This window comes from Maniola hyperantus, chromosome 13 (assembly GCF_902806685.2).
Source record: "Maniola hyperantus chromosome 13, iAphHyp1.2, whole genome shotgun sequence".
Taxonomy (NCBI): domain Eukaryota; kingdom Metazoa; phylum Arthropoda; class Insecta; order Lepidoptera; family Nymphalidae; genus Maniola; species Maniola hyperantus.
This window is the reverse complement of record NC_048548.1, coordinates 13,127,709-13,193,437: the sequence shown is the minus strand read 5'-3', so window position 1 is coordinate 13,193,437 and position 65,729 is coordinate 13,127,709. Positions and strand designations below refer to the sequence as shown.

The 65,729-nt window shown below is 37.1% G+C and overlaps 4 protein-coding genes across 10 annotated transcripts; 3 read left to right on the top strand and 1 right to left on the bottom strand.

Annotated features, from left to right (window-relative positions):
* Positions 1-5,354: 5,354 nt before the first annotated feature.
* LOC117987778 (monocarboxylate transporter 14-like) lies at positions 5,355-44,736 on the top strand. Of its 4 annotated transcripts, none has more exons than XM_034974834.2 (8): positions 5,355-5,429; positions 6,333-6,532; positions 36,434-36,754; positions 36,926-38,221; positions 38,301-38,735; positions 39,261-39,482; positions 40,934-41,243; positions 43,031-44,736. In XM_034974834.2, the coding sequence occupies exons 4-8, from the start codon at positions 36,986-36,988 to the stop codon at positions 43,219-43,221; spliced, it is 2,394 nt and encodes a 797-aa protein (XP_034830725.1). In that variant the 5' UTR covers positions 5,355-5,429; positions 6,333-6,532; positions 36,434-36,754; positions 36,926-36,985; the 3' UTR covers positions 43,222-44,736. The 4 variants fall into 4 exon arrangements, with proteins under 4 accessions (XP_034830725.1, XP_069358643.1, XP_069358644.1 ...); XM_069502542.1 differs by having other exon boundaries at positions 5,379-5,457; XM_069502543.1 differs by lacking the exon at positions 5,355-5,429 and having other exon boundaries at positions 6,314-6,532.
* LOC138403176 (serine protease inhibitor 77Ba-like) lies at positions 21,257-22,491 on the bottom strand. Its single transcript, XM_069502647.1, has one exon. The coding sequence runs from the start codon at positions 22,466-22,468 to the stop codon at positions 21,263-21,265; it is 1,206 nt and encodes a 401-aa protein (XP_069358748.1). The 5' UTR covers positions 22,469-22,491; the 3' UTR covers positions 21,257-21,262.
* Positions 44,737-45,430: 694 nt separating the features above from the next.
* On the top strand, positions 45,431-54,828 carry LOC117987896 (hexosaminidase D-like). 4 transcript variants are annotated; one of them, XR_011237456.1, is made up of 12 exons: positions 45,431-45,677; positions 45,906-45,960; positions 46,310-46,492; positions 46,895-47,092; positions 48,002-48,185; positions 48,531-48,685; positions 48,987-49,099; positions 49,881-49,996; positions 50,889-51,000; positions 52,406-52,492; positions 53,381-53,640; positions 53,698-54,828. XR_011237456.1 is itself a non-coding variant. In XM_069502573.1 (12 exons), the coding sequence occupies exons 1-11, from the start codon at positions 45,670-45,672 to the stop codon at positions 53,562-53,564; spliced, it is 1,395 nt and encodes a 464-aa protein (XP_069358674.1). In that variant the 5' UTR covers positions 45,431-45,669; the 3' UTR covers positions 53,565-53,607; positions 53,640-54,828. The 4 variants fall into 4 exon arrangements, 2 of the variants coding, with proteins under 2 accessions (XP_069358674.1, XP_034830853.1); XR_011237457.1 differs by having other exon boundaries at positions 53,681-54,828; XM_069502573.1 differs by having other exon boundaries at positions 53,381-53,607; positions 53,640-54,828.
* A 2,890-nt stretch (positions 54,829-57,718) lies between these two features.
* LOC117987444 (pancreatic triacylglycerol lipase-like) lies at positions 57,719-61,088 on the top strand. The gene is made up of 2 exons (XM_034974459.2): positions 57,719-57,878; positions 59,686-61,088. Exons 1-2 carry the CDS (start codon positions 57,767-57,769, stop codon positions 60,585-60,587), a joined length of 1,014 nt encoding a protein of 337 aa, XP_034830350.1. The 5' UTR covers positions 57,719-57,766; the 3' UTR covers positions 60,588-61,088.
* Positions 61,089-65,729: the final 4,641 nt, after the last annotated feature.

The following is a 65,729-nucleotide window of genomic DNA, read 5'->3' as shown; positions in this document are numbered from 1 at the left end:
ATTAAAACATGCCGTTAAACCACGAAATAAGCTGAAAACCATTAAAAAATATTTGTTATTTAGTGAATATACAATTTGTTATAGTAATATGCACTACTAGATTAGTTAATGCCCGCGACTGCGTCGACGTGGATAATATGTATACCTACTATTTATATTTATATATAATAGATATTTTTTAATCCCGCGGGAACTCTTTGATTTTCGGGGCAAAAATGTGTTAATAGATAATTGAGGAGGCTACCTATAATCTCTGTTCTAAGTTTCAGACCAAATTGTTTCAGTCATTGTGGCGTAACAAACATCCAAACTTTCACATTCATAATATTATTAGAATATCATCATCATCATCATGATTATCAACCGATAGACGTCCACTGCTGTACACGCCACGGTCTTGTGCCGCCTGAATCCAGCGGCTCCCTGTGACTCGTTTGGTGTCGTCTGTCCACCTAGTGGAGAGTCTTGCGATGCTGCGCTTTCCGCTGCGAGGTCACCATTCTAGCACCTTGGGACCCCAACGTCGAACCTAACGCTGGGAAATGCGTTTATGCAGACCCCCCTAAACCTCCCTCGCTCTGAAAGCCAACCAGCTGGATGGAAGGCATGTGGGACTCGCCGGCCGAGAGGCGAGTGGAATACCCACTAAAACCCAGCGGCGCTCCTGCTCGTCTGGGTTTTAGTGGGTCACGGGAACACACCGCACCAGCTCGAATACTGCTCAAGTCCACTCGGACGTATCCAAAAGTGACCAGTAGCACCCAGGCATACTGAGAGGTTACCTATGGCTAGCTTCGAACCATCCCCACTGCCCATTGCCACTTCAGCTTCGCAATCCTTTGAGCTACGGGTACCTATGTCGGTAACTCTTATACCTACGGATCGCCTCATTTCTGATTGATCACGTAGAAAAACACGCATAGCTCTCTCCATCGCATCAGGATATATCTAAACATTATTACTCTTAAGAATAATAAATAATTTATAATAACACTAGCTAACCCGCCCGGTTTCGCTCGGGTGTTTCGAAATTTTTAGTGTGGGTCTAACGTTAGAGTAAATCCACAATGTACCTACCTACTTACCTAGTTTTTTAGAGCCAAGCGTTTCTACCTATTTATTGATCTTATTAATAATATTTCAATGCAATGATATTATGTGATACCTACTTATAATATTAATAATTATATTCATGTTTATAAAATTAAAAATTAAAGTTCTTGTATCGGATGTTATATATACCTATTACTTGCCTAAACATAATTCAAATAAATTATTACATATTTCATTTTTAGTTTTATTTACCTAGTAAAAATTGACACGTTTCGGCTTCGCACGGGTGGTGTAGTGCGCGCAAAACAAGTAAACTTACCTATAACTCGTAAAATTTAACTCCTCACGCGCCATTTTAACTTTTTGTGTCAAACATGTCAAATGTACGTTTTTAGTCCTTATATTTCAAAGGTGAGCCGTACTTTTGACATGACAGATGACCCATAGAGTCAAAATGGCGCGTGAGGAGTCATTTTGTACGGACTATAGGTAGTCCAATCTGTCATCTCATCTCATATTATCATCTCACCTCGATCAGCCAAAATCTAGTATTGTTTCCAGGATATCCGGAGTACCTACTTAATTTTTTTTGTGATGTAATTGCAAAATCACGGTTTTCGGATTTATTCCTTTACTTGTGCTTTTAAGACCTAGGTATCTAAATACCAAATTTCATGATTCTAGGTCAACGGGAAGTACCCTACAGGTTTCCTTGACAGGCACGACGGACAGACGGACAGACAGACAGACAACAAAGTGATCCTGTAAGGGTTCCTTTTTTCCTTATGACTTATGAGGTACGGAACCCTAAAAAAGGTCCCAGTGGTCCCAACTCTGCATAAATCTAAATATATAAAAGGAAAAGGTGACTGACTGACTGACTGATCTATCAACGCACAGCTCAAACTACTGAACGGATTGTGCTGAAATTTGGCATCCAGATAGCTATTATGACGTAGGCATCCGCTAAGAAAGGATTTTTGAAAATTCAACCCCTAAGGGGGTGAAATAGGGGGTTGTAATTTGTATAGTCCACGCGAACGAAGTCGCGAGCATAAGCTAGTTCAGCATAAAAATATTCAGCGTTGGTTTTCAGCCGGAACCCCGATTCGCGATGCCATTCTGCCTTTTGATCTCAATACAGTAGAATATACAGGGTGTAACCAGAACGCTAGCAAAAACGAACACAGGTGATAGTAGTGATAAGTAATTACTGATACTTATGTATGGTATCACAAAAAAAAAACGCGAAAACATCCTATATTTTGTAAAAGTTCACGACATATTGCAAATGAAACGTCTAACGGACGCTAGAACGAACGTTGCTTACGTAGGCCATTCGGAGTCAATGCCACGTCGTAGGTGGGGCATTGACCCGAGTTTTGAAAACTATACATTGAGGGTTTGAAAAATACTAAATCACTAAAACTACAAAATGAGGCAAATGGTTATTGGTATTGGATTGTGCTTAGGTAGTATAACAATAATGCTAAGTTTTTGCTAGCGTTCTGGTTACACCCTGTCAACAGCTATCAGAGTATGATGAACACGCGACCTCGACCGACAGGCAAAGTGGCAGATAATTCTCTCTCTACGACTTCTTTGACATTTACTTACGCGATTATATTATTGTTCCAGTCCCTTAGGGTTTCGTACCTCAAAAGGAAAAACGGAACCATTATAGGATCACTTTGTTGTCTGTCTGTCGGTCTGTCAAGAAACCTACAGGGTACTTCCCGTTGACCTAAAAATCATGAAATTTTGGCAGGTTAGGTAGGTCTTATAGCAGACATTCGGGGAAAAAATGTGAAAACCGTGAATTTGTGGTTACATCACACAAAAAAAAATATGGTCATAAACTATTTAGATTTTCAAGTTTTCAAGTAAGATTAATATACCAAGTAGGGTATCATATGAAAGGGCTTTACTTGTACATTCTACAACAGATTTTTATTTATTTTTATGCCCAATAGTTTTTGATTTATAGTAAAAAGTGTCGAAAAAATACGACTGTAGTACGGAACCTTCGGTGCGCGAGTCTGACTCGCACTTGGCCGGTTTTTATTGTTATACTTACTAATTAAGTACGCATAGATAAGGAAAAAGTTGGCAATCTCGTTTTAATTAGCTGACATAGCCTATTAGGTCGGTATAGTAAACAACATTAAAATTATCCATATCCATGTAAACTTGTGATAATAATAGGTAATAAGGCCTAGTCTGTATGCCAAAAATAAATATTTTTTAAGTTATATTACTAAGTAGATCATCATCATCATGATCAACCCATCGCCGGCTCACTACAGGGCACGGATCTCCTCTCAGAGTGAGAAGGGTTTTGGCCATGATCTACCACGCTGGTCATGTGTGGATTGGACACTTCACACACCTTTGAGAACATTATGGAGAACTGTCAGGCATGCAGGTTTCCTCGCGATGTTTTCCTTCAACGTTAAAGCAAGTGATATTAATTAATTACTTAAAACGCACATAACTCCGAAAAGTTATAGAGGTGCTTTTCCGTTCAATCGGTGCGCTTTTCAGAAAAACCGGCCAAGTGCAAGTCGGAGTCGCGCACGAAGGGTTTCGTACAATTATCTATAAAAACGGCAAAAAAACGTCTGTTGTATGGGAGCCCCCTTAAATATTTATTTTATTCTATTTTTTAATATTTGTTGTTATAGCGGCAACAGAAATACACCATCTGTGAAAACTCCAACTGTCTAACTATCTCGGTTCATGGGATACAGCCTGGTGACAGACGGACAGACAGATAGACAGACAGTCAGTAATACGATCCCGTTTTACCCTTTGGGTACGGAACCCTAAAAAGTAGGTAAGAAGCCAATTAAAGCTGATATAATACAGAAAACAGAAGAGTGTATTTAAGGGACAAAATAATATATTTCTAAAGTAGCTAAATCGGGATCGTAATAGGCATTATGTAGGAGGAAATACGCCCTCTACGTAATCTAATCAGAAATGAGGGGATCCGTAGGAGAACTAGAGTAACCGACATAGCTCAACGGGTTGCGAAGCTGAAGTGGCAATGGGCAGGGCACATAGTTCGTACAACCGATAGACGTTGGGGTCCCAAGGTGCTGGAATGGCGACCTCGCACTGGAAGACGCAGCGTTGGAAGACCCCCCAGGACGCCCCGTCCCCCAGGTGGACGGACGGACGTTCGAAGACCCTCCACTAGGTGGTCATACGACATCAGACGAGTCGCAGGGAGCCGCTGGATTCAGACGGCGCAAGACCGTGGCGTTTGGAAGTCCCTACAAGAGACCTATGTTCATCAGTGGACGTCTATTGGTTGATGATGATGATGATGATGAGGAGGAGGGAATAGGTACCTACTTAACGCTTTTCAGGAAAATAGAAGCAGTTATGTCAGACGCCTATTGAAAACTGGAAAGAAAATCAGATATTATTGACTGACTCTTTACGTACCGTTCAAAAATAACTCATTGCTTTTGTACTGTGTACCAGATACCAGCGATATTTCAAGCTTACAAAATTTACGCTTACACGGGCAATTAAAGTAACTCAACAATTATGACGTCCCGACCACATGAAGCAATTTACTGCAATAAATAAGTACCTAGGTACCTGAAAACAGCAATGTTGTTCTTTATAGGCCACATCGTATTGAGGTACATGGAATAACATGGATCAGTATAGAACCAATAGGCAATATGTACGTACAATAATGCAATTATTCAACGCTATTATTTATAATTTTTTATATATAAGGACAGTACGCGGCCGAAAGTAATGTACATCGACCTTTAGAAGGTGATAGCAGATTTGTAGAGCGTTGTCCGTGTCGTTGAGACCGAAAAAACGTCATATAGGTATGAGTGACAGAGACAACGCTCTACAAAACCGAAATGTCATTCTAAAGGCCGATGTACATTACTTTCTGCCGCGTACTGTAGTACCTACTCGCTGGCAATAAACGAAGTTTTACTGGCAGCGGCTTGTAGTGCTTTTATTATCAATTGCCGAATTTTATTGAAATTGCTGCAGATTGCTCCACTGATTGCTCCAGATTCATCAATACGTGATGCCGAGCAACAATTATTGCTTAAAAAATTGCTCGTGTAAGAGTACTTTTACGTTCGCCGGCGTCACTTTTTCTACAGTTTCGAACGAGATAAATCAACTCAAAATTTTATCTAGAGCGGTAATTTCAGGTAAATTATCTCAAAAAGTGAGACTTAACATCCTAGCATTTAATCTCGAAATGTAAATTTCCACTCAAGGCTTTGCATTAGTTTTATTTTCTGTCAACAATACTATCGTCGACGTCTGTGATAACGGGCATTCGTCGAGAGGACGTCCAGTTGCGCGCACAAATTCTCTTCAATGAAGTAAAACAGTTTTCCAAAAAAAAAAAAAGTAAACCTTGTAGTGTTTTCATAGATTTTTTGCGATTGTTACATAGTGTAAATGTTTTATATGGTTATAGACGCGAATTTGCTAAAGATCGTTTTCAGTTGTTCGCCCGTTTTTTCAGTAGTTAGGAAAACTTAACTTCTACAAAGTCGAATATTACGTGACTTTATTTCGCGAGTAAAATTCGGTTTATAGTGCAACCGTGTTAAAGTACCTACAATTAGTGAAAATCTCGGAAAATATTTTCAGTTTTTACTTTTTTTTTAATTTAAACTATTTTACTCAAATGTTGCTAAATTCCAAATGAGTTGCTCTAGCATTAAACTTTAAAGTTATTCGGAGTTCTTACATACAATGTTATTGCTGTTAATTTTTTTTTCTTTTTTTTACTCTGGCTACTAGGTATTTGATTTGGATATGTGAAAATGTGCCTGTTAATTTAAAGAATTGCAATTATATAGTGGCCGTGATAGCATAGTGGTTAAGACATCCACCTCCTCTTGTGGTTGGGGGTTCGATCCCGGGCATGCGCCTCTAACTTTTCGAAGTTATGTGCGTTTTAAATAGTAATCTCTGCTTTAACGGTGAAGGAAAACATGGCGAGGAAACCTTACATTCCTGAGAGTTTTTCATAATATTGTCAAAGGTATGTGATGTCTGGCAATCCACGCTTGACCCGCGTGGTGGACTGTGGCTTTCTCATTCCGAGAGGACACTTGTTCTCAGTAGAGTTCTCAGTAGTGGGTGGTGATGAATTACATAGGAACCTAATTTCGTAGACTTTGAAGTTTAATGCTAGGGCGGGGTTAACTAGTGGTTCAAATATGGATTTGTTGGACTGGTACTAACTACTAAATAGTTCTCGGTGATTATTCCAGGAGTATGCTAGCAAGAAGCATTGAATAGTCAGCAAAAATGCGGTGCGTTAGGAAGAGGCGCGACGCTGGTCTCGCCTCGTAAAGTGGCTCGTAAAAACGGTTTTACTTATACAGACTCGATCGAGTGGTTATACTCGCCACACGTGTGTTTTTGTGCTGTGATCAGCTGCTCGGACGTATCCTGGCTTCTAAGTTTTGAGGTATGTACTTAACATAATTATTAGACTTACTAGACTAGTTTTTAGGCTGTGTCAATTGTCAATAAGGTACCTTGAACATTAATTTGTGTCACGACTCACGATGCATTTGTTTAATTATTTATGATATCGTCGCGTTATGTTTATAGTTTTTCAAACTGTTCACTCGTCGTTTTGTCGTAGCGGTAGGTAGGTACCTACTGTATTTTAGTACTGTAGGTATATAATGTAGGTAAGTAGGTATACCTAATACTTGATGTACGAAATGGATACGAGTACGAAAATTTATACCTACCATGTATAGGCTAACTTAGTTATGCTTATGTGGCTATTGACACTAAATAGGCAAAATTGGCTGTGTTTGTCAAAACACACGGCGTTAAAATGATATTGTAGCATAATGCAATTAGTTACTACAAAATATATTCATAACTATAACCTACTTACATAGCTACCTGACTGTTATTGTTGCTAACTCAATAGGTAGAGACCTAATAGATTAGGTGATTAGATACCTATGTAGGTAGGTACCCTAAATTGGTGTAAAATATAGTTGTTTGACCATTTCATTTATTCAAATTTTTTTTTGTGTTACTTGTGTTCTCATAAATTATGTTGAACCTACTAGTTACCTATTGGACTAAGAGCCACCGAGTGCCATACCTTCGTCATTTTATAAAAACTGAAAGTTCCTCTGCGTAGTGTCCCCAACACAGGGAGGAACGATCAGCGACTATGAAGTTTGGATCATGGTGGCTTCGGGAGTTAACAGGTAACTAAGGGATAAAAAATCTTACGTCAAAGTATTAAGTCAAATCCATACTAATATTATAAATGCGAAAGTGTGTATGTCTGTCTGTCTATCTGCTAGCTTTACACGGTCCAACAGTTCAACCGAATTTGATGAAATTTGGTACAGAGTAACCTTACATTCCGGGGAAGGACATAGGTTACTTTTCATCCCGAAAAATTAAAGAGTTCCCACGGGATTTATATAAACCTAATTCCACGCGGACGAAGTCGCGGGCATCAGCTAGTTTTTTATATTTTCTTTCTTTTATAAAATAACAAAGGTCTGGCACGCGCTGGCTCTCCCTCTATGATTACAATGGAAATTAGTCTTTTCGTTCAGCGTAAAGACGGCCCTGTCTGTTTTAACTTATTGACTTAATTTCAAGAGTCAATACTTACTACAATAATAATATTATATTAATATTTAATACAAAACCTTGATAGCTTTGATTGCCTGTAGGTATACAAACAATGATATTAGAAGAAAATAGGTAGATACGTTATACGCGGACCGCAAGTGGCACGTTAAAACTAAGCTAATTAGCAAACCTGAGCTCAGTCGCCCGCTGTCGTCGCGCTATCGATGACGTCGTTGATAGTAATGTGTATTTTGTTTTCGTCTCCCAAAACAACCGAAAATGCCGTCGTGTGTGATGAGATTCTGCACAAACTACACAAGCAAGGTTTCCAAAAGTCAAGGAATCACATTTCATTCGTAAGTAAAACTATTTCTTTTATATAATTCGTATTTTTCACTTATTTAACAATAACAAACTCGTGCACGTTCGTGTAAAATGCAACTCATTGCAATTTGTACCTTATGTCACATGCCATAAGTACGTATCAAGTTATCGTTGTACGTATTTTAAAGTTTCCGATCAAAGAATATAAAATAAACAGATAGGTCTCTTCTGAGTATTGACAATTCAAATAGTGTGCATATTTCCTGTTTTAGGGAAGGATAAATTAACTATGGTCTAACATCTTTTTACGGTCCACTGCTGGGTCTCTTCATACAATGAGGGAATTTTGGCTATGAGTATGTAGATTGTGTAATAGTAAATATTTTCAAAAATAAAAAATATTTTCATTTCACATTTTATTCCTTTACCTACCTTCCCGCGGCTTCGTCCGCGTAAAATTTAGTAATTTTATTTCGACTTCTTTTCCATGTATGGGAGCCCCCTTTATTTAATTTAATTTAATTTTTATTATTTTTATTATAGCGGCAATAGAAATACATTCTGTGAAAATTTCAACTGTCTACCTATTACGGCTTACGAGATACAGCCCGCTGACAGATGGACGTACAGACAGCGGAGGCTTAGTAATAGGGTCCCGTTGGCACCCCTTGGGCACGGAACCCTAAAAACGAGCGGAACCGCGGGAAAAAGCTAGTTCGTAATATATTAAATACCACAGTATAAGGTTTTTATTTTACTATACAACTACAGTGTAGGCATAAATCGGCATTAGCCGAATAGACTTTACTGTTTTTTTTTTCTTTGGAGTTTCTAGTTTACCGTCTCGTCCCGTCTCTTTTACGCTCGCATTATTAGGCATATATCCGTCCTTCTTCCACTCTTCTGTGCAGGACGAGGTAGTGCAAAATATAACCGTCTCTTTTTCGTGCGCAACTGAAGCTGAGGTTATTAGTTCACCGTCCTTTACTCTCTGTTGTGTGAGGTTAAAATACTATCTATGCGTTTATGTGTGTTGAGTCTTTCGGCGCTGACGCAGCGTGCCATTACTAAACATCGAATTTGATATAAGTAACCTATCTACCTATTTTTCTTCTAATATCATTGTATACAAATTATACTTTATACTTTTTCATATAATGTTATAACTAGTTCATAATAACATGGTAAGTACTAACTATTATTTATCGTATGAGACTAATGAATACAGCAAAACAAAATGCGATAGTGTTTATTTTATAAATAAATAGGTAATTATGCACTATGCACTTATAGATAAATATATGCCTGTAATTGCAGAGCAGTACCTACCTACCTAATTTTCTTATATGTATTTAAAAAACACAGGTCCTAATGCAGGTTCGATTGTTTGCAAACGTCACAGCCCGACAAGAGTAGGCAGAGATAACAACCACAGCGGAACCCTAAAAAGACCTCGAGAGTATTGAACGCGCAACTCTTGCGAATCCAACCACTTTAACCATGCTATGACGGGCCTTTTCATAGAAAACCTAGGTATAAGTCCCGCAAATTGCTATTGCGCTGGAACCATGTCTCATTAACACCGACACGACGTCATATTGACGTCAGCCGAAATAAAAATATACCATCAGCTCGAAACTTCAGTCTAGTGCCGACGTCACTAAAATGGTGGCCACGCGCATTAGCAATTTGCACGACTTATACCTACCTACTCTATTATTCTCTATCTATAGCCCTGTCTCACAACATTTTAATTCAAAGAAAATCATGCACTTGTTATTATCAAATGTCCATTCAATCAGCTCTATTCAGCTTTGAGACCTTTCTCAGAATTGCCTACATAGAATTGTTAGTTAGCTAAGTCGGTAATCTTACTAGGTTTGCAATGGAATGAGGATAAACCAATTAGGTATCTAGACTCTAGTATCTAGACGCCAATTTATTATCTATGGCATTATGTGTTCATTTCATGTTTCTTTTTAGGGTTTCGTATTTCCTAAGCTGCGTCCGAATGAGAAAATCGGTTGGTCAAGTGCGAGTCAGGCTCGCGCAACGAGGGCTCCGTACGACAGTCGTATTTTTTCGACATTTTGCACGATAATTCAAAAACTATGATGCATAAAAATAAATAAAAATCTGTTTAATAATGTACAGGTGATGACCTTTGATATGATACCCCACTTGATATAGTTATCTTACTTCGAAAATTGAAATTACTACTTATTAGTTAATGACTACAATTTAATTTTTTTTTGTGATGTACCTAACCACAAATTCACGGTTTTCAGATTTTTCCCCAAATGTCAGCTATAAGACCTACCTACCTGCCTAATTTCATGATTCTAGGTCAACGGGAAGTAACTACCCTGTTGGTTTCTTGACAGACCGACAGACAGACAGACAGACAACAAAGTGATCCTATAAAGGTTCCATTTTTCCTTTTGAGGTACGGAACCCTAAAAAACGTGAAGCTCGTCCGACTTCAACGTACGTACGTGTAGACACTTTTTTTTTACTTTGTAGTGTTTTGGAAGTCGGTTTTTTTAAATATTTTTTTTTATGATGTGGTGAAGGTAGAAACTTTCACGATATGCGACAGGTGTTGAGGTCAGTATTTAAACTGTTTTCTGAATAAGTGCGAGCGTGGTTTTAGGCATTTTTAATGTATTTCGATTAATTTGAAGCGTTTTAGGAATGACACCCATTGACCTAATAGCCCCCCTCATGGTCATGGCCTCATAGATTATTGAAAACTCCCTATTTTTCAATAATCTATGAGGCCATGGTGAGTGAGAGGGACGCCATCATACAAAACTACTGTAAGGAACAGAATTTGCTTCGGGTGCGTTAAGGCGTAATGGATTTCAGTACAACATTACAAATCGGTTAAGTCATAGGAATGTTATGACGTACTTTACCCTTAGCTAACAGATCTGTAATAACTAATAAGGCATTCTAGAGCGAGTGGTGTGAAAAATAATACTTAAGTATTATGTTGATGAACAGACTTTACATAATACGGTATTTGACAACTAGTCAAATAAGTAACTTTTTATCAAACGTTAAAACGCGCCATTAGTCCTTATGGATAGTCTATGAAATACTGGAACGTGACGTCACATCATAATGACGTACTTTTTTAGTTTAATCGATAATTAATAAAAAATGGATATTACACTTAAAACTAACAAAGGACGTGGATTTTACAAAATATTTTGGAAGACCCTCTATTAATTTACAATCACTGAGAAATAATTTATTTTTGGTGTAGTCAAATACCCAATTCGTATGCCTTTTTTCAGCATTTTTTGCATTTTGATTTGAAACAGTCAGTACGTCTGCGAGACGAACCACCGAACCGCAAGACGTCGGGCGAGTTTCCATCCTTATGTCGTCGACATTCCATCTACACGCACGAAACGTTTTGCGTCATCATTCCTCATACGTATGGCTAAGGTTTGGAATACTCTTCCGCGATATGTGTTTCCTACCAATTACAACCCGGGTATCTTTAAAACAAGAGTGAATAGGCATCTTCTAGGTAAACGCGTCCCATCTTAGGCCACACCATCACTTCCCATCAGGTGTGATTGTGGTCAAGCGTATACCTATAATGAATAAAAAAAAAAAGAGACATTATATATCTGGTAAAGCATAAAGACACGTCGATAACAATGAGTAGGTACAATTAAGCGGGAAAAGATAAGAATAGATAATTGTCTAAGAAGGCAATAAACTTGATAAAGATACGCTCACGAGACAAACTGCCACGTATTCTCCGTACAACCATTTCAGTACCTACCATTATAATAATAATAATATTATTTGGTTATTTCCCCCCCTTCGGTCGGGGAAAATTAGTAAAAGTATTGTTGGAAAACTATTGCGGTTGAAGCTGGTGAAACAGTGCGGCACCAGCATGAGCGGAAGACTGTTCAGTTGCGGGTTTGGGTGAGTTTAGGATATAAGTCATATATATAATTATATACGTAGTTTATAATATTGCCATATAACGACGGCAACCATACCCACTCAGCTGCTGATAGCAGCCAGCAAGCGGAAAGCTGCAAAGCTTAAACAATATTTATTTATTCAAAGAAAATGTTGTACTTACTACAAGACAAAACTCCTTAAAGCTAGTGCACAAAAAAAGGGTAGATAATTATAATACCTAAGTGTTAAAAACCTTGCTTGGAGTGCTTTGGCGTCCGTACGTACTAGGTAAAACCTGTGTTACGGGCACCGCAGCCTTCCCTTCGATCCATCGATAAATTGAGGAGTACAAATTTAAATTTAGGCTATTTTAATAACAATATTATGTGTGTGTGTATGTGTATGTGTGTGTGTGTGTGAGTGTTGCATGTGTGAACAGAAAAAATAAACAAGTAACAATTAATGGTTAAGGTTAACATACACCATTGACTTATATATTACTAGCTTATGCCCGCGACTTCGTCCGCGTGGACTACACAAATTTCAAACCCCTATTTCACCCCCTTAGGGGTTGAATATTCAAAAATCCTTTCTTAGCGGATGCCTACGTCATAATAGCTATCTGCATGCCAAATTTCAGCCCGATCCGTCCAGTAGTTTGAGCTGTGCGTTGATAGATCAGTCAGTTAGTCAATCCTTTTATATTTTAGACTAGCTTATGCTCGCGACTTCGTCCGCGTGGACAACACAAATTTCAAACCCCTATTTCACCCCCTTAGGGGTTGAATTTTCAAAAATCCTTTCTTAGCAGATGCCTACGTCATAATAGCTATCTGCATGCCAAATTTCAGCCCGACTGGAGTAAATGTATTCTGTGGCCCGATCCGTCCAGTAGTTTGAGCTGTGCGTTGATAGATCAGTCAGTCAGTCACCTTTTCTTTTTATATATTTAGATTATCATTTTAGTCATTAGATTGTTCAAAATGTTTGGAACCTATAGAAATCTTTTTGCTCGTATGATGAGTACATTAACTGTTTTTCACTATTAACTGTTTTTCACTATTAACTGTTTTTCACTATTAACTGTTTTGCACTATTAACTGTTTTGTAACAATGTGGTGTAACTGGGTGTATCACATCACAGATTTGAGCAGGCGGTCGTTTAACACTAAAAATAGCCACCACTCGGTGAGCCTAAAATTACTTCGGAATGTACCTAGTGCCAGTAGTACCTACCCTCCCGATGTACAGTACGAGAAAATACTGTCCATCGACCTTTAGAAAGAGATAGCGGTTTTGTAGAGCGTTGTCTCTGTCGTTGAAACCGGCAAAACGTCACATAGGTATGAGTGACAGAGACAATGCTCTACAATGCCGAAATCTCATTCTAATGCTCGATATACAATATTTCTTGCCGGCTACTGTACCGTACAGTACGCGACCGAAAGTAATGTACATCGGCCTTTAGAATGACATTTCGGCTTTGTAAAGCGTTGTCTCTGTCACTCATACCTATATGACGTTTTGTCGGTCTCAACGACAGGGACAGCGCTCTACAAATCTGCTATCGCCTTCTAGAGGTCGATGTACATTACTTTCGTAGGTGAATAGAGTACCAAAGCATACCAAAGATTCATAAACTTCCTAGTAGAGATTAAAAAATCAGGTCTTAAGTTTAGTTAACTTTAAAAAAACAAATTAAGATAACATAGTTACAAACTAGATGATGCCCGCGACTTCGTCCGCGTGGATTAAGGTTTTTAATAATCCCGTGGAACTCTTTGATTTTCCGGGATAAAAAGTAGCCTATGTCCTTCCCTAGGATGAAAGCTATCGCATTACCAAATTTCGTCAAAATCGGTTGAACGGATGGGCCGTGAAAGGCTAGCAGACAGACAGACACACTTTCGCATTTATAATACTAGTACCTATAGAAGTATAGATTAGTATAGAGTTTTTTCGACGAACCTAGCCAATCCTCGTTCAAACCAGCGCGCAGCGGCTGCGATAAAAATGTTTGAGTTACAAACGAATTGCCTCAGAGTTCAAGACTCAAAATATGTCCTTTCAATGTATTTGTCAAATCACATTTGATTTAAATGACCAACTGCAAACAACGAACGTAGTAATTAATTGGCCTTTCGCCTCTTGTTTAAATATTTGCTGTGCGAGATTTAGGAGACTGAGTTCAAATACCTTTCCAGTGATGAAACAACAGAATAAAAATGTTAAAAATATCTTAAAGTTCATAACCTCCACCTTTTTTCTTTATGATAATAAAAAGAATACCCGGCTGAGTTTGTTGTAAGCTCTTCTCAGACCTGGGCGCGTTTGGAACCCTCGTAGCTTTAGTTTGAAGTACCTACGTATTAATTATCACCACTATATTAGCTTCTAAATTAACAATTTTGACCACCAGTAAGCGTAACATTTTACCTTATGGAAAAGTGTGTCTGTCTGTCCGTTAGCCTTTCACGGCCCAACTATTCAACCGATTTTGACGAAATTTAGTTAAGAGATAGCTTGCATCCCGGGGAAGGACATAGGCTACTTTTTATCCCGGAAATTCAATGAGTTCCCATGGGATTTTTAAAACCCTAAACCCACGCAGACGAAGTCGCGGGTATCATCTAGTTCTGAATAAATAATTTGAGTTTGAGTTTGATCCTTTTTTCCAAAATTTGAAAATTATCATTTTGGTCACTAGTTCAAAATGTTTGGAGCCTATAGAAATCTTTTTACACGTATGAAGAGTTCCCTATCGGGGCTTTTACCCTACCTACTATACGGTTTTGTGGTAGTAAACCCTTCAGAGCTTTTCCAATGTCTATTTCAACCTAACCTAACTAATTTGAAGTAACATCATCTATCTGTCTTGACTCAAGACCACTTGACTCTTGAAGTTAGAAATTGGGTAGATACCTACGTAACGCTACCACGGGCAGGTTGAAAAGAAACTCAGCAAGTTTTCTCCAGAAGCTTAGCTGGGCTCTTAAATATTTATCATTATTTGAATATTTATATTGATACTAAATCAGTAGGATTTTAGTTCACCAACGTGGAGCACGTGGCCATAAAATAAATTATCTTTATCGTAATAATAAACAAAGCGTACAATTAATTGCTTCTGACATTAAGAGCCTATTAGAGACGCTATGAAATTATTGTCCTACTTTTGTACCTACCTATTGTTAAATATTTTATCTTGCTCGACCTCGCATGGTCTAGGTTAGGTAGGTGTTTTTAAAAAAAACCGGCCAAGTGCGAGTCAGGCTCGCGCAATGAGGGTTTCATACTACAGTCGTATTTTTTCGACATTTTGCACGATATTTCAAAAACTATGATGCATAAAAATAAATAAAAATCTGTTTTAGAATGCACAGGTGAAGCCTTTTCATATGATACCCCACTTGATATAGTTAACTAGCTTAGTTCGAAAATTGAAAAGACTAATTTTTAGTTCATGAACACAATTTAATTTTTTTTGTGTGATGTAACCACAAATTCACGGTTTTCAGATTTTCCCCCTAATGTCTGCTATAAGACCTACCGACGGCGACGTACCTTTCATGATTCTAGGTTAACGGGAAGTACCCTGTAGGTTTCTTGACAGACCTCCAGACAGACAGACGCTATGTTTTATCATGACTAATTTCCTTTTCCCCTACTACTAAGCGTAAATCTTGAGGAGTAGGTAGATACGACAATAGCTCAGACAATAGTGTAAAGTGAAAATAATAATATCTAAAGTGAAAACGACAAGCGGCGCAAGTAGGTATGCCTCTCTTATCGAGAGCTACATTTTTATTACACTGTTTGACTGTTGGCTACAATGCATTGCTGCAACAAGAATCGCACAAATCAATCAAAACAATTGAGATTGTAATAATGATTGATGCAGGTTTTACGTAATCGACCTACAGGTTGCATTTCCGAGATTTGTCAAAGTCAAAGTCAAAGTCAAATGATTTATTCAAAATAGGTAATAAATTACTCGTATTGATGGTCTCGTATGGTGTTAGATTTGTAAGATATAGTGGTGATAATTATTACGCAAACTTAAAACTAAAGCTACGAGGGTTCCAAACGCGCCCAGGTCTGAGAAGAGTGTTTTTGTGTACTTATTAGTAAATAATATAGGTATGGAACCGCCAATTTGCATGCAAAAACTACGCGTAAGTGCACTTTCCATCATCGTCATTGTATTCTAAACGCTAAATAAAGAGGATTATGGTTTGGTTTTGAATGTAGCTAGCTGTTGCTGGTTTATTGAGAAACATTCTTCGAACAATCAATATGGCAACTGGCAAGGTGGGATCGAAGTGGCTAACCTTTGCAATATTCGATGGAAGGTAAACACGGTAAACGACCTGCGTTTACAAACAGGTAGTGCTGATGTTCTAAGGATACTGGATACTGGAGTTTTGTTTACGGATATTATCTTATTAGCCAGCCAGGGACGTAAGTATAAATTTCTAAGACCCAGGCAGTATGCGAAACCCCGCCTGGACGCTCCCCGGACGCCCGCCTAGGACGAAGAAACACGGATGGATGGCAACCCTAGATTAACTTAACCTTGTGAAAAGTAGGTACTAAATAACACATCAAAGTTCAAACTATAAAGTAAATGAAACGGCGTCCCTGTAATAGAGTCGCTCGACACAAATATGTTGCTCTGTAATTGACCTAACCTAACGATATCCATTAGTGCGTATCTATTAATAGATCTATGTAGTTCCTTATCGGACTCAATGAAACATATAAATACAAAAATAGTGTTCGATGCAGTCTAAAGTACCTACAGTAAAACGAGCGAAAATCTATATAATAAAATTCAAAGTCCTGAAAGTTAAAGTTTATTTAAATTTCCACGCACAACTGCTGAAAAGTATTCAATTTCTCTCCACAATGTACTTAGGTAGGTACCTAAAAAAAAATCGGTTGCGTTTTAGAAATAGATATAGGTAGGTACCTGACGCAATAGAATTTTTGGTTTTACATATTTCTTAAACTTGCGCGTCTGGCAGGGGCTTGCCACGACAACTGTCTGGCAATGCAATTTCTAATAAGTACCTACTATTCCGAAGAAAAACTAAATAGACTTTTTTTTTAAATTCATTATAGGTGCACGCTTGACCACGATCACACTTGATGGGAAGTGATGATGTGGCCTAAGATCTAAGATATCTTTGACGACAGATGTTTTACACCTTTGTTGCCTGTTATCTTCCAAAGGCACCATGATCCAAACAACTAAATGTCGCTGATTGTTCCTCCCAGTGTTGGGGATAATACGCAGAGAAACTTTCAGTTTTTATAAAATAACGAAGGTCTGGCACGCGCTGGCTCTCAGTCTATTATATTCAGGGGCACATAATCATCTTACAGTTAGTCGAGATCTTAGTCAAGCTTAAACGTCAGAGATAACAGAGCCAGTATCTTTTAATTGCATCCATGTATTCATGTGCGATAGCAGTATGACCTTGAAACAATGAATAAAATGAAGCCTATATTTCATGTACTTGGAATTCATAATAATAATAAAATCAAATACTTACGCTTTTGCCTTTTGAGTTTTGGCTTACCGCAGTATTTACATCCAATATTTAATATTAATAATAAAAAAAATATAAGTATTTTTTGTGTTCCTTATATGTAATTTAATATGTAATAATATCCAATAAATTTGATTTAAAAATTTAATTTAATAACTACATTTATAAAGCCTACAAACATGAAGGAAGGTAGGATCCTTCTAGAACGTAGGTGTCAGCTAAGATAAAAGATAAATAATAAAAATCTGTATAATTCAATTTAAGAAATTCTAAAATAGGGGGAAAAGTTTTTATAGGAAAGTTTTAACTATTATTATTTTTACTTGAAATTTGAAACGTATAGGTTCTTTCTAGGGGGTAGGTATCAGATAAGAAAGGATCTAACTAAATTCTCCCCCTAAGGGGGTGAAATGGGGGTTGAAATGTTATTATGAAAATCCAAATTTTTTTGAAGTTAGAGATATGAAAATTGGCATTTAGATATTCTGGGTTCTGTGTGTTAAGGTGAGACTGAGTGAATAGGTAAGTGAGGCCTTTTGCAGCGGGCAAATTTCAGATCTCATGAGAAACCAGAAATTTTACACGGACAAAGTCGCGGGCACCTGTTAGTAAACTATAAACCATGCAGTAGTGGTTCACAAAAGTTTTTCACCTTTAATATTTCGCGTAATATTAGTCTTTGTTTTGTTGACGTCTTCTATAATTAAGTAGCCACCTGGTTTTTTAAATTTAAATCATCTGTTTATTTGTTGGTGCTGAAGCTTCCTTTCTCTTAACCCAACCACAGTCGTGGGATAGTACTTAGGGTCCCCCAGGGCCTCAGCGACCACATTTTGAAATCACTACATGATAGAAAATGTTGTTATTTAAACGGATATTTAACGCGTGGTTATATTCGTCAGTGGCAAACACCCAAAATTTGGAAATACTGGCTCAATTTACTTGTCTAATGAAATTCAGTGCCAAGAAGATGGTAAACCAATTTTTTACTTTATTTTTAGAAATCTCGTCGTAACTCGTATCTCTTTACCTGTTTGAATTGTAAGAATCTCAGAAACAGGTTCTGCATTCACAATCTCGACTAAGAAAGGTCATGTCGTCATGAGGAAAAGGAAATTCTTTGAAATAATGTTTTGGTTGAATTCATTATCAGTACTCACGGCCCTCGCGTACAGACCTACTTTAGTACTTTTATATCTATTCTTTATTCGAATGAGGTTTCTAGGCCAGGTTCGAGAAAATTTTCATAGATGACGCTGAATACTACAACCACTAAAGATGAAAAATAATACCTATTATATCTCTATACGATCTATGCTTTAATGTTTAGATCGTGTCGATCAAGGACATAGATGAAGAGCTAGGCGTGCACTGCAATTTTCCTTACGTTTCTTCCCCACAAAATCCGTGAACTATAATAGAAGTAATTAATTTCGCATCCGATTTAAATTTAAAAATTTAAAGCATATAATATTATGTAGGTATTATTTTTCATCTTTAGTGGTTGTAGTAGTACCTATTTAGTGCCATCTATGAAAATTTTCTCGATCGTTGCCTGGAAACCTTTTCATTGGTACGAATAAAGAATAGACAAAAGTGGATGTGGGCCGCGACTACTTCCAAGTGAATTTAGGGTTTTTAAAAATTCCGTGGGAACTCTTCGATTTTCTGAAACAAAAAAATACCTAGCCTAGATGTCCGACCCTTGGGAAGGATTTTGTCAATAAAAACTAGCAGACAGACAGAAAACAAGCTAGTAGTAGTTAATTTGGGTTATATTTAGGGAAGCAGCACGGCTGGAGGGCGCGTGTGCCAAATGACGTCATTTGCTCCAGTTTTAGCTGTTTTCATGGCTTCTTATTGCTTTATTAGTCGTAGTAAGTATTTGTTAGGCGGACTTACGTGAGCAGTTTTTAAATATGAATGAATGACACCTACCTATAATACGCGACAAGTCGAGATGGCAATCGGGGTGGCGACGTCCCGCACACCCGCTCTAACCTACGGGGCGATTACCTACCAACGTATCTCGCGACAGGCTTGCGACACGCGTAAATCTCGCGATCATTGCTGTCAAACGTCCGGCTAGAGGGAGACGGCAATAGCCACAAAGCAAAATAAGAAGAAGAGAGACAGCAAATGAACTGTCGCATTGCTACTGCTGTCGCTACTGCAACGTTTGATAGTATTCGAGTGTCAAAACACATCCGCGTTTAAGTAAACTGGATCTTAACCGCCTTGTTTTAAAGCTCAAGTTTGTCTATACATCTACAGCCAGCGCTCCAAGCGGAAACGTTGCGAAATTAAATTCCGTGGAATTGAATTTTTTACTTCAATTCAAGGCTTTTTAGGTCCATTTTATTTTGACGTTATGGTGCTTCGACTGTCGAATTCTAGCAACGTTTGGTGAGAAAGCTCAGAGTCACTCAGCGGGCGATGGAGAGAGCAATGCTTGGAGTTTCTCTACGTGATCAAATCAGAAATGATCCATAGGAGAACTAGAGTAACCGACATAGCTCAACGGGTTGCGAAGCTGAAGTGGCAATGGGCAGGGCACATAGTTCGTACAACCGATAGACGTTGGGGTTCCAAGGTGTTGGAATGGCGACCTCGCACCGGAAGACGCAGCGTTGGAAGACCCTCCACTAGGTGGACGGACGACATCAGGCGAGTCGCAGGGAGCCGCTGGATTCAGGCGGTGCAAGACCGTGGCGTGTGGAAGTCCCTACAAGAGACTTATGTCCAGCACTGGACGTCTATTGGTTGATGATAATGATGATTGGTGAGACGTAAAATCTTATACTAAGCGTACTGAGCATTTGTCACATCTCAACGCGAAGGTGTTAAAATAACATCGAAGACGTCGCATCTGCCGCCAAATCCGATACGAAAATCTGGAGACGTGGCTGCCAAATGACGTCAAGGTCTCACGGTTTACGCTATTTCGGTGATGCCTTGAGACGTTCAACGTGATATTGAGTGTAAAGTTGTAACGTTGCACGGGACATTGAACGACTGCAAAAATGTAAATAAATAACCTCGGGGCACCTCGCGGATTGTTTTGGGAACCCTTCGAAGTCTGGATGTTTTTTGTTTTTATTCCTTGGAGATATCTATTTACTTATAACGGCACACTGCACAGCTTAAACTACTTGACGGATTGGGCTGAAATTTAAAATTCCATTGGAACCCTTTGATTTTCCGGGAGAAAAAATAGCAATGTCACTTTCCAGGTCTTTAAAAAACCTGTGCAAAAATCACGTCAATGCGTTGCTCCTTTGCAAGGCGATTGAAGGGAAAACCAACAAACCAATAAACCAACAAACAAACACACTTTCGTAAAATTAGGTACCTAAGTACTTATGGCTAATGCCATGTATATTATGATTAGGTAGTGATACCTATAGTACGCGACAGGTCGAGATATCAATGTGGGTATGAGGTGGGGGACGCCCCGCACACCCGCACGTCCCCTGCGCTATCCTGCATTGGGTTAGCGCGGGGCTGTGATGGATTGACCCCGATTGACCCTGATTGACCTGTCGAGTACTTCGAGTATAATTCTGTGGTGTGCGCCCATTGATAGGATCGCGTCGGTCGGCAAAACTAGTATTCGAGTATAGTTTTAAGAGACTATTGGCATGGCAGATATGCCTTTCTATATCGCAACAATTACTAAGTATATATAGGTATAAATAACTGCACTAAAGTACTATATTATACTCAATATAGAGAAAAGAAAGAGTAGAATTGGCATCGCGGAGAAGTTTTTAATATAAATCGATTTTGGAATATATTCCGCCGAAGAGTATAGTAGCAGAATATGTCTCCATTATTAAGAAAATAAATGGTTCTTTTACTGGAATTCGCTTCGCTGGCGTACGCGTAGTTTGGAGCGCATACGCGGGTGTAGTGGAGTGTACTGTCGTCCCAGACTCCGTGATATCGACGGTCACTCTCTGCGTAATGTCACCAATATACATCTTGTCTTCAGCAAATTTGTTGAAATTGGCTAAGCTCCGATCGAAAACATTAGAAAGTCCCATGTTAAACAATGGCGAGTTTAAAGTAACTCGTGAATTGATCGCAAACCGCGGCAATTTCACCTCCACCTCTCGCTCACCAAATAGGACGGCTCCGACCCGCAGATTGATGAGGATATCCCACAAGGAGACTTCTCGGAGGCGTTCGAGGACTCCGCCAACGTCGTGTCCGCTGTCGGGTCGCACGAGCAGCATGCTGTATCTGCCGTCGTCGCCGTACGGCAACTCCGTGACGGAGGCATGCAACGACTCGAGGTTCGAGGAACGAAGCTGTGCTTTCATATACATCATGTTTACTCCTCCTTTCACGTTGCCATCTCGATATAAATCTCGTGACGTGTCCGAAACGTTAAACGGCTTCGACCATCGCGCAGTAAATGATAAACAATTGCACATAATCATCGTTGAATTTACGAAATCTTCGGCTCCTATTCTTATCAAATTCCTGATATTCGCGGAGTGCGAGTGTAGGGTGCGCAACATCGAGTCCGCCGCTAGCTGCGGCGCCTCGAAATTAAGGCGCTGAGCTGTGAAGCGAAAATCGTTCTCTAATCTCCTTATACTATCCGAATGAACATTCAAATGTTCATCGTAAAAAAGGAAATTTGACGAATTTATGAGCGTGCCCTCGTTCACGAGCACCGATGTTCTCAGTTTCCTGAACTCTTCTACGATTTCGCTTCGATTCTCCGACAGTGAAAACACTTTAGAAACTTCCTCCCAGGTCATTCCCGCCGATTCGTACGCCATGCTCATGAGCAAAGACCAAACCGTATAAGGCGATATCACGACATCAAGATCTGAACCTTGCAGAGTGTGAGTGAGATAGAAAAGTTTGACACTGAAATTTGTAGACATCGAATCAAAACCTGAATCACCGAACGAAGCGGAGATGAAAAATATTATAAATATTAAAAATATGAACGGACGCATCGTGCGCCGTGCCACTCCGCTAATAAGCAGGAAACCGACTGACCTTTCGTTATCGAGAGTAATAACTAGTAAAAAGATAATATAGCTAAATATATTGTATTATTAGCTTTTACCCGCGGCTTCTCTCGCGTGGTACCTAATTTGAAAACTTTGCCAGGAGGAATAAGACACCGACCGGCGACCATGAATACAGAACAGTGCACTATTTAAGGACGCATCACAATGTTGTGTACCTAAACAATGTTGTGTGTCTTTGGTGGTCTTTGCATTAACCGCTAAGGGGGCATCCATAAATTACGTGAGGTGTTTTTTTGAATTTTCTGTCCCTCCCTCCCCCCCTGGTGAGATGTCGTGAGATTTTATTCAACCCGCTCCCCCATACCCCAATCTCACGTGAGATTTTTCATAATGTGGGTTTCTTACGTAAACTCGTTGGATACTTGAATGAAATTATTTTCTTTCGAATGAATTAGTGAATGATCTTAATCGTATTACGATTACGCTTAAGATTAAATCTTAAGCATGTACAATCTGGATTAAATGGACCAAAATAGTATATTTTTTTGTTTCAAACAGAAAAAAATTGCGTGATATTTGCCGAGACCCCCCCCTCTCCAACGTAAGATTAGATGAGATTTGACTCGACCCCCTCGAAGCATTTATGTTACTTTAACAATTTGAGCGAACTACTTACTGATTACAAATAAATGTTTTCAAAGATGAAAATTACTTTCGCGGTGCGAAACCACGTTTCGACTTATTTCAAAACATCTGACGCTTGCACTGCCACTGCCCTTAGCTGATAAGCCTAAGACCGGGCGTCACATACACACAAACAAACGCGTCAAATATTGTAGTATAGTGTAAATATTATATGACTGCTGTACGACTACGAATTAAATCAACAAGAACAGATGGTGTATAGAAGCAGGCGTGACTTTGCGTAAATCCTTGATATACTATGAACCAATAGCTTAATTTGCTATAATCCGCTGAAATCCGCCGTGGTGCTGCGTGGTGGTGGTGCGTATTCCGTATTGCTTGCCTGGTGGCTGCTTTTTTCCTGCATGTTTAGCAGTGGGAGGGCGGTCGCATGCTGCATGTTGCACCGTGCAGATTCGACCTGTTTCAGCGCATTATAGCAAATTAAGCTTTTGGTTCATTAAAGAACAGATGGCTTGCGTCCTCGAAATGAGGGTAGGTAGATAAATACTGTTAAACCCTATAAATCTACGTTGACGAAGTCGCAAGCAAAAGTTAAATAAAATATATACTCATGTAAAGAAACAATTTGGAATGGCACAACAATTTCTAGAATGCCATTTTCTACATGGTTGCATAGACCTTGATTTGATTTTGCTGTATTACTTACTTATCCTATTTTTTCTTGCTGTATTTTTCCACTGAGTTTTCCACCATCCGACTTTCAAATACCTAAATGGTCTGTGAAAATCGAGTTCCTTATACGGAGGTACGAATTACTGATCTGTAAGCGAAGAATAAATTATAATAATATTATCCGTTTACCTGTTGTTATTAATAGAAAAGTCATCATTCTTTTGTATGTCTGTCCTATAACTCTATGCTTAATATAGAGGAACTAGTGTGTCACCTCTGTAATTTTTAGGTCGATAGGTACAGTCCGTTCACTATAACTTATCCCCTGACGTGATATTTGGCATCATTGCAAATCACACAATAATAAACGCTAAGCTCTAAGGAATAAAGCAAACAAAGCAATAGTGCCAACATGGCGTCATCTGGGTAAAAGTTATAGTGAACGGACTGTAGGTATAGTCCGTGTATAGTCCGTAAAAAAGACTCCTCACGCGTCATTTTAACTCATAGGTCAACTGTCATCTCAACAGTACCACTTCCATCCTTGGATGAATTCAATCTATCTCTATGGTTCCATCAATCATTTTGGGGCTGCCATAAATACTGTGTTACAGATTTGTCCCTAGTCCCTAGCGTCAGGCCCCCTCAGTCCCTCTCGCTCAAGCAAATTTTCTTACTTGTGAAATGTCATTCCTTCTACACTTCACGTTGTTTGCCAAATACTCACGTACCTACAAATACATTTTGGCAAACAAAAAAAAGTGGCCACGGTGATAAGGACAAAACATATAATCATTTTGTCACGTTCTAATTTTGTCTGGTGGGAGGCTGCAGCTGTGGCTAGTTACCACCCTACCGGCAAAGCCGCGCCGCCAAGCGATTTAGCGTTCCGGTACGATGCCGTGTAGAAACCAAAGGGTATGGGTAGGTATGGATTTAATAAAAACTGCCATACCCCTTCCAGGTTAGCCCGTTATCATCTTAGACTGCATGATCACTTACCATCAGGTGAGATTGCAGTCAAGGGCTAACTTGTATCTGAATAAAAAAAAAAATAAGAGCTTAAATGCATTTAGCTATCTCGCTCTAACAGTAAGTGTGAGTTGTGACAATAGGGCTACTTCTAATAGTCCTTGTTCTGAGCCCTATACCCAACATTCCTTTTGATAGGGTACCTAGTTAACGAGAAACGAGTAACAAGAGCTTATTACAGAAGTGTGTCAATCATTGTCGATTGCACTGTAGATAGGGCGTCCTCGGTGAAAACTGGACACGACTGCATCAAACTGGATTCATGCTTCTTTTGTTTTTATGCAAAGCCGCCGCGCCGTCAAGAAACACGCATCTCTACAAAAACCGGCCAAGTGCGAGTCAGGCTCGCGCACCAAGGGTTCCGTAGTACAGTCGTATTTTTTCGACATTTTGCACGATAAATCTTTCACTATTATACATAAAAATATGTTTTAGAATGTACCGGTGAAGCCTTATCGTATGATATCCCACTTGATATAGTAATTATCTTACTTTGAAAATTGAAAATGACCACAATTTAATTTTTTTTGTGTAATGTGACCACAAATTCACGGTTTTCAGATTTTTCCCCTTATGTCAGCTATAAGGCCTACCTACCTGCCAAACTTCATGATTCTTGGTCAACGGGAAGTACCCCGTAGGTTTCTTGACAGACAGACAGACATACAACAAAGTGATCCTATAAGGGTTCCGTTTTTCCTTTTGAGGTACCTACCTACGGAACCCTAAAAATAATTAAGGAGAATCCCATTTAATCTACCATCGAATCCACCTCAGTGGAGCTGGCGAGCAAAACGGTGTAAGTGCACGAAATAAAAACTTACAGGCACAAAACTGATTACTGTAATTGTACCGTTTTGATCTAAATCACGAACTTTGGACTAAATTTTAGGCAGCACAGTTTTAGGACATTTTGTATTCCTTGAACAAAATCATGACCTGAAGACGCCATTTCAGTAGTTTTAAAAACCGTTTTGTTTGGAAATTGGTTCAGATTTGTAATCTTCAAAAACAGCCGAATTATAGAAAAACAAGTAATTTTATCAGAAGTGTAACTACACCGTTTCCTTCGCCATCTTGTTACTTATTAATGAATCAAGTAATTATTATTGTGTGAAAATTATGAAAATATACGAAAACTAGTTTATGCTCGCGACTTCGTCCGCGTGGACTACACAAATTTCAAACACCTATTTCACCCCCTTAGGGGTTGAATTTTCAAAAATCCTTTCTTAGCGGATGCCTACGTCATAATAGCTATCTGCATGCCAAATTTCAGCCCGATCCGTCCAGTAGTTTGAGCTGTGCGTTGATAGATCAGTCAGTCAGTCAGTCAGTCACCTTTTCCTTTTATATATATAGAAGAAGAAGATAGAAGATTACGATAATACCAGCTACTACTGTATTCAAACGTAGTGATTATACTCTTTGCTGTATTCATTATTGTGCTGGTATTTTTTGACGATCCTCCGTCTTTTTTTCGTTTTATTATTGTTAACTACTGAAATGTGTAAAATAAAATACATAATTATAATATTACTTAATAAATTTTAAACATGGTAAAGATATATTTTAATTTATTTATTTAGTACCTAGTAGATAGGTATCAGGTTGTAGTTAGATAGGACTAGGTAGGTATTGTCACTGGTTGCATCATATTGCATTTCAGTATTGAGTATCATGAAAGGAAACAATTTCGATTCATTGTCCATTGTAGGCGTTCTTGATAGTAATATCATAATATGGCGGAGGTAGACATTATGTACCTATAGTCCATATGCTGCACTATTGTGCAATGTTTTGCCAGTAAATAACGCACTCGCATTCTTTAAAAATCTTCTTGGAACTCGTTAATTTTCTGGGACAAAACGTAGAACGGATATGGTCCTTCCAGCACCAGTTTTCCCTTCCAATTTTAATATTGGTACCTTTAAGTCAAGAGTTAATCTTCTAGGCAAACGCGCTTCATCTTGGGCTACATCATCACTTGCCAGCAAGTCTGATTGCTAGCAGACAGACAGACAGACACACTTTCGTATTTATATAGGTATTACGTATGGATCTGGAGAGAAGCCAACTTCATGTAATGTGTTAGTTTACAAAAACCTAATACTCCACCGAAAGCTAGCCGCGACGTTAATTATGTCTGTTGGAATGATGAATTTGTTATTCATGCATTTGAGCCAATTTCTAAAAAGCCGGAAGTTCCAAATGCTTTGTATCTGGCGGTTAATATTTCTAGTAACTTTTTTGTAAATCAAGTAACCTAATTTTTACGAGGACTACACTAGGTTAGGTTACCTTGCAAAATTATTGCAATAGGTAGGTACGTCAGGTAAATCGATTTATTGGTTAGAATTTTAGAAGAACACGAGCCGCATTTGAATTATGTTTTATTGTATTAAGTATTTTATAAAAAAATTGAAACTTTATTTTGTTTTTCGGGAGAGGGCAGGACGTATGTATGCGAAATTGAAAAAATAAATAAAAATTCTGCAGAAAAAGTCTAAGGCAGCTAAGGCACTTTGACTATGTTTTATAATATTTGCTAGTCTTTGAGTTTGATATCCTCTACCCTCTAGGTTCCAGATCCGGGAGATTTATTAGAGTATGTTTTTCTTCTACTTTGGGGCTTGATATCCCTGTATCACTGCTGTCTATTGTGTTTGCTTCCACTTCACACTTCCTTGTCAAATCCTGTGGCCGCCAAATACAACAGCACTTTTTGACTGAAATTGAAGTAACATCCTCAGGGTAAATGATATTCCCTAGGTGGACGCTACGTTTGTACGTAGTGTATGTTACTATTAATCGAAGCTTGAAGGTGGAATTGAGTTTTAAATTTTTTTGCCCATGTTATACTATCAGTACCAAGGAGGTAGGGTAAATATACGTTCTTGAAGTAAGTAGGGCTTATTAAAAGAGTGTACAAAGACGATACTATTATTAGCCGTTCAGAGAAAATTCCAGAAGGTATGCCAAGGTAGCGCCAGGTAGAAACTAGAAATCGTGTCAAACGACTTCGCTCCGGTCGTTTTATTTATTCGTTTTCTATAAAATATGAGCGATAGAGTCGGAAAGATGTCCCCGTCTCTATCATTGCTGGGGAACTTAGTAAAAGCGTTATCAATATCGATTTACGAACAGAACGTCAATCTTAATCTGACATAATTAATGGTGGTACATTGGCTGGTTACATGGAAAGTTGTATTGATATTCGATCGGCTCGATAACATAGCTGGCTGCCTGTGCACACATACTACATGATAATATCATGTTTGTTTAGAATTTTCCAAGTATTAATCAAACCTCTACTTGTGTTTGGGTTCTTTAGGATCATGTTAAATCTCTGACTGTCTTTAGGTTTAAAAAGATAATATATTAATAAGTATTTAAATTGTAATTAAGCTTACCCTAGTCTTGTTTAGTACTAAACTAAGGCAAGAACTTTTAAACAAGTCAGTTGAGAAGTCCTTATACAAATCAGTTAACCCTCTGCTCGATTACGGCAAAATGACAAAGCTATTATGTCACGATCACAATAACCTCTGATTGGTTGACGCTCGTTCACCATTGGATAGAATGCATTATTGCAACAAGAATATCATAAATTCAGCCAATCACTACAACTACGATTGTAATAATAATTTATGCAGGATTTCCGGAATCGGCCAGCTGATTGTTAGCCAATTGAGACTAACAGCCAAAATATCACACTGATCTCTCGAGTCTTGACTTCGGGTCTTTGTTCTTTTGGGCCGATTGAACTTGAAGGCTAGAAACCATTAATTTTGCTGGAAATTTCTAAGTGCCCAGGCCTTACTCAGATTCACATAACAACAAAAAGACCAGTGAAATTGACATATTGGTACAAGTGCGCTGGAAGAGATGTGGCATACAAAATGATAGTTATTTTTTTGTGCTGATTCGAAGCGCCCTATTGAGCGTACCGGGAATCATAATTGACGTTTTGAGGCAAAATGGTATTCAAGCTATGTTGATTACTCATCACTTTTGTCATCACTAACATTTAGTTCCAAGTACGCTCACATGAGACTCAATACTGTCAGCGCTAAAATGGCGAAAATCCAGTTGCTTCAAAAACAGGTCGGCAATCGCACGTCTAGCGTACTTGTATTTTGTAGAGGCCGGTACATAAAGGCTGATTTACATTCAGTATTCACAGTTCAGTGTTCACATTCAGAAGTTCATACTTCATACAGACAGACTCATACAGTCGACCGACGCGCCATCGTCCAGACGTGTGCGCTTTGTAGAGTCATAGTTAACAGTTTACACGGTACTGCTGACGTCATCCTCTTAAATATCAGCGTGCATCATTGAATTGTTCCTTTTTCGAATTAGGAACGCGTTCTATTTTCGTAATATTTGTTGCCAGACGGAATAATTGTGCATTCTTCATACAAAAAAGGGTTTACTGCTCCTTTTGGAGGTTTACGGTAAGAGTTTTTTTATTTTAATTTTGCTCTACCCTTATTATACATTCTATTTTGACAATTTTAATCGTAGGTAAATATCTACCTTCATAATATTAGCTTGTATATTACGCGACCTACATTCTGTCATATAGGTACCTACTATTATGTCATGTATCTACCTAGTTCTTTACTGTTTGACAATAATAACTCACGACTAACCTCAATTTGTTTACAAACATTGTACCCATATAGGTAAGGTATCTACCATGTGTATAGGTTTTAGGTTAGGTAAATAACATACCTACCTAACCGGTGGTAGTATAAAAACTTAACCTTTCTAACTAGACATAATAATAATATACTTAATAAAACTGTAAAATAAATAAGTATGGATGAGCTATGTACCTATAGTTATTATTATTTTGTTTATTACAATTTACAATAGTTACATCAAAAAACTGAATGACAGCTGTTGTACCTACTGTAATTGTACCGTTTTTATCGAAATTACGAAATTTGGACACAGTTTTAGGCCGTTTTGCTTAGGAATGAGTTCACGAATTTTGGACTAATTTTAAGCACAGTTTTAGGCTGTTTTGTTTGGAAATGAGTTTAGATTTGTATTCACAGTAGGTTCATCAGCAGCAGTAGGTAATTACCTACACCATGCTGTTCGCCAGCTCCTTTAATTATTTATTATGTAAGTAGGTACGTACCTAACATTTATACAAATGATAAAACGTCACGATTCCTAATATCTTAGAGCAGAAGGGACTATTCTGCCTTCCGGTTACTATAAAGCGGTTAATCCATTGAAAGTATTTGTCTTGCAAAATCTTTAGAAAATATCAATCAAGTACATATATATTATATATCTAATATCACTGTTACAAAATAGGACGTCACAATATGATGGACACAATTATTTCCTTATTTTAATTCGGGACCCGTTACATCCCCTTTTGCCGTTAACAAAGGATGCCACTATTTTACATAAAAATAAAGACCCATTCCAAACATAATGCCTGCAGCTTGGTTACAAAACCGGATCTAGGTATGTTTATTATGGGTCTGAGTTCACTAGACACTAAACTAAGGCTAGCTTAGAATATAATGCTAGTGTTTCAAGAATATGTAGATATCTAGATACGTCCTGCGTCTCGATGCGTAGGTATGTGGTGGCCATACTGAAAAGGACAAAGCTATTAGTTAGAAGAGCAACGCTATAAAAGTCAACGCACATTAATTAAACTTGGCTGGTGTCATGTCTGCTATATTGTCTGCTATGCGTCCGTTGAATTTCACAAAAAATGTTAATTACTTATTAGAAACTCAGACAAACACTCATTCATGCATTCTTAAAGTATTATATATACCTAGTTTAACTAAAAACAAAAATGGTTACAGGTACTAATAAATTTTTAGGGTTCCGTACCTCAAAAGGATAAAAGGAACCCATATAGGATCACTTTGTTATCTGTCTATCTGTCCATCTGTCCGTGTACCTATCTGTCAAGACAACCTGTAGGCAGTGGCGTGCACAGTGTTTGAAGTCAGGGTAAGCATTAGTTAGGTAGGAACCTATTTACTGGCAGGTCATAATGAAAAATATGCATTGAGCCATTACAACTGGGGTAAGCAGTGCATTTATGCCTCTATGACCTGCACGCCACTGCCTGTAGGGTAGGTACTCCCCGTTGACCTAGAATCATGAAATTTGGCAGGTAGGTAGGTCTTATAGCACAACTAAAAGAACAAATCCGAGAACCATGAATTTTGGTTGTACATCACAAAAAAAAAATTAAAATGTGTTCAAGAAAAAAATAATTTATTAAATCACATATGCCTAGATGGCGCTGTTATCATTAACTTGCAGTGTTGCACATAAAAATGTTAATATATCTTGTACGATGGTACAGAACCCTTCGTGTACGAGTCCGACTCGCACTTGACCGGGTTTTAGTCTAAAACATAAGTACCCCTATACATTATATTAATTTAAAATACAGTAAGTACCAATCAGGTACTTGTACATAATATAAGTACGAAAAATACTAATACGGAAAATCTCTATTTATTCGTTCTTATGTCGTGACATAGGGTTATTTGCAATCAGGTTTTCCTACAGTATCGAACTTAATTTTTAGGTTTCCCTAGGTTCTAGAGAACTCTTGTTTTCTAAACGAAAAATTGCATAGTAGATCTATGTTGACAAATACACATAAAAACTAAGATTATATTTTGGGGAACTGGTGAGCAAAACGGTGTATTTGCGCGATATAAAATTGTACCTGGAGGCACATAAATACTAATATCTAGATGAGAAAAATAAGACATATTTTGATCAAAAGTTACACCGTACTAACACTGTTTTGTTCGCCAGCTTCTCATTAGATTAACTTTGGCCAAAAATATTTTTGGCTTTGTCTTTGAAAAAATAATGCTGGATTTCATCCTTTTTTAAGTATGTACCTACCTGCTAACTGAAAATAACTCTATCAATACCTAAATAGGTACTTACTGGTTGCATTCTTGTTTTCGTAGAATATCCAATTTATTTTTAGGTTTTCCTAGATTTTAGAGAACAAGAAATAATATGATACACTGAAAGGATGTGGTAATTACCCATGATCGTTTTAATTGGGTGACATAATATTATTAAGTACCTACATAATTAATTAATTATTTAATACAAACGTAAATTAGGTATCTAAACCTAATCTGTGCTTTAGGATCGTTTTTTACCTGCAGCGCTACGTCGCTTTTGATTCTAAGAAATGATGATTCTACCTGATTTTAACAAGTTTTTAACAGTAGGTAGGTATATTTATAAAAATAAAACTTTCCTATATAACTTTGTTGGTAGGTAACCTATGGTGATTATTAAAATAAAATTAAATAACTAATTCAGATCTAATTCATAAAGTACGCAACAGGTCGAGATGGTAATCGGGGTACGCCCCACACACCCGCACGTCACATACGTTATCCCGCACTGGGTGTGCCATCTCGACCTGTCGCGTACTATAGATACGTAAGTAAAGTAGGTATATTATTTTCATTTATAATATCTGCAGAGTTATAAATATAAAGCATCCTATATTAGCACTTCAGAAGTTTATTGCGTGTTTATCTCACTATCAATATTGGGTGTCACCCTTTCATAAAAAGTTGTAAGGTTTGGCTTATTGACTTTCATAAGTCGTCATTCCAATTTGATAAACCTAACATTTTATAAAAGTTTTGCCTGGGGGTGTTCTGTTCTGCCACTGAAGTAACTACCTAATTTTATAGTCTCAATACCTTTTCTCGTATTAAAGCAATGTGGTACCATCATTTATTTGATTATTATTATATATACAAACAAATATTGATTTTTTACCTTAGAATCTAAATTTTAATTTTATTTTATATTTGAACTCTGTAATAATATGGGTACAATTTGCCTGAACTAAATAACATTATTTGCTTTAATACGAGAAAAGATACCTATTGAGACTATAAAATTAGGTAATTACTAATTACGTCAGTGGCAGGCAAAACTTTTATAAAATGTTAGGTTTATCAAATTGGAATGTTAGCTTATCTACATCTAAGTAGTAACTTATAATCAATTTAACTCCTGGTAGGTACATTAAATACCTATAATTTTAATCGATTAAAACACCCAATTAAATCTATATAAGTAGGTACAGGATGTTTCAGAACGATTTAACAATAACACAAAGTTATTGCTAGAATAACTTAGTGTTGTTGTCAAACTACTTACCTAAGCATAAACCCATACCAATAACCATTTGCCTCATTTTGTAGTTTTAGTGATTTAGTATTTCCAAAATCCGTCATGTATAGAGTGCAAAACTCGGGTCAATGCCCCACCTTACGTCGCGGCATTGACTTCGAGTGGCCTACTTACGCAACGTTAGTTGACCTAGAGTTCTAGAGTCAGTTAGATGTTTTATTTGCAATATATCGTAAACTTTTAAATATACAAGATTTTTTAAAATATTTTTGCGCGTTTTTTCAAAACACTCAGTAAAGCAAAACTGATGTACCTAACTGTAATTTTGCATTAATTTTTTTATGGCAACAAAATAATAATTATCGACGCGGACGGCGTAAGGTTACATGACATTGTTGCATGGTTACATCATGCAAAGCTAAAATCCACTCAAGTCAAATGGAAAATTACCACGTAAGTACCTACTTAGGTTTCTGCCTAGTTACTGCATTTAACTGCCGACCAAGCGTTTGACCGTTCGGCGTCCACTTGATTAAAAACTTACCTTCCTAACTACTACAATAATAATATGATAATTTCATATAATGTATGCAGTTATGTAGACCGGTAGCGGTAGGCAATGTAAAATAAACACATAGTTTGAATTACTATAGAAAAAATTGTTACTTATTTATTTCCTAATTCCCATAAACTAAGCAATGAAACATAACTAGATTTAGGTAAGAATAATAATCTATTAGGTACCTATTTCTTTTTTAAGGACTACCTATTACCTACTAGGAAAACAGAGAGAAATGAAAATGCATCCGTTAAAGCTGGAGGCACATAATTATTATAAGTAGGTTAGGTACCTACCTAACCTACCTAGGTATACAGGAACGTCAAAGAGTTCCCGGATTTTTGAAAACCTAAATCTTCAGCAAGCAAAGAATACCTACATAAATAAAAAATTAAATTGTGCATAAATAAAATATGTAATTTCCAATAATAACAAAATTAGGTCGCAAGTAAAGTGGTCCAAGTTGAGCGTCCTTGACTTAAAGTTCATTAATCTTGCGTATGAATTGAGTCATCCGTCCTTTTCTAACATTCGTAACCGTCATTGTTGACGAAATACGTAAAATGCAGCTGTCCTTTTCCCGCTATCGTTTGTTTCCATTTTGTTTCACATTTTGCTATGAATATGAATGGCGGCAATTTATGTATTTCGATAAAGTTGTAATTTCAATAAAGTAACGCATTAGTTGATACTTAGGCACCTACTCAAATTAATGTAGTGCTTTTTGTATAATTTTGAGTACCTAGGTAGCTGGCGAACAAAACGGTATAAGTAGGGAAGATAAAATTTGGCTGTAATTGTACCGTTTTGATCGAAATGATGAACGTTGGACTCAATTTTAATGTATATTCGTATTACGTAGTACTATTATAATATATTCTGTGGTATAGCTCAGAGACTTCGTACCTAAGTAGGCAGGTGTCGGTAGATTTGTTGTTGTCGGGCAGCGGCAATATCTACACACTCTGTGAAAATTTTAACTTTACCTATTACGGTTCATGAGATAGGTACAGTCCGCTGACAGACACGGAACCCTAAAAATGATTCCCTACTTCCTACATAAAAATAGCATTGAGCAAATGAGCAATGGATAATAATTGCCTACAGTGCGAAAAGGCTTTCTTGGCACTTGAATGACATTGACAGGGGGGCGCTGTTGGAGAACAAAGGCTTAGAATATTCAAATAAGAACAAAGGGGATATAAGTCCCGAAAATTGTTATTGCGCTGGAACCATGTCTCATTAACATCGAATTGACGTCATTTTGACGTCAGCCGAAACAAAAATATACCTACCATCCGCTCGAAACCTCAGTCTAGTGCTGAAGTCACTAAAATGGCGGCCACGCGGTATTAGCAATTTGCGGAACTTATACTTGACGGCAATATTAGATTAGTTCCGATTTTCGCCACGCGCCAAGATACCTAGGTACTTCTGTAGAGTGTAGCTATAGAAGCCGTTGAAAAACTTAAAGTCTGTGGACTGCCTTGATTTTTTTTCCATAAGCACGTACCTACCTACCTACAGTCTAGGTAAATACTTTATTTAATTAAGTAAAGTACCGAGGAGCACTGCAGTCTGCAGTTCTATTCAGTTAAATCCAATGAAGTGTTGACAATGAAAATGTAGGTACAGTGCGACATGGCTCTGTTGGCACTTGAATGACATTGACAGGGGGGCGCTGTTGGAGAACAAAGGCTTAGAATATTAAAAAAGAACAAAGGGGACACTCGATATTGCACTGTATATACTTATTATTAATTATTGTAAAAGGAATTAGATATGAAATACCGTAATAATCACGGAACAGAATGCTGTGTAAATAGAACGTTTTTTTAAAGAATATAACTCATAAAAGATCATTTTTAGGGTTCCGTACCTCAAAAGGAAAAACGGAACCCTTATAGGATCACTTAGTTGTCTGTCTGTCTGTCAGTCTGTCCGTCTGTCTGTCAGGAAACCTACAGGGTACTTCCCGTTGACCTAGAATCATGAAATTTGGCAGGTAGGTAGATCTTATAGCTGACATTTGGTGAAAAATCTGAAAACCGTGAATTTAGGGTTAGATCACACAAAAAAAATTTAATAATTAGTATTTTCAACTTTCGAAGTGAGATAACTATATCAAGTGGGGGTATCATATGAAAGGTTTTCACCTGTACATTCTAAAACAGATTTTTATGCATCATAAGTTTTTGAATTATCGTGCAAAATGTCGAAAAAATACGATTATACTACGGAACCCTCGGTGCGCGAGCCTGACTCGCACTTGGCCGGTTTTAAATTCAGAACTAGTTATTATAAGAACTAGAACCAAAATAAAAACAAAATAATATATTCGTTATATACACCTATCAGCTAGCTGTAGTGGTGGTGTAGTGGTATCACTGCGCCCGCTGAGGTTTCTAAAGGCGCGTGCATATTATAAAAGACAAGTCGCATTTGAAAATAAAATACTTACCTAGGTATATTATGTACTTTTAATTATTATTATTATTCTATCTCTATTTATTATTTAGGTAGGTAGCCGTACCTAAGTCAGTATAATATGAAAAAAAAATTTTTTTTAATTAGAAAAAAGTTATTTTATGTCCGCCTAATTTATTTTTTACCTACGTGAAGTAAAACTGAATCGATATCGTAATTATTATGTTTTACGATTTATGAGTTATGACTACTTACATGTATTTAGTTATTACCTAATCGTTATCTGAAAGACCTATAAAATTATTATCAACAAGACGTGTTTACATAATGGTAGATATAAAAAATGCGTTTTATCATATAAAAATCGAAATAAAACTAAGTAAATACCTCATTCATACTCCGTTAATTTGACTTTTGTATTGTTTCAGATTTATTTGCTGGCCTCCTTTGAAATGTTGCAGGAAAAACTTTGAATCTATGTCAAGAAAAGCAAAGAAAGCACCCGAAAATTCTTATAGAGGACATACTTTCAAAAGTGTATATTTTAAAAATCTGATATCGAGGACTAGCCGGTCCTTGATGAACTCCACAAGTTACAATCCCTGCGCTCTAACACTTTGTATTTCGAAAATCCCTTGTCGCTATTCTGCCCGTGACCCAAGATTAAGACATTGGTCGCGAGAACTGATTGTCTCCACGTAGAGCAATCACCATTTGGATTGTGAATCCAAACTCTTCTGTGTCATAAGGTATTTTTCTTTTTAAAATATTTTTAGTAGGTAAGTAATATTTTTTTAAACTACAAAAATACTTAACTGAATTAATTTATTCCAATTTAGTCATACATATTATATTATGAACTTAGTCATCATAGAATTATATTTATTTACCCATTAAGTATTTATATTTACAATTTTCAGATACAGAAAGACTCGAATACGAGTACTTAAATTCGTACTTAAAAGCGCCTGTCGGCACTAATGGATACGGAAAGAACCTACGCAAATGGCATCCCAGGTAACGAGAAAGTTTTCAAGTATGAGCCGAAAGTACCATCTGAAGAGGAGAAGACTACGGCTCCGTTACTCACGAAAAATAATGATATCAAATACATCGATTCTGTCAATGATGATAGGCATGAGCTGCGAGAAGTAGCCAGCTCTAAAAATGATCTGAATAAAATTAATTCGGTGAAGACGGAAAATAATGAATCAAATGACAACCTTTTAACTGTAGCTTTTCAAAAGGACGATAGGAGTGATGAAGATACAAAATCAACAAATGAAAGAGTTAAGTTCTTGGGATTGGGAGATGCTGATAGTATTTGCTCCAGTAATGCGCCGGAAGACCAGGAACCACAAATACCTGATGGAGGATGGGGCTGGGTTGTGGTTGCTGCTTCTTTTCTCGTTGCCACCGTAGCTGATGGACTCGCTTTTTCATATGGATTACTGCAAACCAAATTTGTAGACCATTTTGAAACGAGTGAAGCGAAGACTTCTCTCATTGGGAGTTTATTCATTTCAGTTCCTTTAATAGCAGGACCTATCATGAGCGCTCTGGTAGATCGATATGGATGCAGAAATATGACAATTCTTGGTAGCTTATTCTCAACCGTAGGATTTATAGCTGCATCATATAGCAATACTGTGGAAGTCTTGTATATAACTTACGGTATTATTGCTGGGCTTGGTATGGGGCTGTTATACGTGACCGCTGTCGTTTCAATAGCATATTGGTTTGAGAAACGTCGTAATTTAGCTGTAGGCTTGGGATCATGTGGAGTTGGATTTGGTACATTTGTTTACTCGCCATTGACGACATATTTACTAAATGAATTTGGATGGAGAGGTACATTGTTGCTTTTAGCTGGCACAGTACTTAATGTTTGTGTATGTGGTGCGGTAATGAGAGACCCTGAATGGTTAATTCTAGAACAGAAAAAACAAAGGAAATTAAGTAAAACTAAGAGAGCTTCGAGTTCCACGTCTATTTCTGCAAGATCAGGGGGTGGGGAGTCTATGTATCCTGATGCCGAAGAACTTAAGACTATGGTAAACAGTGGGGCGACTCCTGAACACATTCTAGCGCAACTAGTGTCGGCTATAGCTGAAGCTGAAAATGTAGAGGCAGTAACCAAAAGAAATGCTGACATACATAATCAGAAAGTTAGTTCTGTTATTGATTTACCAACATTTTTACAACAAAATGAAAAGGTAAAATATACTAATGAATCTTTTATTTTTTTCTGATATTTTGATTAATAACATTGAATAATTTGAACGTTTTTTGCAGCTTCCACCTGAAGTGTTCAACCAAATTACTTCTAATGAACGTCTCTACAACATCATTCTACAGAATTATCCTTCCTTACTACTTCTAAAAAGCAGTTCAGAAACAAAGCTACCAACTGATTCAAATAAAAAAGCAAAACTCAAAAAGAAACAAAAGAAGGATTTTGATAAGAAGCTAGAAGTGGTTAAAGAGAAACTACTACAGCCGATTCCAGAACATCGTACAGCTGTTATCACTCCTAAACAAGCACGCCAGGATTGGTTCTCCAGACAGATTCAAACGGATCATAATTATCTAAAGGGCATACGAGTCCATCGAAACTCTATTATGCATCGTGGTGCTATGATGAACATTGCCAAGTATAAGTTGCGTGCATCGTCATGTCCTGACATCTATAAAAACTCCATGTGGTCTGTGGAAGATCCGGTAGAAGAGGTAACTTGAAACATTTAAACCTAATTCCTAATTTACAAAGAGTATACATAATTATGTAGGTATATTTTAATGTATAAAACGGGTACATACCACGATTAATTTTTGTTTTTATTTGTCGATATTCGACGTCAACCCAATTGCAAATTGTAATCCAGTATCCAGTGTAAAAGTGGAATCCAGTGGTAGAATTATGCAAACCAGGACAGGATCGTACGACATCGAAAGTTAATAGTGACGTTGTGAGTGTATTTTGCCGGACAGCTTGTAAAGTTCCAGCGAAAAGAACAAGAAAGAGGGTAGTTCGCTACTGCCCTTGACAGCTCGAACTTTATCTCTCGCAGCTCCGCAGTCCCGTCGTGACCACGACCCGTGCAATTGGGTTGAAATATCGACAAATAAAAACTAAACTAAAATTAATCATGGTATGTACCAGTTTTATACATTAAAGTATGCCGTTAAACCACGAAATAAGCTTAAAATCATTAGATTATGTAGGTACTTTGTATAAAAGTATTTTATTTTCAGACTTGTGGAAAAAAATTCATCCGTTTGATAAACAAGACATTCGACTTCAATATGTTCACTGAGTTTCACTTCCTCATGATGAATTTATCCACGTTGGTTTTGTTCATTTGGTTCATCGTACCCTATTTCTACATATCTCCATTCATGGTAGAAAATGGATACTCTGAAACTCAAGGATCTCTCATGTTGGGCATATTTGGCGTGGCGACTATCATTGGTATTGTAAGTACCTATGCTTTTTGACTTGTTAATTTTAAAGAACGATATCTTATTAGTTATTACTCTATGCGAACTCATTGATAACGTGCAAGTTGCAACATCTAATATTATGGTAAGATTCTGGGATTTATAAGAGCGAACCTATCAAAATTCTAATTGTGACATTTACTTGTACCTGTTCTTAGATTTAAATAAATATCTACAAGAATCAACACTAACGAATTGTCTAATATCAGCAGATAATCTCATATTTTATTACATCTGACAGTGCCATAACGTTATTTCAAGTTATCTGCACTACAAATGCAGTCGCTGATTAGTCGCTTACATTATCATTATTAGGTACCATAAGAAGTACTACAACGAAAACATTGGTAAGATCTAATCTTATCTATCAATGCAGCAAAGCAAACATGGTCTAAGTCTTATTTGCTCTTAATTTCAATCTGGTTTCGTATGCCAAGGACAACTTACGCATTAAAATATTAAAAATGTTTTAAATATGCTAGAATTGATGAATTATTACTGTAGGCAATATTGTATAATTGACCAGCTCTTTCTTTATCTCGTCGTTTGAATAGGCTACTTGACAATTTTTTTAAGTTGGTCTTAAATGGTTAATATTTGTCCTATTATATCAAAAAAATTAACACTATATTTTTTTGCGCCCTAAAAACCGTATACAGTATAACAGTATAACCCTGTGGTTATACTGTTGTTTACAAATGCATGACGTCAGAGCACAGATAATCTATCAGGTGAAAACACTATCGGCCAAACATGGCCGACAGTGTTTTCACCTGTCTAAGAAAAATATTTTTTTAAATTAAAGTTTTACGGTTTTTAGGGCGCAAAAAAATATAGTGTTAATTTTTTTGATATAATAGGACAAATATTAACCATTTAAGACCAACTTAAAAAAATTGTCAAGTAGCCTATTATGATTTCAACGAATTTTTTTTGTACACTACCTTTAAATTATATTCATTTTAAAGCTTTATTATACAGGGTTTAAAAAGAACGCTAGCAAAAACTTAGTGTTATTGTTATACTACCTAAACACAATCCAATACTAATAAACATTTGCCTTATTTTGTAGTTTTAGTGATTTAGTATCTTTCAAACCCACGCAAAACTCGGGTTAATGCCCCGTCTACAACGCGGTATTGACTCCGAATGGCCTAATTACGTAACGTCCGTTGAACTCTAGCGTTAGTCAGATGTTTGATTTGCAAAATATCGTGAACTTTTACAAAATATAGAGTTTGTTTTTTTATAAATTTTTCTCGTTTTTTTGTGTTATCATACCAGTAATCATCAGTACTATCACCTGTCTTCATTTTTGCTAGCATTCTGATTACACATTGTATAATTTTCGGAAATGTATATCGTTCTTCTTTTGTCTTGAGTTCTTTTTTCACACTTAAACTTTATTCATATTATTAAAATTTCAGGTGGGGCTTGGATGGATCGGGGATCTGCCATGGGTCAATATAACTAAAACATACGCCGCGTGTCTGATAGCATGCGGCGGTACAATCATCCTCTTCCCCATTCTGATTCGCACTGTAGACTCCAAGGAGACCTACAGTTTTTACATCTTAGCCATAAACTCAATGGTATTCGGTCTAACGTTCTCCAGTTCATATTCTTACACTCCAAGTATATTGGTGGAGTTGATTGCTTTGGAACGATTTACGATGGCTTATGGATTGGTTTTGCTGAGTCAAGGAGTCGGACATTTGATTGGACCGCCTATAGCTGGTGAGTTAATGTTTTTTTTTATCATATTTCGCAAAGCGGAAAACATCTTATTTTCGAGTTTAGTACAAATAATTAGTGTTTTCAACTTTCAAAGTAAGATTACTAAGTATACCAAGTTGGGGTATCATATTACCTGTACATTCTAAAAGAAATTTTTAATTGTTTTTGTGCATAATAGTTTTTGATTTATCGTGTAAAATGTCGAAAAAATATAACTGTGGTACAGAACCCTCGGTGCGCGAGTCTGACTCGCACATGGCCGGTTTTTATAAAGTTAATGTTAGGTTCGATAAAAATACACAGTCTATATACTATATCACTAGATGCGATAAACTATTTCTGAGAAAATTACACCAGTCATTCTCCTTACTAAATCATTAATCACCGATATCAGTTCTTCTTTCTTTCTTTCTTCTATGCGCACATGTAAGCACAAATATCAGAATTTTAATAAATGTTTACATTTTAGTGTTTTTAAACTATCGTGAGTGATTTTCATTATAATATATATAGTATATTTCTACGGCTATACTCCCGTATCCAGTCGACGTTAGCCCGACTAGTTTCGAACCCATACGGGGTCCTTTATCAAGGGGGTCAGTTGTCAGTTGTGATACACACGCACAGTCTTAAGCGCAACGCGTGCGCGAACTGACCCCCTTGATAAAGGACCCCGTATGGGTTCGAAACTAGTCGGGCTAATCTCGACTGGATACGTGAGTATAGCCGTAGAAATATACTATAGTATAATGATTATATTTCTGTTATCGTCATTGTTATCTATCATGTAAACTTTTTTAGGTATTTGTTAAAATCAATGTTATTGGTAATTAATCTGGATTTTTCAATCAATCATTATTTTAATCTACAATATGTCTTACGGCTTAAACGATAATAAAACGATTTTTATGATGCCAAGCATGTCTATTTATTTGAAACAACGAACCAGCTTACTTTGCCTAAATCCGCAAAAAAAGATAATAGTTATCTAGATCTAGGCAGTGTTCTGCGATTGCGAAGGTTTCTAATAAATATTTATACGAATAATTAACTTTTCTTTACTTTCGTTTCTTATTTGGCATGGATAAAAAAACCAGGCAAGTGCGAAGTCGTATTTTTTCGACATTTTATACGATAAATCAAAAACTATTATGTACTAGCTGACCCGCCCCGGCTTCGCTCGGGTGGAGTTTAGAAAACTGAGGGGGAGGTTGAATTAAATTTTTCTCCCCGTAAGAACCATCCCCGTACTTCAAGGAATATTATGAAAAAAGAGTTAGCGAAATCAGTTCAGCGGTTCTCGAGATTTGCGATGACCAACACATTTGGTGATTCATTTTTAAATATTTTAGAAAATGTGCAAGTAAAGCCCTTTCATATTATGATAGGTATCACTTGGTATAGTAATCTTACTTTGAAAGTTGAAACTAATTATTGTTCATAAACACATTTTAATTTTTTTTCTGCGATGTAACCACAAATTCAGTTTTCGGATTTTTCCCTAACATGTGCTTTAAGATCTACCTACCTGCCAAATTTCATTATTCTAGTTCAACGGGAAGTAGGTACCTACCATCTAGGTTTCTTGACAGACAGACAACAAAATGATCCTATAAGGGTTCCTTTTCTCCTTTTGAGCTACGGAACCCTAAAAATTGATAAATAACTGTCCTCTACAACATATATTATTTCTTTAAATACGTAGACCCTGGTTAAGAAAGTCCTCATAAATTCCGCCAGATCGATGCTAAAGAGAGTATCTAAAATATGTTTATCAATATTTTCAGGAGCTCTAAAAGACGGAACTAAACATTGGGACGCGGCGTTCTACGTGGCTGGCATATGGGTGATCGTTTCGGGCTTCCTAGTAGCTGTTATTCCGTTCACTAAGAATTTCCGTATAATCGGAAACGCTCCTTTGGCTAAAGACGTGGCGGTCGAACCTGATCCAGGAGTGAGAATTATCATTGCACATTAAAAAAGTCATATTATTATATGACTCCTACTAACAACAGTCTACACGTGCAAGCAATCACAATTTGTAAACAAAAGAACGGATTCCTTAGAAAGTTCGGTATTAATGATAGTCAAGTTGATAACGTGCTAGGATAACAAAGCGACAAAAGAACGTACACAGCTGTTTAATTGTTATCGTTATTGAGAGTGGGTCTAATGCTATATAGAGTTCATTGTATGGAAGACGAGCTAAACCAACGAAAGCCGTGTGATTTCGACGCTTTAGGGAGTTTGTCGTTAAATCGAGTGACGTTACATGGAGTTTACACTGTAGTTCAAACTTTGATTTTGTGGCGTAAATTAATATTATTTAAAATAAATCCGCGTGTACCTACGCCTTTAGCATTGTGCTCATTTTATTATCATACCGCATACTTTTTACTGTGACATAAAAAAAGAAATAGATTTCAGAGTAAATAAAATACCTATTGTAAAAAAATAATATTATAAGAACTTCAGGAGCCAGTTTATTTTGAGAAAACGTTTATGCAATTTTTTTTAGGTATGTACTTAGTATTTTATTTTACTTCAGTGATATAAAATGAGCTGATTAGTTTTAATTCCTTTTTAAGAAATTATAATGACATCATAGACGATTGACATATTTACTCACATAATAATATGTTTTAAAGTTATACCTATATGTAATACCTAGTTTAAAAACGAGTGAACTGTAGCAAAATAAATATTTTAGGTATTTTTTTAATAATTATATTTGTAGTAAGTGTGTACTTATGTTTTGTCTTTAATTTAAATTTGTTGTATAATCGATATCTTGAAATATTTTTGCACTTTGTAGCTTTAATTTGCTTTTATATAAGAAAATAATATAGTTAGGTACGCTGAACTTACAGTTAGAAGAAGTTTGCACGATGCTAAGGTTTCCTTAAACTACCTACAAAATACTAGAAAATGTTGTAGGTAGGTATGTCTATTTTCTAATAAGTTTTCTAAAACGAGGTTTTGCTGTGGAACTTGTCTAGTGAGTGCTTGGACGATTTATAGGTTAAATCGTCCAAGAGTGAGTGCGGATGTTTTTTTTTAATTTATTGATGAGGTATGCTAAAAAGGCTTTTAAAATGAGAGATTTTTGATAGTTTATCTGTTCGTGATATATAAAACCGGAAGTCTTGATTTAATTTGTTTATAAATTTACAGGTCAATACAACAAAAAAAAAACTATACTAAGTCTTGATACCTTACCAATTATTTGTTGTGTCTATAAAACTTACCTGAATTGAAGCTGTGCGTAATCTCTGCCCACCTTTATAAAAAATATTGGAGTAGATTTTATAATAGTAACATATTTTGTAAAAAAAAATGAATTGATGTACTTTCAAGGTATTGTAGTTTGTAAGTTTTCGAATATACTTACCTACTTGCTTACTTAGTATTTTGTATTAATTATACATAATATACCTACAATTATTTAATTAAGAATTATTTCATTAAAGTTTGGTATATCCATGGTATTTCATTTGTGTTGTTTTTTAAAATTCAGTAGCTATAAGTCCCGCAAATTGCTATTGCGCTTGAACCATGACTCATTATCATCGAAATGACGTCAGCCGAAATAAAAATATACCATCAGCTCGAAACCAGTCTAGTGCTGACGTCACTAAAATGGCGGCCACGCGCATTCGCAATTTGCGGTACTTATACCTGTCGGCCTGTCGGATGTCCGTGTATATGTCTGTCTGTCTGTTAAGTTTTCATGGATCATTCGATGAACTGGTTTAAACGAAAGTACCTACAGAGATGACATAGGCTAGTTTCGTTCCTGAAAATCCACACGGGCGTCATTTAGTCATGATCATCATGATCAACCCATCACCGGCTCACTACAGAGCACGGGTCTCCTCTCGGAGTGAGAAGGGTTTTGGCTATAGTCTACCACGCTGGCCATGTGCGGATTGGTGGACATCACACACCTTTGAGAACATTATGGAGAACTCTCAGGCATGCAGGTTTCCTCACGATGTTTTCCTTCACCGTTAAAGTAGGTAAGTGATATTTAATGAATTAAAACGCACATAATTCCGAAAAGTTAAAGGTGCGTGTCCGGGATTTTATCATAGAGTATTTTATCATCTATGATATTATTCTTGGCTTGCCACAGCTGTCATATTGACAGTTATGTCAATTGACTTTGACATTCGCTAAATCGATCACTCAAAGCACTCAAAGTTTTTGTTGTTATCTTCTTTATCACTAATATCTTCAAGGTATTTCTGAATATCTACAAAATACTCATTCCCTTCCGGTTAATAAGTTGCAAAATTAACAAGAAATCTTAAGGCGGAGTGCACAGAGTACATTACGGAGTGTCCTGCTGCCATTTCCGCTGAGTGTGCTTTCTATTTTATTTAAATTTCAGTGCTGTTTTGTGCCGGTGCGACTTCAAATTAAAATGCATAAGTAAGTGATATTTTATCAAATGTTTGCTCGTTGTTTGGCCCGTATTATTTCGAAAGTCAGTATCCCTTTCTAGGAGATGCTTACTTTGTTTCCTTTCAAGCTGATAAACGGAGGAGATACTTAGAATCTGTCTAAAAAAATATTAAGTATCTTCAGCCCAATAATTCACCTATGGACTTAAAGATTTTATTTTAGTATTAATACACTATAACGTTACATCATTTGCAGGATAGTCCACTTGGATTTGAAAGGTGCACCTTTGAAGTTGCCATTTTTAGAACAGGTAATTAGGATTAGGTACCCATCTAAGTAATTTGTCATAATATTAATTCATTCTTTGGGAAAGATTTGTATTCTCCTTCATTGGCCACAATCTGGGGTTGATACTTAAATCTACTGTCTATATGTCAATTTTCTTATTTTATATCTTTTCAGTGATTTTCCTAAAGTTTTTAAGTGTAAAATCTTGTTCCTCATCTACCCTATCGTCTGTATTAACATCTATCGATGTTACAAAATCACAGGGTCAGGATATAATATCCGTAGTTAAAGAAGCTTTGCTTGAAAAAAAAAATATTAGCCAGCTTTTGACTAAAAGCTGACATATATATATACCTACAGTATTTTTGTAGGTACTCAAATACATCAAGAAATGCGGTGCTACAGGCATACTCATAGAATGGGAAGACTCATTCCCCTATAGAGGAGAAATAGTAGATATTGGTAGCAATGCTGATGCAAGCGGTGATGGAATGTATTCCATTGAAGAAGTGAGGTATATTTTTCAGTGTGCAAAGGAAAATGAGCTCGAAGTGGTAGGTATTAGATATGATATTTAATTGTATTATAATTTGACTTGACCCAATGTTATGAAGAGACACAAATGACTGTTATATGCATTGTTTGTTTGTTTGTTGTACAAAAAAATGGGAAAAAAATGTGTTCCGCCTGACAGTTGATTAAATTTTTTTAAATTTTTCTCTCCGTAAGAACCATCCTTGTACTCCAAGGAATATTATAAAAAAAGAATTAGCGAAATTGGTTCAGCTGTTCTCGAGATTTGCGATGAGCAACAAATTTAGTGACTCAATTTTTATATTATAGATTTATGTATATTTATGTATTTTGGAAGACCCTCTATTTAATAATCACTGAGAAATAATTTATTTTTGATGTAGTCTAATACCCAATTGACCGGTTTTTATTTTAATTTTCAGATTCAATTAGTTCAGACCATAGGGCACATGGAGTTTGTCCTCAAACACCCAGTGTACAGGAAGCTACAAGAGAAACCCAGGACCCCCGCAGTGCTATGTCCTTCACAGCAGAACAGCCAGGGTCTGGTCCGTGCAATGGTGCAACAGGTGTTAAATGTTCAGCCAGATGCTAAATACTTTCATATTGGGGCTGATGAAGTAAGTAACTTGCCAATTTTTAACTGACTTCTAAAAAGGAGGTGGTTCTCAATTCGGCCCGTCTTTTAAGGTTCCGTATCTCAAAATGAAAAATGGAACCCTTATAGAATCACTTTGTTGTCTGTCTATCTGTCTGTCTGTCTGTCTGTTGACCTAAAATCATGAAATTTGGCAGGTAAGTAGGTCTCATAGCAGACATAAGGAGAAAAATCTGAAAACTGTGAATTTGTGGTTACATCACACAAAAAAAATTAAATTGTGGTTATAAACTAATAATTAGTATTTTCAATTTTCAAAGTAAGATAACTATATCAAGTGGGATATCATATGAAAGGTCTTCACCTGTGCATTCTAAAACAGATTTTTATATATTTTTATGTATCATAGTTTTTGAATTATCATGCAAAATGTCGAAAAAATACGACTGTAGTACGGAACCCTCATTGCGCGAGTCTGACTCGCACTTTTTTTAATATGTTATGACATTTTATTGATTGCAAGCTGTATAAGGCTAGTAAATTCATTTTTTGATAATGTTTAATAACTTAATTTTTGATCTCTCTTAAAATATTTGCACACTATAAATTTAGTCGAATGTTATGGGCTCTTCATATTGTCCTTGTAGTGAGCTTATGCTCGCGACTTCGTCCGCGTGGACTACACAAATTTCAAACCCCTATTTTACCCTCTTAGCAGTTGAATTTTCAAAAATCCTTTCTTAACGGATGCCTACGTCATAATAGCTATTTTCATATCAAATTTCAGCCCGATCCGTCCAGTAGTTTGAGCTGTGCGTTGATAGATCAGTCAGTCAGTCCTTTTTATATATTTAGACTTCCAATTTTTGTACCAACGTTCTTGCAAATAAATTATATCTCTATTTAACTATTATTTTGTTTTTGTTGCTAGGTGTGGCACACAGCATTCTGCATTCAATGCCAGTATAGAGCAGTATCGAGTAAATTCGGTAAACTGTGCTTATACTTGGAGCACATACGAGATCTAGCCTTGTTCATAAAGCAGCAGCGACCGGATCTGACTGTTCTACTGTGGGACGACATGATGCGGTCTACTCCTGCTGAAGTATTGCAATGTAAGTGTCATCACTCATCGTCATCATGATCAACCCATCGGACATTCACTACAGAGTGAGAATGGTTTGGCCATAGTCTACCAGGCTGGTCATGTGCAGATTGATAGACTTTACCTTTGAGAACATTATGGAGAACTCTTAGGCACGCGGGTTTCCTCGCGATGTTTTCCTTCACCGTTAAAGCAAGTGATATTTAATTCCTCCATCTTAGGCTGCATCATCACTTGCCACCAGGTCTGATTGCAGCAAAGCGCTAGTCTATAACTTTTTATTAAAAAGGTCGAAATATTGATAATAATTGAAAAAAGAAGATTTTACCCTAGATATACATTTGCTATTTCGCAGATTATAAATTAGGGGAGCTAGTGCAACCAGTGGTGTGGGACTACAACGTAAAGCCTCACTTCCACATCAGCCCGCAGCTGTGGGAGAACTATAGGATGCTATTTCCCAGCGTATGGGTCGGCAGTGCTTTTAAAGGCGCTAATGGCAGTTGCAAGGTAAGTTTAAATAACATAGCTCCTATGCCACACACAAGCCCGGCTTAGAGCTATTTTTAGGGTTTCATACCCGAGACCCTATTGCCAAGAGTCCGCTGTCCGTCCGTCCGTCTGTCAGTGGCATTTGAAAATGAATGAATCACCGAACAAATAATTCGGTTCGAAGGACCATTTCGGTTCCGGTATGATGCTGTGTAGAAACCGATCATGGGTATAAGTTTAATGAAACTGCCATGCCCCTTCCAAAGCCTACTTTGTATCAGAATAAAGAAGTCACTTATTATTATTTGTTTGGAGGCAGGTCTACCCGAATGAGAATAGGTACATGAGCAATCAGGAGGCGTGGATAGATGAAGTCAACAATAACAGGCACAAGGTTGACTTTGTGGGCGTCATACTGACCGGTTGGTCAAGGTAAGCACACCAGTTTCTATCGTTATGTGCAGTAAGAAAAATATTTTTGTTTTCCACTAAATCCTAGTAGAATTTAGAAAAAATCCCACTTCTATTAAAAAAAATTGCACTACAAAAAATTAAAATATTGTTTGAGGGAGCGTCGCGCGTCGATATTAACGCAGGCCATAGCTCCCTGGGTGCCATTGTGGGGCAATGCCCTACCTTAAAATACCAAATGCCAAATGCCCTACCTTAAAATGCAATCAATTAACTAGCTAAGTGAACTGTTTGTTCATAGTATAATTTTATGATGGGAAAAAAATACTTAGTACATTGAAAAAAGTACTAGGTTAATAGCGAACCCAGTTACATCTCAACAATTCCGAATTAACAGCGACTAACGATTTGTCAGAATCATCAAAAAAATCGGTATTTCTGTTCCAAAATTCATCAAAATCGGTTTAACGGATGGGCCTGATAAAATATCAAGATCACCTTCAATATTGGTCCTGATGAAATGTGGAACCCTATAAATGACTTGTTTAATTTTTAAGAGGTGGATAGTTTGTTCTGCATTTAATAGCATATTATTATGATTGACATGATTTTTGCTGATTTATATATTAAAATTTTCTATTTTCTGTATTGATTACTTAAATTATAATGTACTATATCTTAATATTGCACGCCATTGTATGGCAGATTGTGTCATGTACCTACTTAATAATTTATGTAACATTTTTACACTGACAATTATGCAATAAATGAATTATTATTATATCAATAGTTTGTGGTGTAGGTACGACCATTTCGCGACGCTGTGTGAACTGCTCGTGGTGTCTATGGGCTGCTTGAGGGAGTGTTTACGATTGTGGAACAAGTATTTGGACACCAACTATACTACTCAAGTCAATGGTAATTATACATATCCATACTAATATAATTATAATTAGTAATTACCTAATTTTATAGTCTCAATAGGTATCTTTTCTCGTATTAAAGCAATGATGGTACCACATACGAGAAAAGGTATTGAGACTATAAAATTAGGTAGTTACATCTGTGGCAGCACAGAACACCCCCAGGCAAAACTTTTATAAAATGTTAGGTTTATCAAATTGGAATGACGACTTATAAAAGTCAATAGCCTCTTAAAAGAGCCTCAATAGCTCAACCGGTATAGGAGTGGACTGAAAACCGAAAGGTCGACGGTTCAAACCCCGCCCGTTGCACTATTGTCGTACCTACTCCTAGCACAAGCCTGACGCTTAATTGGAGAGGAAAGGGGAATATTAGTCATTTAACATGGCTAAAATTCTTTAAAAAAAAACCTATTATATATTTTAAAAAAATATATTATAAATGCGAAAGTGTCTGTCTGTCTGTCTGCTAGCTTTTCACAGTCCAACAGTTTAACCGATTTTGATGAAATTTGGTACAGAGCTAGCTTACATCCCGGGGAAGGACATAGGCTACTTTATCCTGGAAAATTAAATAGTTCCCACGGGAAAACCTAAATCCACGCAGATGAAGTCGCGAGCATCATCTAGTATGTATATATGAAAGGAAAAGTTGATTGACTGACTGACCTTTCACCGCAATGCTCTAACTACTGGACGGATCTGGCTAAAAGTTGGCATGCAGTTAGCTATAATGACGTAAACATCTGCTAAGAAAGGATTATTAAAAAATTCATCACCTAGGGGATAAAATAGGGGTTTGAAATGTGCGTAGTGTACGTGGACGAAGTCGCGAGCATGAGCTAGTATATTAATAAATTTTTTATTGGTAGTTTGAATGATTGTAGAACCAACCACGGTGACGGAAGCAGACGTCACGCCGGGACACGAGTTGGTACAACACATGCAGTGCTTCGAAATGTTCCGGGAACGCTCCGAAAAGCTAATACAAAGTGATATGTAAGCATTATTTCTATACACAATTGCTCGTAAAGGGCCTCGTATTATATCGTTGACAAAACTTTATAATTCAATTCATTGGAGAGGAAAAGGGGATATTAGTCATTTAACATGGCTAATATTATTTAAAAAAAAAAAAATTAGACTCATTAGTCTGCGGCCCAGTTAGGTGCGGGTGCGATGCCATTCAAAAAATTCAAAAATATTTATTTCGGTACTAGCTGATGCCCGCGACAACATCCGCGTGGATTTATATTTTTCAAAATCCCGCGGGAACTTTTTGATTTTCTGGGCTAAAAAGTAGCTTATGTGTTAATCCAGGATATAATCTATCTCCATTCCAAATTTCATCCAAATCCGTTCAGCCGTTTTTGCCTGATTGAGTAACAAACATCCAAACATTCACACTTTGACATTTATAATATTATTAGGATTAGGATTAGGATAACAATTTTACATACAAGTCAGTGCGTACACTTATTGTATCAAATCTTCCGTTTCATAATAATTTATACCATACTCCCCATGCCGTTCGGCACCCGCTTTCTATTAAGATTTATTTATTTTATTTTTTATTTTTTACATCTTGTTAGAACGGCAGTGCCACTTACACTAACTAGATAATTAATAATAAATTTAAATACAAATAAAGGTACCAGAAAATAGACATAAAATACAAAACGATAAAAAATCAAAGGATTTTTATTAAGATGCGTCCGCGCGTCTCCTTCGTCTTCCTTCCAATTTCTTGTAAATATTAAGAGTTTGTTCTACACGCTGGCCACCCCGCAGCACACACCCGCTCCCACCTGAGCCGCAGACTTATCGTTTTGTACTCATTTTATTTATTTATTTTTTATTTGTACCAAAAACATTTACAATAAAGAGAGTAAAAGTGGTTAAAGTACAATACAGATTAGTTTTTTTTTTTTTTAAAGAATATTAGCCATTTTAAATGACTAATATTCCCCTTTCCTCTCCAATTAAGCGTCAAGCTTGTGCTAGGAGTAGGTACGACAATAGTGCAACGGGCGGGGTTTGAACCGTCGACCTTTCGGTTTTCAGTCCACTCCTATACCGGTTGAGCTATTGAGGCTCTATTATTATTTGATGATATATTTATTGGATATTGGATATTATTACATATTAAATTACATATAAAATACAGATAAAAAACAAGTAATAATTAAGTAGACCTAGGTCTAGTAGACGTATGAATGGGCAACCCCTGCACTAGTAAACACTGTATTACAGTGGGTTGCCTTCTCCATTTCTAAAAACTTGAATAAATGTTATTACAATTTGGTGCTCTAAGGTCGGACATGTTATACCGGTGTCTATTACAAGTGATAGTATAGATAGTATGTATGTTTATTCTATTTATTTATGTCTGTTTTGTTTTGAGACTGGCCACGTGGATGAACCCGTGGCAAGTGGAGCACGGATACACGTGCCCCGCGCAGCTCGAGATCATCGCCAACGAGTCCGTCATGTAAGTATAACGTACACAATGAGACTTTTTTTTTTTTTTTTTATTAGTCCACAAAACTGACTACAATTATTGTATGATAACAAGTTAATAGATATACAGAAATATTAGTTGTTAATTGTGTCTACTAGATGTGGACGTGGCATGCGTTTAGGTGGTACAATAACTACAGCGCAACAAACACACTTATCAAAACAAACTAAACAAGAACAAAACTTGTACAAATAGTTTGTAACAAACAAAAAGAAAAAAAAGGTTAAATTACAACTAACAATTCACAGATTTCCTAACTTACTAACTTATCAAGGTACTTAATTTTCGCTAGGTACTTATTCTTCGCGTATTCTATCGCCTTTGAAACAGCGAGAGGTCTGACGAATTGTTTGACTTTATTCCACCTTCCTTTTTCTAAAACTGCACTGCACTCCACCGGCGTACATGCAAATTGTGGAATCACCTTCCTTCGACGGTGTTCCAGCAGTCAAAACATTTTTTTGTCCACATCGATCTTTTATAGACTGTCTCCATGAACCGTGCCAGGAAAACCATATTTATACCACCAACACCAGGAGACGCGGGTTCGATTCCTGCCGGTCCGCAATTTTTGATATGTATTTAAAACTGAGGATGCCCGCGACTTCGTCCGCGTGGATTGAGGTTTATAAAAATCCCGTGGGAACTCGTTAATTTTCCGGGATAAAAAGTAGCCTATGTCCTTCCCTGTTCCTAACTTTCTTTCCTTCCTGTAAACTAACTCTGTACCAAATTTCATCAAAATCGGTTGAACGGTTGGGCCGTGAAAAGCAAGCAGACAGACAGACAGACACACTTTCGCATTTATAATATTAAGTATGGATTATGATAGAAAATACTTTACATTTTTTTTCACAGGCTAATAAGGCAGTTAACAGCGCTGCGAGAGATATTCGTCCGCCAGCTAGCGGCCATCACGGGGGTGAGGAGCACGAAGGAGTGGCTCGGCACCTTCATCGCGCCGTTACTGAACAAACTGACAGACATACAGGACGTGGCGATCACGCGGTACAACCTCGACGCCAGTGTGAGACCCATCTAATAGGGTACAGTTACATTATAGGGTACAGTTACATTATAGGGTACAGTTACATTATAGGGTACAGTTGCATTATAGGGTACAGTTACATTATAGGGTACAGTTACATTGTAGGGTAGGTACAGTTACATTATAGGGTACAGTTACATTATAGGGTACAGTCACATTATAGGGTACAGTTACATTATATGGTACAGTTACACTATATTTAGTCAATAAAATCATGTATAAAAACTAAAAACTAGCCAAAGATATTTTTGATGTACGTATTTCACCTTTTTATGCACCTATGATTGTATCCTAAATACTAATGTAAACATTTCTTGTAATAGTTAAGTGAGTAGTTAGGGTAACTGTCACCTGAATCGAAGCGGAGCGGAGCGGATTTATCAATCAGATTATTGAAAAATCATGTGATAATTATTTTATCATGTCAATATTATTATAAAATGTAGAAATGTGTTTGTTTGTTGGTTTGCTGGTTAATTGGTTTGTTAGTTTGTCCTCCAATCACATTGCAACGGAGCAACAGATTGACGTGATTTTTTGCATACATGGCGCCGATGTACCGTCATCCGTGAGAATACCAGCGATTATATATGACACTAGCTTATGCTCGCGACTTCGTCCGCGTGGACTACACACATTTCAAACCCCTATTTCACCCCCTTAGGGGTTGAATTTTCAAAAATCCTTTCTTAGCGAATGCCTATGTTATAATAGCTAACTGCATGCCAAATTTCAGCCCGATCCATCTAGTAGTTTGAGCTGTGCGTTAATAGATCAGTCACTCAGTCAGTCACCTTTTCATTTTATATATTTCATTTTAGATATGTCATAAGCTTCCATATAAAACAAAAGGAACGTATTTTCACGGACTCAGATCGTTTGAGTGCGTAACCGCCGTTAGGGTGGTATTTCAAGAATAGAATAGAATATGACTTTTATTCATATAAACTTTTTACAAGTGCTTATGAATATTCAGGAAGTTTTGATTTACCACTGGTTCGGAATGATGTTCCTACCGAGGAGAGCCAGCAAGAAACTCGGCGGTTGCTCCTTTTAATTTTTCAATTTACAAGTTTTTCAAGTTTTAATTCCAAACTGTAATATCTCCGAATTAATTCTATGAATCCTATTTATTTCAAGTCTGACTAGTTGCGAATAAACCGTAAGTGAAAACTTGTAGGTTATCTACGGAATATCTATCTATATTATACATAGTCATTGTTATAATGTATTACTTATTGAAATAAATCATTTTACTAAACAAGGAGGAATTTTATTTCAATTTGGCTATGATGGCCTAGTACCTATTTAGATTTAAGGCAATAGGGAACATGCGATATTTTTAATTTTATAATATTAACTATATTTGTAATATTAACTAAAACAAAAACGTTGCAAGAGCTGCGGGGAAGCGCATTCCAGCGAGGTGCTCAGATATTTCCGACGAGTTGTAAATCTGTACACATATTCCTAAAAAGCAAGTAACCGCAAAAAATTGTTTTTGGGGAAAAAAGAGGAATTTAAAAAATCTTGGTTGGGGCTCACTTTTGCCGTTGAGCTTTCCCATGTGGGGAAAAGTTGGCGAATCGTGACAAACGGGGCGACCAACCAAACGCGTCTCCTAAAGTAACCTTAGGGTGTATTTCCACTGAAACGGACTCGTATTATCGACCAGTCAGATTAGTGAGGAATGACCAGATAAAATTATCACATCTAATAATAAAGACTATTGAAAACGTCTCCACTTCGTTCTGCTTCAGTGAAAACGCACCATTAAAATCAATCTGACCAAGGTCTTAGCTGAAGTAGGTAATTTTTAGGGTTCCGTACCTCAAAAGAAAAAACGGAATCCTTATGGGATCACTTTGTTGTCTGTCTGTCTGTGTGTCTGTCAAGAAACCTACAGGGTACTTCCCGTTGACCTAGAATCATGAAATTTGGCAGGTAGGTGGGTCTTATAGCTGGCATTAGGGGGAAAATCTGAAAACCGTGAATTTGTGGTTACATCACACAAAAGATAATAATTTGTGGTCATAAACTAATAATTAGTATTTTCAATTTTCGAAGTAAGATAACTATATCAAGTGCGGTATGATATGAAAGGGATTCTAAAACAGATTTTTATTTATTTTTTTGATTTATCGTGCAAAATGTCGAAAAATGCGACTGTACTACGGAACCCTCGGTGCGCGAGCCTGACTCGCACTTGGCCGGTTTTTGGTAGAAAATTGTAATGTAGCTATGCTACTTCCATTTAAAACCCCACCTGACTCACCCTACCCCCCATTCAGCCCAATTTCTCATACTTAATTAAATGTAATCCAGTTAATTTGCTCTTTGATAACAAAACTCGTTAAGAAGAAAGTGTTAAGTCAGCAATTATCACTTTAGACAGGAGGAGCCCGCGGGAGAAGGTGTGAAGTCAATTAAAACTTCTGCGAGCCGACGATTAAGCCGTTAATTACTGACTATACCTACCTAGTTAGTTACAGAAACCGATTATACGACTTTTAGGATTATGTAATAAAAGAAGAAGGGCTGGCTCATTTTTTGCGCAACGGATCAGCCTGGCTGTCCAGCGCGGAAATGCAGCTAGTATTCTTGGCACCATTCCACGTGGGCATGATTTGTATAGTAAATAGATAAGGCTAGCTTTAAGTTTTATTGTAGGTACGTACCTACTATTTTCATTTAAAAAAGTAAAAAAAAACCGTCCAAGTGCGAGTCAGACTCGTGCACCGAGGGTTCCGTGTATTTTTTCGCCATTTTGTATGATAAATCAAAAACTATTACCTATTCATAAAAATAAATAAAAATCTGTTTTAGAATGCACAGTAAAGCCCTTTCATAATATGATACCCCATTCGGTAGAGTAATCTTATTTTGGAGTCGAAAACAGTAATTACTAGCTGATGCCCGCGACTTCGTACGCGTGAAATTAGGTTTTATAAAAATCCCGTAGGAACTTTTGATTTACCGGGATAAAAAGTAGCCTATGTCACTTTACTATACTATCTATACCCACGCAAAAAATCACGTCAATCCGTTGCGACGTGATTGAAGAACAAGCCAACAAACAAACACACTTTCGCATTTATAATAAAGGTACTGATTCTCGAGTCTCGAGTTCGTCTTTGCTAGCGACTAGGCAAAGTCAAAGTCAAATTATTTATTCAGAACTAGCTGACCCGGCGAACTTCGTACCTACCGCCTAACAGTCGATTCTTTAATTTTTATTTTTTCTAATACTTACAATTTTTTAATTTTTTCTCTCCGTAAGAACCATCCTCGTATACTTCAAGGAATATTATAAAAAAGAATTAGCGAAATCGGTTCAGCTGTTCTCGAGATTTGCGATCAGCAACACATTTAGCGATTCATTTTATGTATAAAGAAGAGATAGGTTGGTAACATGTTAACATTGGTAACGCTTACTGATGGTCGAAATTGTTAATTTGTAAGATGATATAGTGGTGATAACTTAAAACAAAAGCTAAGACTAATTTGGGCAGTTGCTAAAAGTGTAAGTAGGTATTTTGCATTTCTAATTTAAAAAAATCTAGGAAAATCTATATATATAAAAGGAAAAGGTGACTGACTGACTGACTGACTGACTGATCTATCAACGCACAGCTCAAACTACTGGACGGATCGGGCTGAAATTCGGCATGCAGATAGCTATTATGACGTAGGCATCCGCTAAGAAAGGATTTTTGAAAACTCAACTCCTAAGGGGGTGAAATAGGGGTTTGAAATTTTGTAGTCCACGCGGACGAAGTCGCGAGCATAAGCTAGTATTATATACGATGCCATTGGACGCTGAAGTGACAATGGACAGGGCGCATAGTTCGGAAAACCGACAGACGTTGGGGTCCCAAGGTGCTGAAATGGCGTCCTCGCACCGGAAGACCCTCCCACTAGGTGGACGGACGAGTCGCAGGGAGCCGCAGGATTTAGGCGGGGTAAGACCGTGGCGTGTGGAAGTCCCTACAAGAGACCTATATCCAGCAGTGTACGTCTATCAGTTGATGATGATGATGATGATGAAAGCGAAAATCTGTGTTTACTTAAATTATACTTAGTCCATATTTATCATACAAAAACAATAAAATGTGAATGGTCAATGTATATATCTTAATTCTCATACAAAACTCTCAGTTATCAATTGACCATTGACACGGCCAGACGTGTTATCAATGGAACGTGTATTTTATATTCTTAGTGCATTTCTGTACATTAACACCCAAGCCAACTGGGTTGCTGAGTATGGACCGTTTAAAACCCTTTTATATTCAGATTGGATCACATGTAAGTAAAAAGAACATATTATATGTATATATGTAAGTACTTAGTTAAATAGGCAAGGACCTATTATTTACTAACAATAAGATATTTTTTCCTCAAGTTGTTAGTCAATGACCTTATGTGTCTTATAAGGTACATAAGCCTCTACATAAGTCAGTTTCTATCATTGAAATGTCGCTTGCACTAAAAATACCTAACCATTATTTATAACCTAACTACAATGATACGTTTAGAATTTTGTCACGATGCATACAAAAAAGGTGTCGATAATAATCGAACCCGGGACCTTCCGAGAATAATCCGAGAATAATTTTATTATAAATGCGAAAGAATGTACGTCTGTCTTTCTGCTAGCTTTTCACGGCTCATTTCGGTGACGGGCATAGGCTACTTTTTATCCTGGAAAATCAAAAAGTTCCCGCGGGATTTTCAAACCCCCAAATCTATACTTATTACAATATTATAAAGAGGTAATGTCGTTAAGTTTTTTTTGTAGGGGGTAATCTCTGGAACTACTAAACCGATTTTGAAAATTCTTTCACCAATAGAAAGCTACATTATTCCTGAGTGACATATAGGCTATATTATATACACGCGGGCGAAGCCGCAGGGATCAGCTAGTCTATCATAAAGTAAGACGTAGTACCGTGTTGATACATCTAAAGATGGAACGCATATCGGTGGCTGTTTACTTGCAAGACAATCGTGTGTGTGATACTTAAAATATTCGGCGAGATCACGACCTTCCTTAAGTAAATCTGACTTTAACAAGTCTATTTGAAGGGCAAATGTGTACGAGGGCTAACATGCAAGTTTTGATCGTAACATTGCAACGATTGCTATTGTTGTAAATTGTGATAAAATTGTTCTATTTTATGATAATAGTAAGTACCTTGGTATACCTAAACATTATAAGAGTTTATCACAATAGACAATCCTAATCCATACTTCCATACTAATATTATAAATGCGACAGTGTGTCTGTCTGCTAGCTTTTCACGGCCCAACAGTGCAAGCGATTTTGATGAAATTTGGTAAGAGTTAGCTTACATCCCGGGGCCTTAAGGACATAGGCTACTTTTTATCACGGAAAATCAAAAAGTTCCCATTGTATTTTTGAAAACTTAAATCCACGCGGATAAAGTCGCGGGCATCATCTAGTTACCTATAAAATATCCTAGTTTATTTTTCTCTAAATCTATATATATAAAATTCAAAGTCCTGACTGACTGACTGACTGACATATATATATCAGCGCACAGCCTAAACCGCTGGTCCTAAAGACATGAAATTTGGAGGGTCTATTCTTTGTAAAGCGTAGGTACCCACTAAGAAAGAATTTTTCGAAATTCCACCCCTAAGTGGGTTAAATGGGGGATGGAAGTTTGTATGAAAGTCCGTCATTTTTCAAGTTATTTGTATGAAAATTGGTATTTGGGTTCTCGGTCACAAATGAAGAAATACGTGTTTCAGGATTTTTGGAAAATTCGCCCATAAGGGTGGTAAAATAGGGGATGAAAGTTTGTATGGGAGAGTTTTAATTCTTGATATTATTAACTTGAAATTTGGAAAGTAGGTTTTTTCTTGAGGTTAGGTGTCAGCTAAAAACCAACTATGAGAAAATCCCCCCCTAAAGGGTTGAAACGGGGGTTGGAAGGTTATATGTGTTATTCGGTGCTGTTCAGGGTGAGCACCCTGATGTAATAATGTTTGTTTCTGAAAAAAAAGCCATTTGTTTCCTGTAGGCCACGCGGGTGAAACCGCGAGCAGAAGCTAGTCTTTATTTAAATTAAAACTTATTACATTTCAGGTGACCACAGCAGAGATTTGGACTTAAACGTAACTGCAACTGAAGTCTACTTCTACGATTTCCAAAATAATTTCAACTACAGTTACACCATCGAAAGCGCAGCTGAAGCTATCCAAAATGCCTATAACCTCGATGTTACGAGACGTCTCATTTTGTTCGTACCAGGCTACAAGTCGCATATTATCCGTAACGCTCCCGAACTTATACGTGTAGCATTCAAAAATGTCCCAAATGTCTACCTAATGATCATAGACCATTCCATTTACACCTCAGCTCAAGGTGGTAAAGTAAAAAGTTATGAGAGGTCAGTCAATTATGCATACGACTTGGGAAAAGCGGTAGGGAAACTTTTAACCAAGTTTCGATTGATGGGATTCGAATCGAAGAATATTCATTGTATTGGGCATAGTTTGGGCAGCCACATTCTAGGATACGCTGGGTCTACTTACATTAACATGACTTCGGAAAAGGTTCGGAGGATAACAGGAATCGATCCAGCGGGGCCTTGCTTTTCTAACTCTTTGATTGAAGATCAACTTAGATCAGGATGCGCTGAATACGTTGAAGTTTACCATTGTAATGCTGGGGGATTAGGAACAACTAGTGTTTTAGCTGATACGGATTTCTTCTTAAATGATGGGAAAACTCAGCCACATTGCGATGCCAGTTTTTTGAACAGTTTCGGAGATTCAGAAGCGAGGTGCAGTCACAAATCCTGTGTCAAGTATTGGACAGAGACTGTTGGCAACCCAGGATGGTATTTGGCCTGGAAATGCGATTCTTACAAGGCGTTTTCTAAAGGCAAATGCGCGGCCAATGAAGTGACGATTGCTGGTTATTCCAACCCTGGAAATGCTACAGGAGTATTCTATGCTTCAACTGGTACTTATGGTGTTGTATAGTAAAATGTTCAGAAGAAGAATAACTGCGCCTAGAGATTTTGATATCAAGATGCGAGAAAAGACTAGATTTTTACACAATTGCCCAAAAAAGAGTTGATGTGAGTCTCTTTATTCCACCATAACTTCTAAATACCTGAACTTTCTATGCCACTGAAGTTTGGGTAGTATAAAAGGTGGTCACTGAAAATCAGCGTAGAGGCGTCTGGTACCTCAGATATTTGCCATAGAGGTTTGTGTCTGAGGGGCCCGATGTCTCAACACAAGCTGAGTGGCCTACCTGTTCGAGGTATTGCACTGCTGTACAGGGTGATATTACCACCACCATGTATATGATACCTCGAATAAACATTATTCTATTCTAAACCGATTTGGATGTATGGAGTATCCATGGAACTAGGAATCAGTTTAGCTGTGGTGCATATCGTTAGAATTCTTACATACTCCCAAGTGACACTGGCTATAAATTAAAAAAAAAATCAAAATGGTTTTTTTACTTTTGAATTAGTTTTTTGATAAGCAGTCGAGTTATTTTTTAAAGAGTATTAGCCATGTTAAATGACTAAGATTCCCCTTTCCTCTCCAACTAAGCGTCAAGCTTGTGCTAGGAGTAGGTACTTACGACAATAGTGCTACGGGTGGGGTTTGAACCGTCGACCTTTCGGTTTTCATTCCACTCCTTTACCCCTTGGGCTATTGAGGCTTTTAATTTTTTGTTATTATTTTAAAGCTTGTGCAAAGAGTGAAAGGATAGTCTAGTCTATGTCTTGGGTTTTTAAGTCGTTCTCGGTTAATTTTCAAGGAGAATAGTGTTTTTCACAATCCATTGTTAGTTTTTAGTAGTAGAAGTACATAGGTATCTACCTAACCTCTACCTACCAACCTACACTAGTGAATAGCTTAACAAACGTGCTAAATTGTGAATGGACTGTGATACAATTTGTTTTAGATGTTAGAACAATGAATATTCTTAGAACAATATAAATATATTTTGAATGCTGTACCAAAAAAACCTGTATTTTTCTGTATAGATACTTTTCAGCCGTGAGTAATTTACTTGATAATTAAGGGAGTTTGGAAGCTGTGATAACCTAATGGTTAGGACGTCCGCCTTCTAATCAGAGGTCGGGGGTTCGATTCCGGGCACGCACCCCTAACTTTTCGGAGTTATGTGCGTTTTAAATACCTAATTAAATATCACTTGCTTTAACGATGAAGGAAAACATCGTGAGGAAACCTGCATGCCAGTTCTCCATGATTTTCTCAAAGGTGTGTGAAGTCTTCCAATCCGCACATGGCCAGCGTGGTAGACTGTGGCCAAACCCTTCTCACTCGGAGAAGGAGGAGAGAGGAGACCCGTGCTCTGTAGTGAGCCGGCGTTGGGTTGGTCATGAAGGGGGTTCTGGGAGTGGACACCGCGTATCGTCAAGTGCGGTGTGGTGGGATTCGGCCAACGCAAAAAACGTATATCATAACGAAAAGTTTAGAGCCCGGGAAGTAACCCTGGACCTCTAATAATATTCTCAAAAGTGTTTGAAGTCTGCCAATCCGCAATTTGCCAGCGTGGTAGACTATGCTAACCCCTAAGGGGGTAAAATATGGGTTTGAAATTTGTGTAGTCCACGCGGACGAAGTCGCAAGTTTTGTATAGGTAATTAAAAATTTTCTTCAGCTCTTTTTGCATGTCTAGGTTTAAAATTTTTTTTTACAAATACAAATACAAATACAAATTTCTTTATTGCGAATCTGGGTAAACAGTGGAGATGTTACAAAACAAAAAGGTACAGCCAAATTCTGCCTATTAGCATGCAATATGATATTCCTAACAAACGTGTACATAGTTTTGATAAAATTTGCCAAATTTAATACTTAGTCACAACAGAATAAAAAACAAGATAGTACTTAATACAAAATATGTCAAAAGGTAACCAAATACACACTAAAGGAAAAAATGTCATCTTAGATATTCGTCAACACTATAAAAAATGTTTTTAATTAAATATTCGAATAACTTCTTTTTAAGGCTTTCTATTTTATTTATATTTACAAGTTCTCTTATTTCCAAAGGTAGTTTGTTAACAATTTTTACTGCCATAACGTTAAAACTATTATTGATGAGAGCGGTTTTATGTGATGGGAATTTTAATTTATGTTTTTGTCTTTTGTTAAGTTCTGTAAACATATTTTTATTATTAGCAACAAACAAAATGGTTTCATAGATATATAATGAAAGTACTGTTAATAAACGAAGTTTTTGGAAGTAAGGTACGCAGCTATCTCGCTGGGACAACCTACAAATGACTCTCACGCATCTTTTTTGGGCCAGTAACACGCTTTTTATGTTAGAACCGTTGCCCCAAAATATTATACCATATCTTAACACAGAGGCTACATGACCATGATAAGCCGTCATTAGTACTTCAGTTTCATTCAGTCATTAGTACTAGTTTCAAATTGCTATTGAACTAGCTAACCGTTTTCATAAATACGAGTTTAAAATTCAATTCGTGTTCGGGATGTCCACTAATGAGATAGATCCTTGCTTTGCGAATTCTGTAAAGGTGGTTTCCAAATGTCCCCTACTATTGGTATCATTTGATACTCGCACTACTAAAGTGAGATGCATTGACATAGGACAGTAGGTAGTAATATCTTAGAAAGCAGAAGCCATAATACGGACAATTGGTACCGATTCTGAACATGAATAATCAACCCATCGCCCAGCTCACTACTGAGCACAGACAGGGCCATCACACACTCACACACACACACACGTATTTTTAAGTTTCATATTCAAAATGTAATTTTTGTATAAAGTAAGTGTTTATTTGTGAATGACGGAGGAGGGAGAGCGGGGACCCTGAGATACAGGTTTTGCAAACTTACTTCAGGGTCCCTGGCACAATTTTTAAAAAGACCTTTGTAGGAACACATAAGTCAAATCATTCAAATAAATCATAAATCAATTATTCGGAACTACCTCTCCTCATTCTAAGAGGAGACTCTTTCTCAGTAGTGAGCCAGCGATGGGTTGATCGTAATGAAGACCCCCTTAAAGGTGGTCCGTGCGGGCCGCAGGCCGAGCAGCGCGCAGTCTCAATTCTCAACCACGCTGCGCCGCGAGCTTTCGCTGAAAAAGGATGGGTTCGAGCTTTGGAACTAGTCGGGTTTATTTCGACTAACCACGTGCATACAGGTATAAATAGGTCAAATAATTTATTAAAAATAGGTAATAAATTATACTTTTTGATGGTCGGTTGTTGGATTTGTAAGATGATAAAGTGGTGATAATTTTACGCGAACTTAAAACTAAATCTACGAGGGTTCCAAACGCGCCCAGCTCAAGTTTCGAGTTCCATTAGTAGGGTCCCAGGTCCAACCGCTGACCACAAACACGGAGCGTGGTAGAAGTGGAACAGAGTTCATTATTCGGTTCTGATGCTGACACATTGAATTATTCGGAACTACGTTCTCATTCTAAGTGATCAGCGATGGGTTGATCATGATGATGACCAGTTACAGGGGTCCGTGTGGGACGTAGACCGAGCAGCGTAACGTGCAGTCTCAACTCAACAGTGCAGCGCCACGTCGCGAGTAGAGTCCCTCTGAAAAAGAATAGAACTTTGAAATTAGTCGGGCTTACTAACCACGTGAATACAGCCGGTATCAGCTATATTTTTGGATTTTAAGTTTCGAGTTCCATTAGTAGGGGCCCAGGTCCCACCGCAGACCACAGACACGAAGCGCGGCAGAAGTGGAACGGAGTTCGTTATTCGGTTTTGATACTGATACATTGAATTATTCGGAACGACTCCCTGGGGACCCCGGTATAGTTCCGAATTGAAATAACGGACATAATAATCCTTATTTAGTTAGCAGAATTTGCAATTTTCAGGTAGGTATTTGATAGGGAAACTTTACGTGTAGAACCAATTCTGAGCTGCCATATTATATTCCAGGCTAGCTTGTTCTATTTAGATTCTATTTTCGTTAGCACACTAAAAAGCATTTTTTAAAATTGTATATGCTTACGCCAATACTAATATTATAAATGCGAAAGTGTGTCTGTCTGTCTGCTAGCTTTTCACGGCCCAACCGTTCAACCGATTTGGATGAAATTTGGTACAGAGTTAGCTTACGTCCCGGAGAAGGACATAGGCTACTTTTTATCCCGGAAAATTAAAGAGTTCCCACGGGATTTTAAAAAACCTAAATCCACGCGGACGATGTCGGGGGTATCATCTAGTTGAAAATGAACGATTTATTTATTTATTTATAATAATAATAATAATATGTACTATAAAGGCGAAAGTTTGTAAGTATGTGTGTACATATTTATTACTCTTTCGCACAAAAACTACTGAATTAATTTGATTGAACTTTGGCTATTTGGCTGAAATTTAGGATGGAGATGGCTTATCATCAATACTTATAATAAAACTGTATCAATCAATATACTTATAATAAAACTGTAACAGGTCAAATTCTGTACATTGAAGATATTTTGAAATTTTTTTTCGAGGGCACTCTATAATCGATACTGAACCCAAAACTGTAATTATTTTCATTTTTGTCTGTCTGTCTGTCTGTCTGTCTATCTGTCTGTCTGTCTGTCTGTCTGTCTGTATCACGGCCGCGCATCACGCTGAAACTACTGAATGGATTCCAATGAAACTTAGTACGATTTGAGGTCATATCCTATGAGGAAGAATATAGGATACTTTTTATCCCGAAATTCAGCATGGTTCCCGTAGGAGAGGGGATGAAAGTTAAAATGTATACTGAGTTGTAATTCATTAACGCGTAGTCCGATTTCATTCATTCTTTTTTTGTTAGAAAGAGGATATTTTAAAAATTGTTCCGTAAATATTTCAAGGTCATCGGCTTTTAACCGACTGTCAAAAAGGAGGTGGTTCTTTTTTCTACATCGATTTTTTCGAGATTTCTGGACCGATTTGCAAAAATTTTTTTTAAATCAACAAAAAAAGTTTTCGTGGTGGTCACATAAAAAATTCTGGATTCAACTCCTTAATCCTGATGCTGCAGGGTTACTGCCCGCCTGAGTTATCAAGATTCAGGAAGTGTTCATAGTGAATTCATATTGTAGGTACCAAGCAACGACTTTATTCTCAGACTTCAAGTCTC

Bases quoted from the DNA above. Each gene is read 5' to 3' on its own strand.
- LOC138403176 (XM_069502647.1), bottom strand. From the start codon at position 22,468: ATGCGTCCGTTCATATTTTTAATATTTATAATATTTTTCATCTCCGCT.
- LOC117987778 (XM_034974834.2), top strand. From the start codon at position 36,986: ATGGATACGGAAAGAACCTACGCAAATGGCATCCCAGGTAACGAGAAA. The intron at 38,736-39,260 runs GTAACTTGAAAC...TTTTATTTTCAG, and splicing joins TGGAAGATCCGGTAGAAGAG to ACTTGTGGAAAAAAATTCAT. The intron at 41,244-43,030 runs GTGAGTTAATGT...CAATATTTTCAG, and splicing joins GATTGGACCGCCTATAGCTG to GAGCTCTAAAAGACGGAACT.
- LOC117987896 (XM_069502573.1), top strand. The intron at 48,186-48,530 runs GTAAGTGTCATC...GCTATTTCGCAG, and splicing joins TCCTGCTGAAGTATTGCAAT to ATTATAAATTAGGGGAGCTA. The intron at 52,493-53,380 runs GTAAGTATAACG...TTTTTTTCACAG, and splicing joins ATCGCCAACGAGTCCGTCAT to GCTAATAAGGCAGTTAACAG.
- LOC117987444 (XM_034974459.2), top strand. From the start codon at position 57,767: ATGGAACGTGTATTTTATATTCTTAGTGCATTTCTGTACATTAACACC. The intron at 57,879-59,685 runs GTAAGTAAAAAG...ATTACATTTCAG, and splicing joins ATATTCAGATTGGATCACAT to GTGACCACAGCAGAGATTTG.